General features: G+C 32.8%; 2 protein-coding genes across 3 annotated transcripts; both read right to left on the bottom strand.

Annotated features, from left to right (window-relative positions):
* Positions 1–31890: 31890 nt before the first annotated feature.
* LOC134242578 (protein shisa-5-like) lies at positions 31891–47525 on the bottom strand. 2 transcript variants are annotated; one of them, XM_062724676.1, is made up of 3 exons: positions 47417–47525; positions 44364–44606; positions 31891–32351 (listed from the first exon to the last, which is right to left on the bottom strand). In XM_062724676.1, the coding sequence occupies exons 1-3, from the start codon at positions 47469–47471 to the stop codon at positions 32212–32214; spliced, it is 438 nt and encodes a 145-aa protein (XP_062580660.1). In that variant the 5' UTR covers positions 47472–47525; the 3' UTR covers positions 31891–32211. The 2 variants fall into 2 exon arrangements, with proteins under 2 accessions (XP_062580660.1, XP_062580661.1); XM_062724677.1 differs by lacking the exon at positions 31891–32351 and adding an exon at positions 42826–43266.
* A 1280-nt stretch (positions 47526–48805) lies between these two features.
* LOC134242580 (uncharacterized) lies at positions 48806–51584 on the bottom strand. Its single transcript, XM_062724678.1, has 3 exons — positions 51458–51584; positions 50020–50253; positions 48806–49198 (listed from the first exon to the last, which is right to left on the bottom strand). Exons 1-3 carry the CDS (start codon positions 51516–51518, stop codon positions 49059–49061), a joined length of 435 nt encoding a protein of 144 aa, XP_062580662.1. The 5' UTR covers positions 51519–51584; the 3' UTR covers positions 48806–49058.
* Positions 51585–63614: the final 12030 nt, after the last annotated feature.

The following is a 63614-nucleotide window of genomic DNA, read 5'->3' as shown; positions in this document are numbered from 1 at the left end:
TTAATGCAAATGTCAAAGGTCAAGGTCATTCCAAATATGAGAAATAAATTCCTCTTAATCGCTCTTATGCCCTTAAACATATACTATCTATCTTATGTCTTTAATATGTACTTTTGTAGCTCTTTAGAAGATATAATTCTTGGCCCCTAAGATTGACCCTTTAAAAAGTTGTTGCCCCTTGTGCTAAAAACCCTTGTTATCGCTACTCCTCTGAAACCGTAAACCATAAAGGTATGAAACCTTCACCAATGGTTTTGCCTAATTATGGGGACTCTTCAATCTATTCATTGTGAAAGTATTCGGTGACCCCTTCAATGAGTTATTGCCCCTGAAACTTTTTGAATATTACAAATAATTAAAAATTTTCAAAACGACAAGTCGTAGAGACATGGGACCAACTGCATAAGATTCATTGACCTTTGACCTTCAAATTCATGTAAAGGTCAAAGGTCAAGGTCATTCCAAATATGAGAAATTTTGCTCTTTTTATATCTCTTTTGTCTTTCAACATATACTTAAGGTCTATGCATCATTAATATGTACTCATAAAACTGTTTTAAAGATTTCACTCTTGTCCCCTAATATTAACCCTTTTAAAAGTTATTGCCCCTTGTGTGAAAAACCTTGTTATCACTACTTCTCCGAAACCGTAGACTGTAGAGACACCAAACCTTCACTAATGTCTGAAGGGTCTTTAGGCCTAACTTCATTGTATTAGTGCGAAAGGATTTGATGACTCCTTATATGAGTTATTGCCCTTTAACTTCTTTGTACTTGCTATTTAACCTTATAACTTAAGAACTATAAGTCGTAGAGGCATGGGGTCAAATGCAATGTGACTTTTACCTTTGACCTTGAAAAATTATTCAAGGTCAAAGGTCAAGGTCACTTCAAATTTTAAATTTTTTCTAAATCTTTGTATCTTTTAAGCCATTTTTAGTTTTATTTTATGGTATTTAAGGAGTTAGATATAAAACAAAATAGAAATTCGGAGAAGGTGGAAGACCTCTTATTGTTCTGTGAACAATAAGTCTCCTAGTTTAAAATTTGTTTGTACAACCGGTTACCCGATAGAAAAATATAAAAAGAATTATTTTCTCCGTGATTCATTAAATTATATGTGTGTTCGCTGATTTCCCTTTAAATACCACACCCCTTCATTTACTCCTGTTTTTATACACATTGTAAGGTGTCATTATTGAGATGCACCATGTTCCATTTATTTTACCATAGAAGCAAGAGAAACAACTCAAGATGTTAAGCTCTATGTTTTACAGGGTATTAAGATTCGAATGTTTTATTCGATGCAAATAGAACAGAAGAAAGGGTCAAAGACTTAATTGAAAACGGATATAATTTGAACAGGTCGGAGAGAATACTCGAAATCGAGTATTATCCGTGAAATCGCGTATAATACTCGATATTAGGGTATCGTTGAATCCGCGAAATCGGGTATTCCGTGCAACTTTCTATTAAAAACTAAAGAATAAAGCAACGGCGCATTATGCCAGTAACTGTTACTTGTACATCAGTATCTTGTGGATTTATTTTTATTAAACCTAATTCATAAGGTTGTCAAATAAGTTCAAAATCACACGACAAACACTACTGGGGTAACAAAGAGGACACAATGGCGTTATTTTATTTTTCAATATAATTTCTAAAAACAAATAATTACACTTCGTTTGTCTTTATTTCCCATTAAAGTATTCCATATACTTAATTTTCTAATTTGTGCACTATTCACAAAACGTCAAATTTTAAAGAAATTAAACGACTAACGCCGTGTTATGTATTTTTACTGAAAAATGTATGGCGTCCCTTTCTCGTGAAATATAAATTACTCCTAACAGTTAGAGAGTACAGTATAAGCGAGTCATAATTGTATATCTCTGCAATAATAGAATACCAACGTTATTATAAAGAAGAAAATAAAATAAGATGAAATAAATACCCACGGGAAAACAGTTTGAAAATAGCTAATTGAAGGTAAGTATCTTTTTTTTATGTCAATTTAGCATGAAATTTTTATTCAAAGACACCGTAAATTTTTTGGTTGCATTTTAATCGATACAAAATATACTATTTTACCTTTATTTTATGCATTTGTGTGAAAATTGAGAGCGAGAAGTCATGTGAACAGGATTTTCTTGTTTTTTTTTTTTTTTTTTTTTGGGGGGGGGGGGGGGGGGGGTATAAATAAAAGTCAAATGTGTACATCTTTTCATGAAGTTAAAATACATTGAATTTCTCAATATAGATCGAGGTACAGTCATATTGAAATATGAATTACATAGTCAAGTTTTCACATTTCTTATAGTTTTTACGTTTATGAACATGTTAATGAACAAACTGAAATAATGGAGTGTTCAATTGCCTTGGAAACTCTTGTATTACTTTTTGGGAATATAATTCCTCATCGGACATTAAAATTTAATAAAAGTCGTAGCCACTTCCTTTCTTTATTATGCTATTTGATAGACAGGGTAAATTTTACCTCTTTACCTTCTATATTTTTTTATATCGCTATCTTATACCTCATTATAATATGCTAATACAACGCACTATCTGATTGGTTCTAGACAATATGTCATAGTTTTCTTTTAGTTATTTTATCTACGATACGTATTACTCATGGCAATAACTTTTCCTAATACTCATCTATAATGAAAAATGTGTTTAAAAAATAAACATGAATTCTAGTTACTTGTAGTCTTATATTGTGTTAGAAAATAACAGGTTTGTTTTTTGTTTACCTACAATGTACGTATATGATTTCTATTTGATGAATAAATCTTCCCTACGATTAAAAATATATGACCGAGTTTAACCGACCGTGACATTCAAAGAGAGGTCTCTTGGACACATGTAGAACACAGTCGAGGTTGTTTTGTCAGAGGTGGTCAAGAAGCTTTTAGCCCCCCCCCCCCCTTTGAAGTCGCCAAGAAATGGTAAAATATTGATGACTTAGCGAAATTAAACGATCAACAGTTATGTTCTCTCATAAGCTAAATTCCTGAAACTATCACTGTCTCTGCTAAAATGTTGAAGACATATTCTGCAAATATGTTTGAATGATAAATAAAAAAGAAAAGATTTTCAAAAAAAGAGAAAGAGGGTTCTTTTAGCAGAAATTTTAGACATCTTTATCATTACATTATTTATACTTTCATAAATAAATTTGATTTTATGCACAAGGTGAATGTGAAAGTAATTAATGAGGCATAATTAGATACGATAGACAATCCCTTGTTTATACATGGCATCATATTTTGTGTGTGAAATGTGTTTCCGTATAATTTGATTTATTTACAAATTGTTCATGTTTGTCGTGTTGATGTGGAATTATTATAAATTCCCGAATTCTGATACTTTACAATTCTGTTGTGTTGGGAATGAACATTAGGAAGATGCATCTACTTTCAACATAAGGAAAAATATAAAGCAAATCCAACGCCTTTTTGTGTGCAGATCATGAAATGTACTGAGCTCCACGGGTATTTGTTGTCCCGAGCGCATTAATCTTGACGCCCAAATTCTTACTTGGCTAGTGATACCTTTAGAAAACATGTGTATCTAGATGAAAGTTAACTCGGCAACATGCGCCATCCCATTGTTTAAGTTTTATTAGGTGATTACACCTCCTATACCCGATTTCGCGGATTCAACGATACCCCAATATCGAGTATTATACGCGATTTCACGGATAATACCCGATTTCGAGTATTCTCTCCGACCTGTTGAAGACCAGTAATAATTAAACCATTATCCGCAATATGCATGTTGCTTGAGTAACCAGGTAATTGACGATTTTTTTAATAACTTGATCAATATTTTTAATGAATCTGACAAATATTTCCTTTATTTCTAACAGGAAGACTTTGTAGGATCTGGAAGGCCAAAAATCGAGTGTGGAAAGAAACTAATGTTTACTGTGTAATGAATAGTCCATTCAATCCAAACAAGTGAAGTGCTTTGAATTTCCAGGAAGAGGAAATAATACTAAATAATTAATACATTATAAAGAATATTTTTTTTTAAAAAAAGCCCAGATAAAAACATCCACTAAAAAGCTGGAGAGGGAACCTCGTTAATCGAAATTTTGTTATTGAATACATGTATCTTTGTACATGTAAAAAACATGTGAAAAACTGATATCAATCAAAACTTGAGTTCATACTTATCACTTGAATTCAATTAGAAAAAATAATCAGAATAATTACCTAAAATGTTGAATAAACAGAGGAAAAATGTCAAAATTTTACGGACCAGACACATTATAATGAATTTCATTTTAAAAGGTTTTCAGATTTAGCTATAAAACACGTTATTTCAAAAACTAAGAATAAGAAGTAAAATTCCAGTTATATATGCTACCAAATGACTGTTATTGAAATGCTATATGATTGGGAATTCCAAAGAAAAATATACAAGGGGTCTTGTATAAACCATTTCTTAGAGCCACCAAAATGATTTTTTGCTTGAAACTCAAGTCGACGTCAGAGGTAGTTCCAAAAGAAGAGGTCAATATAAAAAGATCTTGTTTCTTGTGTTTAAAAAACATCAAAAAATGTAGAACATCAATTATTAAAACCTCGTTATAAAACGGATTTAAAGGTGCATAGACACAGATTTGATGTTAATATTTTCTCAAAGAATGAGTGCACTTAAGCTATGAGAGTTGGATCCCGATGTTTTGCGCAAAATAAAATTCCAAAATTCATTAAATTTATGTTTTATAGGTATTAAACAATGTCATAAGAGTAGGTTTTGGTATATAATATTACATGAAAGTACTAAATAATGATTGTGCATCATGAAATCAACAAATCAACACGATCTCTCTCTCTTCTCCATTTCAATTCGCAATGCGAAAAAATCATATGTGCTAATGTTTACATTCCACAACCATGCGGTTTAAATGTCTCCGCCTATTTGCGGATACCTTAGATTCGAAAGTGGTCCCGTTCAAATTCCCGGAATTTAAGGCATTTACATGTTCTTTTCAATTACATTTTCTGTAATTATAGAAAATTGTATGACAAAAAATTCTAGAAATAAATATCAAAAGCATATGCTTGCACATTAATCACAGATTAATTTAGCGATATATTGTAATGTTAAGCTTAAAATGGGTAACCGAAAAGGTTCCAAATGACGTACTTAAGTACACTCATTCTTTTCTAAATCATTTCATGACTTCTATGTTTAGATAGCATTTCATACTAGTATAATAAATTCTTATATTTTCTGGAAGTTATTACAACTTCGAATTTATAGACGTATTTGATTGACAGATCCTAACACTTTTTAAAAATTTCGATTTTTTTTTCTTAATTTTAAGAATAGAGCAATTTTGTTGTGTAATAATGATATAATATTAAAACTATAATCCCGATAATTCAGAGTAGAAATATGCGGAAATCTGAATTTTCTGGATTATTGTTCCAATATTTTCATTTTCAGAGTGGCTCTGGCGAGAGTTAGCGAGGTTACAGCGAGATATGGTAAATTATTCACGGAAATGTTGCTAGGAAGTGACAAGCACGTAGAGACATGGTAAACTGAAAAGTTATATTGCGTTTCAGTTTTCACCACCCTATAATATCTGTAGAAATGTACTACACTTAATGTCATTAAAATTCATTCAGAATTTAATAAGTATTTTCTGCAGGCATGAAATAAAATTTCTTTGTCAAATATTTTTGCAAGGGAACCGGGACTATTTTTTTTTTTTTGGTGTCAGATTAGCAAATAAGTCATTCACGTGACTTTAACTGACAAATCAGCTGAATGAGACTTGCATTATAAGCTTCTACGAATACTACAGGAAATTTACGCTTGAAAAAAAGGAAAATCTTATGGCGATCGGAAAGGCAAAGTGACCATTTACCCATCCAAAAAAATCTATTATTTTCATGCTTACAATAACAAACAATTCATTTGTAAAGTAAACAGTGGAATTTTAGGTTTCTCAGTCATACTGCAATGCGATATGCGTCTGTATTAATTCCTTTGTTGTACTATCGGTGAAAACAATTGTTAGGTGATTCCCTAGCAAAAACAAATGCTCACAGGTTTAGTTATGTTTTGTCCATTTAAATGCATAAGAGATGCTGCTCGCCTCCCTTACCCTTGAAGCGCTGGTGTTTGGAAGTTGACCCAAACTTATTTTTATTATGAAACATATTTTTCCTTGTTTACAACAAATTAAATATGACATCTTCCAAAGTTTCTTATATTTGTATTTTGTTCATAACATTTTTCCTTATTTTGCACTACATTGACATGATCATAGATTGACCTGAACCACGTGATCGAAGTAAAATGTTAACATGTATCTGGCATAAAAGTTGCTATTACGTCAGTGATCGGTCAGTTGCTCGTGATAAGATCCTCTGTGCGCATAAATAACAAAATTCATATAAGGCAAACAAATGTTTGTAAGAGTAGATGATATTGCTCATTTTTTTGCAGCGTATCGGTCACTAGTGAGCTCTAATTTCCGCTGTAATTAATCATGATCAGACATATTGCTATTTTACCCCACCCCCTCCTTTAGCCATCCTTTTGTGCTGAAAATTATGAAATTCTCTTAGGTCTGGAAAACATTTTTCAAAAGACTGTAGCAATTTCCTGTTTACTTTAACACTTTAATAATTTTATTTATAAAATCGGTTCTTTTTTGTTTATGCCAGCTTGATTTTAACATTGATTTGATTTTTCATATCACAGGGAGATCCTCCTGCCATTGTTGTATATATGTTACTTGGTGATCCCCCATCCTTAAATGTACATTCATCAATAAAAATCATGTATTGCTAAGACTTAAGTGAGATCCCGCTGGCTGTGTGATATTAGGTGCTCAATAAGTCTCTGTACTTTTATCTGGGATCGATTTTCATTCCTCAATGACCATTTTGCAAATTTGTGGGGGGGGGGGGGGTTTGTAAAACCAAATTGATAATGGTCACAAAAAAATGCGTATTGCGCAAAACACGTGCCGCAAAATACAGATTGATAATTGTTTTAAGCGTTGTTACGGTCCATTGGTTTTTATCGGTGATAATTGATTTTTTTACAACACTTGTTGAGAAGACTCATTCGTTATAATGATATGAGAATATCATACCATTCCATCATGACGTTTTTAAATACATTAATAGAGTAAACACTTAGAAGTTTTGCTAAGACCCAACATTATTTTTTATTTCATTTTATCATTTTATTCAATTAAATGTCTTGTTCATTATTAATATAAAAAAACGTTTCTTCAAATGCAAAACTAAGCGAATGGGAATAATGGAAACATTTTACCACCTTTTGATTTGTTAGAAATTTGTATCTCAAATTCCGAAGCTTCATGTATTTCAATATGGAATGAGTCATTCTTAGCGACTTATTTAGATAAACCATTTCATCATGTGTATTTGACATAAAAACTTGACCTCCGCAGGTTTTACAATTACTTAAATAGCGATTGACCAATATCACACTGTTTACATCAATTAAACAATAACATAACACACCAAACCAGCTTTATGAATATCAATGAAGCAAATTAAAGAACAAGACATATAAAAGTTACAATAAAGAATTTTATTCTTTGAATTCAAAAAACGTAGAAAGGCTATGAATGAGAGTTCAGATAAATTGTGAATAAAATCGGGTACGTTTGTAAAACTGTACATATCAAATTACTTTTGAAAAACTGAAAAGGCTTTCACAATAAAATCTAACGACTAAGATGAAAATTCCGCCACTTTGCAATCTGTTATTTTAATGAAGACTTTTTACCTTAAAAATTACTTACAATGTACAATATAATTAAATCATGAAATATTAGTTAAGTGTGATTGAAAAAAAAAACTTATCTTAGATATTTATTGCAGAGTGTCTTAGTCATAAGATTTTTGTGAAAGGGCTATTGGACATTAAATTTACAAACGAAAATTATAATGATTTACCGCTTAAATGCGAAGCAGAAAATGTAGTCATTTGGGAATATTTGTTTCAGTGTTAAACTAAAGAAATCAACATTAGTTTTATGTATAGAAATCTTTAACTCAAATTATGCGGTATACATAAAACAACAAACAAACAAGGAGTCCTATTTGTACACAATTTAAAAGTAAATGTCACTTCTGAGCAAAATGCAGGAAGGTGTTTTTGTTAGTACTTAAGAGGTGGTGGTGGAAGGCAGGTGGGGTTACCACCAGAGGGCGGTGGATGCTGATTGTGTTGGCTGAATTCTGGCTGTTGTTAGTCGTAACTAGGAAGGGGCTTCCCGTTACCTGGTTGCCCATGATGATCTGTTCATGATAAAGTGTGTATAGTATTACATACAACACAAATTAATTTGTACAAAATGATATTTTGGTTCAGGTACACATGATTTGAATGAATTCTTTCCATTTTTTTTTTCTTTTGAAATGACGTAACCTCTGTAATCCTTCGGAATTGAACATCAATTTCGTAAAATATATTTTGAAAAAAATTGTAAAACTAAGTTGCAGTTGTTATAAATTTTTTTTTTCGTTATCATGCACTTTTCAAGCTCTTTCAAACTATAAATAATTCTAAAGCGATTTTTTTCTCTAAACTCTGTAAGTTGTATAGGACATGCTATGAATTTGTAAATAAATACTGATATTAAATCAACGAATTTCATATTGATGGCATAACTTTTTTTTTATTTTATGGTCACTAATATCATTATTTACAAGGCGCAGGGGTGATAAAGAAGCATACAGAAAATTCTACCTTGACTAAGTCAGTGATACATAATGAAGTCATATAGTAGGCGAGATGACGTCAATTTTAAAACACAAGTTTTCGTAATATTGGTATTTAGAGATGTAATTTAACTCTAGAAAATAAATAGAAACCTCTAAACATTCACAAAAATAAATTTTATTTTATTATGCTGTTTCTGTCATTTTGATTAAAATCTACCATCGATGACGTCATATGTGTACATCAAGTAACTTCGAAATATTGATCATTTTGTGTAAAGATTGATTGATTGATTGTATACTGTTTAGCGTCCCTCTCCAGAATATTTCACTGATATGGAGAGATGTTGTGTAAAGAGAATTTGGCTCAGACTGTGTAAAGAGAATTTGGCTTAGACGGCATGTACAAAGATACGTAAAATGGAGTTTAAATGCAAATATCGTGAATATATGCGACATTCATATAGAGATTAATTAATTTAAATAAATCTAGGTTCATATGTATATAATTCAAAATATCGGGTAAGGTTTGGTGCGAATGTGTGTAATAATTATTTTACTGACAGGACAGTGGGATTCTAGATAGCAGCACATTTTAGGCAAAACAAATTTTTTTCGACTATATTGTTTACTCAAAAAATTTAATAACTCCAGGGTATTGATGTTCTGTTCGCTTTTTATTAAGGAACATTTCGCTATAAATAGAAGTCACGTGATGCAGTGGTGGCGATGCACGTCTTTACGATAGACAATCTTTTATCTTTATGTAATTAAGGAATGACTCTTATTCTTGTCCAGAAATTAGATTCATTTCTTATAATTCAATTTTAAGATAGTTAAACAACTGTGGATATATAATTGTGTTGCTTTATATGAGTTCAAGTTTACCGCACAATAATACAACCAAAGTAACGGAAGTGATGCCAAGCGAGGGGAGGTCATAACTGATACATAGCACCAGAGACCGTGATGTTTGTTTACATGACGTAAGATCGAGTAACTGTTTGAAGTAAAGGGTACATTCATCAAAACTGAAATTTTCCAAGGATTCTGAGGACTGGAAATCTGTGTACAAAATTTTGATAACTCTTACTTGTAGATACAATGTGTGCAGGTCTGCTTTGAATGATCACATTTGGACGGTTATTTTTCTTACAAGCAACGATGAAAATGACGATTATGATGACTATGATGATGATGCTACCCAGAACCGCTCCAGCAATGATCCCAGCTTTAATGTATAAGTTGTTGGCGGAGGAGTCGTCGCAGATAGAGTTTCTGTAGTAGTACGAGTAATAGCAGTAAGATGCTGCTGATGCAAACTGGTATCCTGAAATAGAATAGAAACAGAGTTTTCAGAAACCTGTGAAAGAGTTTATCTCTAAAAATATATTGAATTCATTTACAATATTGTGACATGCATAACCTTTAGATAAAAAAAAACCCTATTCAGTTTCCCTGGGTGGTTTCATGTACTCGGTAGAGAGGAGAGTTAATGATGTGGACTGGGATTTTATCACTTCAATTTTTTATGTTTATTTTGAGTGATTAGAATTTGATATATGAAACTGAATCAGTTTGTCTGTTCAATTTGAGCAATTGTTTTGTCTGTGACGGTTTTAATAACGTTCCAACTTTACAATGTATATTAATTCCTACAAAATAGTTAAAAAGACGCATCGATCATTGATGTGAATGAAGCTATCCGTTTTGTGTGCAAAGAGTATGGTGCGACAGTGATCAAATCAAGGCAATTTTTCAAAGACTTTGAATTCCCCTTTATATTGGCAGGACGGTATACATTTATCCGACCAAGGAACTGCCTCTCTGCTGAAACTTCACAATAAACATGTCCCAATTCTGAAGCAGCCTCAAGTATCGGCTGCCTCCGCATCGACGAAATATACATTGTTGCTTCTTCTGAGGAGAACAAAGCCATCCATCCCGGAATTGTAGACATGGAAGCAAAGTAGATTGTAGGCAGTGTGGGGAACCTCGTCAAAAGTCCTGTCCATACTAGAATAGGGGCAATTAATGTCACGCCGAATATACAGAGAGTATTTCATTTAGTCTGCAAAATAACTTTTTACCTCTCGGACTCAATATTCAGAATGTAATAAAAATTCATGTAAATGTATCTTAAAAATTCTCAGATAGAATATACATCTGCCAAAAATGCACATTCTCTAAAAACTAAGCAAACATCTAGTTCTAAACAGAGGATAAACAAAAGTCATATCGCTGAAAGTCTAAAGTCAACCAAAGCAATAAACACATCAAATAAATGTTCCCCAGTATTTTAGTTCAGGTTTTTGTCTAGTTAAAAATGGTTTGCGTTTTGAAAATTTTAATTTGTTTCATCTTCTACCAAAATTAAACGAACTGAAATTATTTTTAGAAAATGAACACGATCTATGGGTTTGGGGGCTTAGTGAGTCTATTTTAAACGATCAAATTTGTGACGCAGATTTCAGTATAGATGGTTATGTATTTCAAAGAAAAGATCTACAAAATAAGGCAGTTGATGGACTAGTTATTTATGTTTCAAACAATATATCCTATAAACGTCGAAAGGATTTAGAAATTATTAACATAGTGACATAATTGTTTGAAATCAATTTAAAAAACACAAAGCCTATCTTTCATTATTCTGCATATCGACCACCATCTGCACCCACCTGCTGGGCGGAGGACCTAGCTAGGAGTGGAAACCGCGCCTCCTGCTGTGATGACCAAGAAATCACACTTACAGGTGACTGTAATGTTGATCTGCTAAAATACCCCACTCTATCCTGGACATCTGCACCAGAAAAATTTCGACTTGATAATTTCTACAATACCCAACCTGACCTCATCTGTGAAATCCAAGTACCACCTATAACTATCTCTGACCGTTACCCTGTATGTGCAACACGCAGATCTAACAACACGCAACGTAGGGGGAAAACACGCTGAAATCCAAAACCGCAACATTATGAAATTTAATAAAGAATACTTTCTTTAAAAAGTGTCAATTTTGATGCCCTTTCGAATTTGCACAATCCTAATTATATCATAGAAAACTTATCATGCTTATGTTTAATACTATTCTAAATAGACATGCTAAGGTAAAGACTAAACGTGTGAAAACAGAGTCTCGTCCAAAATGATAAGCACAGGAAATTGATGATGTTACACAATTACGAGAGTACTATCATCAACACAAAGACTTTGATAATTTTCGACATTGGGGAAATAAAGTTACGCTTTTTATAAGTAATGCCAAATGTACGTATCACAAATCAGTAATTGAGGTAAGCTCTAATCCCAAAAAAACTGGGGATCTATTTGAACCACAACCTCAAAGCCGAAATATTTTCTCCAGCACTCGTATTAAGGACACCGGATCAAAAATTGACGAAACAATAGGTATTGTAAAAGTTTTTAATGAGCACAATTCAAAAATATTTTGCAATTTATTAACTAAATTACCAAACGGTAACAATAACCAGACAAGTTTAAAGCATTCACAAAGTCAAACCTTAATGATGAAAATGTATGTAGCTTACTTCCTGTAAGACAAAATTAGGTCTCCTCAATGCTATGCACTCTTGACAATAAATCGGCAGGTATTTCATTGGTCCCTTCTCTTAAGACTATCTGCAGATATAATTTGTAAGCCTATTACTCATCTAATTAATACTAGCATTACTAATTGCATATTTCCTTTGCATTTGAAACAAGCTAAAGTCACTCCAATATATGAAAAGCGCGATAAAAATGATCTAAGTAACTACAGACCAAAATCTATCTTACCTACTTTATCAATTTTTTTTTTATAAACACGTTGCCAATTAAGTAGGTGAATTCACCAGAGCTTTTGGCCTCATTACAAGTTCACAGAGTGGTTTTATTATTTTATTCTTACCAAACGGCACTAACCAAACTTATTGAGAGCTGGTTGCATGCAATGGACCAAGGAAATCTGTAGTATAGCATTCCTAGATTTCAGTAAAGCATTCGATTTAGTCAGCATGATAATTTATTGAGAAATTGAGGCCCTATAACTTTGATTCACTTACAGTTAGGTGATTTCAGTCATATTTAAATAAAAGAACCCAAAGTGCTAAAATTGGTGCATGTTCCTAACACAGCAGGGGTGCCACAGGGATTTATTTTAGACCCACTCCTATTTTTCTTAAATATAAATGACCATTGATATGTTTGTAGATGATGCAACTCTGCACTGATTTGATAGCAATGTACATAGTATATCAAAGTATCAATGTACTTTTTATACTTAATGAGGAATTCTTCCCATATTTCTTGTATTTACTATTTTATGAAATTTGCATGGAATCAAGAGAACAAAAGCACCAAGTGATGGTATCAGTGAGATCAAATTTGACCGTTTTAATCAATATTAGAGGCAAGGCCAGGTCAATGACATCACCTTTTCCCGGGATTTTAAGAATAAAAAATATTACTGTTGCCGATCATGCGACACCTACATATATTCGAAGAGATTCAATGCTTTTAATAAAAATATATTGTTACATAGGGTCTATATTAAGTTGATATTACTAAATTGACAAAAACAAACGGATATTGAAGAACCCGATTTTTTTCATTTTTCTCTATTTTTCTTAATGTTTTAGAATGTATTACCTGTAGTTATTTTATATGCTTCGTATACTGTCCAGTATTCCTTTTTTTAATTTTACAGATAGTAAAGTTGACACATATGGATACAAATGATACAAAATTAAAAAGATTTGATCGTTTAGTAAGAGAGCTTTTAAAAGCCGACATAATTGTAGTTTGTTTGAAAAAATATATTTATTTAATATAAAAAACGCCATTGTCTTATTATTAATTTAGCTTATATTTGAAAATTTCTTCAAGCCCCTAATTGTGTAAAAATGTAACTAAATTGATTGTTCTATAACACTTTGAGACGCAGAAAAAACGATATATATTTTCATCCATCACCATTCCGCCAAAAATACAGTCCCTACTAGATTGCAATCGCAGTTTAACATTTCTATTTGAAGTTGTACAATTATGATGAGGAGAGAAAAAATATGATCGTTTAAATCTCTAACATCTAGATATATGACACATTCCTAAATATACTTTGAATTAAATCCTTAATTACAAGAAAATATAGTTAGGGCGTAACCCTTTTTCCCTTCGGCTCCGAACCAGGTATGATGATAATGAATATTATGTGGGATTACAATTTTAAAAGAACTGAAAATCACTAAGGACTACCTTTTTACTGTATTTTTTTCTTTCAAATATGATCGTTACATGTAGGCTAACATGTAGAAGAAATGCGACAATATGGGGGTTCTAAGTTTTTATGCAAGATCATTAAAAATAATTCCCCTGCATAATACGATGGTATTCTTATTGTCATTTAATATATATGAAAATTTGTTTATTTCCGCATAATATGATGGTTCTTTTTCTTAAAAAAAAGAAACTATATCATTAAATTTGTATTTAGAGGAAAATTAATTATTTATGCATTTTATACTTTTTTTCTATTGAATTTGGTTTTGTAAAGCTACTTATAGCTTGTTTGTGATTGTTGCTTTGATCAGTGATGTGGTCCATGAGCCTCTCTTTCTCAATGTACTTATGCTTACATCTGCATAACTGGGTGCCTTTTCAATGTCATTCCAGTTATGTAAATGCACATATACAGCATGGGAAGGAAAGATAAAGAGGCGGGCTCGGGTGTCTTCTACGTGTTTTGTCTTCGTTCTGCATGAGGATAGATCAATTCATTAGTTTTTTAAAAAAGAAATGTACTAATAAACTTATGCAGTCTATTACTTTAATTTTTGTCCAAATATTTAATTTTTCAAAGTGTGCTTAGTATCTGTTTCCATTATAATAATGTTGATGTACACTCTTAATGCACTTTGAAAAAAAAAGATCAAAGTGCCGTAAATTATTTAAGTGCGTAGCCACACCCCCACCCCCATCCTCTTGACTGATATTACGTTCCGCCCATTCTCAATATAAGGGCACAAATGCCTCTCTGATTTTTTAAAAAATGAAGTTCAAGATAATAATTTTTCTATCAATTACTTTTGAAAGAAAGTATCTGAAGATTTTGTTTCCAGATTTTTTTCATCAAAATATAATACATGAAATAATTACAAGACGATAAAGTAGAGGGTAATTTTATTCAGAAATGTAGCTTGAAATGTACGTTACTCTTTCTTCAATGTCCAAAAAAATATGTCAAAAAAATGTAGTCATTAAAATCACAATTGGAATATCTCATCTTAACACCAGCACATCCTACCAACTCTGTCAGCAACATATTTTCTCGGCATACGAACGTGCGTTTAATTTTTCCTTTCAAAAAACAAAGGTTACTTTTTGATCCAGATGTGTAAAAACATTTTTTTAAATATATGCTTTAAATTCTTCTCTCTGTTTTGTTAAGAGCGATCAGTTTGGAATCTTGTCATTTTTAATAGATACTGGAACCTAACTTGTACATGTAGTAAAATTCTATTTTGAAGTTACTGTCTTTTTTAACATTTATCCATGCCTATTTAGAAAACTATGTAAATGTAACGTACATTTCAAGATATATTTCTGTTTAATAAAAAGCTTAAAATTCATCTGAAATTCATCTAAAAATTCATCGTTTTGTTTCAGTTTATTCCAAAAAAAGATTCTCTATGTAATCACATTGTGTTATATGTCACAATCACCACTATAAAGACACGATTGCCTCAGAATATGAGTAGGTAACGTACATTTCAAGCTTGTAATAATATGTAAATTAGTAATAAGAAAATATTGGAAAAAAAAGCAATTTTTGACATAAAAATCATATCAATGAAGCGTTTTAATGCAGTAATATAAGAAATCATAATGTAACAAACGAGGTTATTGTCATCAGCTACAAGAATGTCACATCACTTCGGTAACGTTCATTTCACATATTATTGGGGAGTCCCCTCCACCTCAGTTCATAACCATTCTTTTGTGCTGTTTCGCTGAAATTGACATCGGTCGTAGCCTAGTTACTTCTAACTGTGTGCAAGGTTACAGACAAAAAAATATAAGAGTCAGATGTATTTTGCTATGATCTAACAAATGTTCGTGTTTGGCCATTGAAACTTAACATAAATCTATTCCGAATATATCCATCGACAGTCTTGTTAACAATTTCATTAGTATGTTACAACATCGTTTTTCAAAACACAAACATGCGTGCTTTTTAGCAGATCTGGAAAAATATAACCCAAAATGCAATGATTCAAACAAAACTGAGTATTCAGTATTTGAAATCTACGTGACCGTCTTGTGTTCTGGGTTTATTTGTTTTGTTTCTTTTTCTTTTCTTTTTTGTTTTGTTTTGTTTTTTGTTTTTTTACCAATTATAAGCCTATGCATACCTTGTTTTAAATAATCAACAACAATTCAATTAATATTGACGAAAAGTAGCACATGAAAAGTAAACAAACTGCAAAAAGGTTGCCAAAGATGAATTTAAGACACTTAGAAACAAATTTTCTAGCATGTGGTAACAGTTTAAAACATTTACGAGGATTGGGGTGCATTTAGATGTGGCCAGTTGTCAAATGGATTGTAACGATAATTTTCTTTCGCTCGTGTAAACGCAATTCATTTACTAAATTAAAAAAAAATGTCAGTTAGAAATACTTAAAATGTACGTTACCATACGTAACGTACATTTCAAATATAAAAATCAATTCTCTTCCACAAGCATACGTTAGACGCGCAATATATTGATACTATTTGAACCTGCATATCATAAGAAATGCATCATACAGGTTTCGTATTCAGAAATATATACCAGGTATCAAAATTATATTACATAATGATTGACCTTAATATATTTTTTTCCTCAGCAGAAACGTTTTTTTTTTTTTCATTAATTTTGGGATTTAGCCGACCTCCAACCTTTGAAACTGTCCTTCGTGTACACATTCGAGTGTGTGAAAGTATTAGAATACATGAAAATTCGTGCGAGATTCACTTAATTCGAATTTCATGGTAACGTACATTTCAGTCACGTACATTTCAAATGATCACTTTTCATGTAAAAAATAATTTTTAATTGTGTTTAGCAAAACATCTTTGCCAGTTTACAGGATACAAGGGGTTGCTTATTCAGAGTCGTCTCATATTTTCTACTTAATATGTATTCTAAATGGAAGAATATAGGTAACGTACATTTCTTTCTTATCTCTACGATTGAAAATGTCTTTCATTCCGTAAACATATTTATAAAAGTTGCCCAAGTTGTTCAATTTCATGTTACAATATCTAAGAAGGAGTAATTAATCCTTTGAAATTTCAAATTTAGCCCATCAATAAATAAAGGAGAACAAAACTATCAGGTGTATAATCTTTGTGTTTGCTTGTAATGTGGTTGAAATAGAATTAAGCGACAGGGACATTGCACAATAAAAATTATTTATTATCACAAAGAAAATGTATTTATTGTTATGAAAAGAAATATATATGATACAAGGTTTAACTTATCAGAAAATTTTTACTTGAGAATCAAAACTATATATTACACAGAGGGGATTCAGAATAATATTTGCCTCGGCGACAGTAACGTACATTTCAAATAGGCTACTATATTTGAATTTGGAACTCCTTAAATACCCTTTCAGATCGATAATTATATGAATTCTTATTCATTGTTATATGACTATTTATAATGTTGATTTAAAAATTACATCAGTGGTATTTCTTTTAAATGAAAATGAGGCGACATCATTTGAGCCCTTATATTGAGAATGGGTGGTTCCCGATACCCGATAATTTTTTTTTTATTAGTGCATGTTGATTTAAATTTATGTCATTTTTTATGTGTCCTTTTTTCTGAATCTGCTCAATATTCCGGTCGCCAAACGTAAAAAAAATGTTTTCATTGGTGAAATATTACCGCTTATTCATAAAAAAGGATAGGCAAAGAATCAAATTTTACATGATAACTGGATAGTTAATTATTTCTTATATACATTTTCAATTTTTCAAGTTCATTGAATTTCTTTTAAGAAGCGTAAGTCTAAGCTTTTTCTAAGAAATAAAATGAAAAGAAATCAACTTTAATTTGCATTACACGTAGAACACTGCGACATTTAAGTCCGGACACGACAAAGTCCGGACTTTTAGGTACCCTTTCGAAAAGACCTAAATTAGATTTTTTTCTATATTTTGGTGGGATTTTTTATTCTGACCTCATCATGTCAATCTCAACTTCCACATTGTAGTAGTTTTCTCATAAACCTCTGTCAAAACCTAAAATCCCATGGGAGAATGGCGGGATTTTTCATCCCACCAAAAATCCCACCAAAATCCCATGGGAGGAAAAGTACTGTGGGATAATTTCTCCCACATGGGAAAAAAAATCCCACGGTTGTTGCAAAAATGGGATTATTTTTCCCACAGGACAAAATATCCCACTAATTGATGTCAATATAGGATTTATCCCATATTTTTGGTATGTGATGGGAGAAATTATCCCACCAACCTATTAAATATATAACAAATCTGAAATAACCGCAATAAGTAACCTTAAGCACCGTTAAGAGTGGTGTTTTATTTCTAGTGCCGAAGAATGTAACATGTAGTATACATGTAGTATTCTCAAATTTTTTTTTTTCATTATCATTTTTTGTTATTTACCACCAATAATTAAGGCATATTTGTCTTGCTACTGATGATTTGTCTGTCCACCATCAGTTGCCATTCATTTTCTTTGCAGTGGTTGTACACATTGAAATGATATTTGTTATACATGTATCTATCATATGAATATCTAGGTCTATGCAGGTTATCTATGTAACAATATATATTTCTTTAACTTGTCTGAATGATTATGATTATAATGACAGCTGCTAACATAATTAACTAACATGATTAATTAATCCAAGATATGAACTTCATAATTCTGACAGTACTTTTTACATGTCTTTCAATTAAAAATGTGTCAAAGTCACAGATTTGCATGTTCTTCTGTTATTGTGTTTGATACAGTCATATTTCATTATTTGTTCACAATATGTAACATGCTCCTTCCTAACACTTCTTTCTGATAATAAGATGTATTTCTTTTTATTTACACCTGTTTAGTGTCTGTTGAAAGGTGAATTTACCCAAGGCTCATATACAGCTATACTATCTGTAACTGTTGATATAACTTTGATCATTTACTGATTTATATACTCACTTGCTAGTTGCTTTACTTTGTGTTGAGATGATAATGAACTAATTCAAGCATGTTAAACCAATATCTCAAAGAAATGAATATGAATGAGACTAAATTGATTTAAATGTACGTGAATTAATCCTTAAAATTTAATCTTTAAATCAATTATTGACTAAAATCGGATCAAATCATCAAATTCTTCTTTCCGAGTTCTTGCATCTCTGTTGCGACAATTCATCAAATGATGTATTATTTTACTACGATTGCCAAGCGCAGTTGAGATCTCGGATGATTTACAGTCAACTCGTACACAAACCAAGTCGTACTTAAGGTTTAAAAAAAATTGAGGAGTCAACTCCTCTACAAAGGTTTTTAGCTCACCTGAGCTGAAAGCTCAAGTGAGCTTTTCTGATCACCCGGTGTCCGTCGTCTGTCTGTCTGTCCGTCCGTCTGTAAACTTTTCACGTTTTCAACTTCTTCTCAAGAACCACTGGGCCAATTTTAACCAAACTTGGTACAAAGCATCTTTGGGTAAAGGGGAATTTAAATTGTAAAAATCAAGGGCCAAGACCCCTTCCAAGGGGAGATAATCAAGAAAATGTGAAAATAGGGTGGGTCATTAAAAAATCTTCTCAAGAACCACTGGGCCAGAAAAGCTGAAATTTATGTGGAAGCATCCTGGGGTAGTGTAGATATTAAATTGTTAAAATCATGACTCCCGGGGGTAGGGCGGGGCCACAATTGGGAATCCAAGTTTTACATAGGAATATATAGAACAAATCTTTGAAAATCTTCTTCTCAAGAACCACTGGGCCAGGAAAGCTGAAATTTATGTGGAAGCATCCTGGGGTAGTGTAGATATTAAACTGTTAAAATTATGACCCCCGAGGGTAGGGCGGGGCCACAATAGGGAATGCAAGTTTTACATAGAAATATATAGAACAAATCTTTAAAAATCTTCTTCTAAAGAACTACTGGGCCAGGAAAACTGAAACTTATGTGGAAGCACCCTTGGGTAGTGTAGATATTAAATTATTAAAATCATGACCCCCGGGGGTAGGGCGGGGCCACATTAGGGAATGCAAGTTTTACATAGAAATATATAGAACAAATCTTTTAAAAATCTTCTTCTCAAGAACCACTTGGCCAGGAAAGCTGAAACTTATGTTGAAGCATCCGTGGGTAGTGTAGATATTAAATTGTTAAAATCATGACCCCAGGGGTAGGGCGGGGCCACAATAGGGAATCCAAGTTTTACATAGAAATTTATTGAACAAATCTTTAAAAATCTTCTTTTCAAGAACCACTAGGCCAGGAAAGCTGAAACTTATGTGGAAGCATCCTTGAGTAGTGTAGATATTAAATTGTTAAAATCATTACCCTCGGGCGTTGGGCGGGCCACAATGGGGAATCCAAGTTTTACATAGAAATATATATAGAACAAATCTTTCAAAAAGATCTGAATCACCCAAGTTACTCAGGTGAGCAATCTGGCCTATGGGCCTCTTGTTTTCTTTATGCCTTTCTTTATGTACTCACAAGGGTGGATCTGATCAACTGCTGCAGTGGTATAGATGTAAAATCTCTATTTTTCTTTAAAAAAAAATGTGAACCAAAAATTATCACGTCAAAATCAAAGAACCAATCATATGATATTTATGGAAGTACCTTATGGAATCAAAATTTTTTTTTCTGTATCATGTGAATTATTCATATTTGGTGAAATGTTGTTCTAAAAGCCATGATAGCACATACGGCATATTTTGTGAAATATGAAAGACGTATCATATGTCATTAAAATGTAATGTAGCACCACTTTTTTGAATATTAGGTCAAACATGAAGGTAAATATTAAGGTGTCAGATATAGCATGCACAGAAATATCATGTCACAGATAATGCACATGTAAAATATGAAACCCTATCTCTTCTAAATCAAAAGTCAAAAGGATTTTTGAAAAGTAGGTCATACTTCAAGGTCAAGGTACCATGGTCAAAAATCATTATTAGTTAAAAACATAGTTACATGTACTAGTTCATTATGAAAGGAATTACCACAGGGAATGCATGTATAATCTGAACATGTCGAAAGCCCTATCTCATCTCATTCAAAAGTTATGACTAAGGTTTTAAGTTTTTGTGACAGATGAGCAGACCAACAGACTTACAGATGACATATGATAAGATTCAATTATTAATTATCATGAAATCTTGCATTTGATAAAAAGGATGACAAAAATCAATAGAACCATACACTAAAAGGGATTGACTATCCTTGACATGATGTTGCATATACCCGGTAGATGCTTTTTATTAAAATTTAGGTCTTCTTTTAAATAATTAACAATAATTTATATTTAGGAAGTTTAAGTAGCTGACATAATAAAAAATATATCAAGTTTGACATACATTTAGATCTATTTCAATGCAAAAGCAATATCGATCAATATTATATAACTTTGTGAAATCCAGAATTCTGATTGGTCAATACAAAGTAATTATTTTGTAGTAACGACCGCTGAAAGCGAATAATGACTCGCACGAGCTGCCTCGTTTTCACTTTCGCTTTAGACAAACATGGAAGGTCGCAAGTTTGTAAGTTGTAGGTGAGGAAAATTTAAAAGATATAGTTAAGAACTCTGTGGCCGAGAATACAAAACAATTACAAGGATATCTGTTAATGTTTTTCGTGAATACTAAGCACATACCATTTCATGGTTGAATTCGACTTTTCCACTCGGCGAGCAGAGTTTTCGGACGCTGTTTACGCGATTACGGAGACTAAAGATTGAAATAAAGATAAGCATGCCATGTGTATGATTGTATAAATAAATTATCGTAGAAGACATAGGTATTAATATTTTGTCAGTGCATTTCCTTTGCAAGTGTTTAGGAGTGCGATTCTCAATCTGGGGGAGGGGGTACTCTGTGTTATTCAGAGATAGATACCTTGCGTTATTAATATGTTATGGGTTAAAATTTATTACGGAAACAATTTCCTGTGAGTAATATTCAATAAATTCTTAAACATTTACATCCAACTTATTTATGGTTAATACTATCTCTGTAAACATTAGGAAGGCATTGTACCAATAAATTTGGGAAATTATTATTTATATAATATAATAAATATGGACTCAATGCACGGTCAATATGCATTTATAATGACCCAGGATGACAGATATTGACCTCAGAAACATGGAGTATATCGACCTCGGGCTAGCGCCCTCGGTCGATATAAACCATGTAACTTCGGTCAATATCTGTCATCCTGGGTCATTATAAATGCATATTGACCTACATTGAGTCCATATTTGTATAATATCGCCTGACTGCATTATGCAGAATGAAAATTCAGTTCTCTAAAGGTCATACGCAACATACCGGTAGTTTGAACTTTATTAGGATCTTCCCTGGAGTTTCAGAATTTCATTTAATGAAGGACCTGGGTACAATACTTTGAATACTTTCTTTATATGGATTTGTACACCTCTTCTAAAACTATGTTTGATGAAAAAGAAATCTGGAAATTATGTTCTGTAATTATGCCCCTGGATCGAAAGATCGGGGGTATATTGTTTTTGTCCTGCCTGTCTGTCTGTCTGTCTGTTTGTCACCCAACTTTAACCTAGCCCATAACTATTGAGTGGTAGGGGCTATGGCTTTCATAATTCATAGGTGTGTTACTTGTGACATAACCTTTCTTTGGGTACCACCAAATTTGACCTCTTGACCTTGGAGTTTGACCTACTTTTATTAGTCCCCTACCGGTGAAACCGGGGGGGACTATAGGTTTCCTCTGCGTCCGTCCGTCCGTCCGTCTGTCTAGATGTCTGTCCCTGTCAGTCTGTCCCACTTGGTTTTCCACACTTTTTTTCTAAACGCTTGCAGATATACAGGGTTCGACATTCGCGCTCGTCATCTCGTCATTTCCACCCTGAAATGATTTCGGACGACCTGATTTTCAGTCTGGCTCGCCCAAATGACGACCTGGGACAAGTTGGGAATATTAAGGCCTAATAATGATGTTTACTATTTTAAATTAAACTTCATAAGACCTTCAAAACATCAGCCGAGTAGATTTTTTTTCCTGCCAAATATGCGTTCGATCAATCAGCTGATGCAATTTTACTGAAAGTCTTTAATAAAGTTTTATTTGAGATATAAAATATGCCAACTTAGTCAACAATCACCTTAAATATAAATAGTAATAATCATCATTGTAACATCTTGCATTTCCCCTACAACTTTCTGATTACAATGATCGTTTTTCTGCTGCTAGACAGCCATGTTGGGTGTCCACTGTAATTTAACACCTGATTAATTCAGTCCAGGGTTATTTGACCCTCTTTATTTAGGCCTTCATGGCAAGTGAAAATGAATATTTTAAGCTACAAACTTTAGCATTCTGCATGTCTGATTCTGCTTATATTTTTGTTTGATAAAATACTAGAAGGCATCTTTACATTCCAAAAATGTCTGGTTTACATTTTTTAATACAAAAACACAACTTCTACTAATTATCATAACAGATTTTAAACACTGAATAAGTTTTGTTTCAATTGATATGTTATTTGGACGACCTGAAATTCATTCGGGCAACCTGTGTTCATACCAAGGTTGCCCGAATGGCGAGACCAAATTTTGACGAGTGTCGGACCCTGGATATTGAGCTGAATTTTGGTATGTGAGTGTATCTTAATGAGTTACAGATCAAGTTTGAATTTTGCTTTGCTTCATTGATTTTTGACAGAATTAGGGCATTTTGAATATTTTTTCATAATCGCTTAAGTGAGATCGGATTCTAACTGCGCTAACTTCCGATTGTCGACAAAAATATGAAGCGAGGAAAGGACGGTGGAGAAATGAGTTGAATTTTCGTCTTAATGTGGATTATTTTATTAGTTTTAAGGCATTTACAACTTGAAAATCTTTCAGTTTTACCTTGGACATGACTTTTGCATATTATAAAATGACATCCAGAAGAAAAAGGGGAACCCGGTAGGGGACATGTATTGCTTATAAATGCAATACTCTCAGAATGCTTGTTCTATTTGTTATCAACTTTAACTTTCGCCATAACTTTTGAACAGATCAAGATAGAGACTTCATATATAAAATGCATAGACTCCACTAATTAAGCACTTTCAACTGACACCAAGGACAATGACCTTTTGACCCTGACTGTGACCTATATGCTAAAATTAGATTTTTGGAACTTTCAATATAACTTTTAAACAATAGGAGATAGAGACTTGATATTTGGTATGCCTACTTCACTAGTTAAGTGCTTTCAAACAACACCGAGGTCAATGACCTTGTGACCTTGACTGTAACCTTTAAGCTAAGAATAGCTTTTTCAAACTTTGTTCCTGTGGGGGCACAGTGTTTCACAAACACATCTTGTTTTTGTATATTTATTTGAATAATGCAAACATTTTCACAATTTGATGTTTTTTCAAAACCCCTAGTAACACTAAATTAGAAACATAAAGAATTATTGTTCACTTCCTACATATAAATTCTAACATTAATTATAGTGAACATAATGTATGTAAAAACTTAATTGATTTGTTATCCAATGTAGTTTTAATAGTCAAGCTGATGGATGTGATCATGGTGATAGGGATACATTTCAAAAACTAACTAGTGGTAAATAAAGCACCGTAGTATTAAGCTTTGAATGCATTGATAAAAATGTCTTATTTCATCATGTTCATTACATGTACCTGGGGTTTTTTTTTTTTGCCGGTAGGTGGTTATTTCAGTTAGGTTAATAAAGAGAAACATACGAGATGTAATTAAATTTCATTCTCATATATTCATTCATAAAGATGATGAAGATACCCAACATAATGATTAAAAGATAAAGAATATAAATCAGATTGGTGGTCAATATCCAAAAGACAGGATGGTGGATCTAAAGGGAATGGGTTCCAATATTTTCCTTTGTTTATTGCATGGTTTTGAATTTCACATTTACCCCAGACAAATCAAAATGAGTTATTTGTAGGTTGATCTAATTAAGAGGCTTTATCTTTTTGATTATGGCTAATTGATTTCAAACAGTTTGCTTATAAGTCATGTGATATCATGGTCCAAAGTTATGAGTGGTGGATCCAAGGGGAGTTGATATTGAATTTTTAATTACTTATCATGCTTATTGTAGATCATCATGGCATATACTAATAATTATTGCACATTCATTTAAACATTTAAGTAACCTTTCTTTGTGTGATAAGTGATGGATCAAAGGCATGTATATTTCACCGGTAATTGTTTTGATAGTTGAGGTGGATCCAAGGGGGTGGATAGATATATTTTTAAATATCAAATTTTGTAATGTGTCAAAGGAATCAATAATGATCATGTGATGTTTATGGTAAATTGATTTTAAACATTTAACTTATATATCATGTGTGATCAAAATCTAAACTTATGAGTGGTGGATCCAAGGGGGTGGATATTAATCTTTTTTAAATATTTGTGGTGGGTGCAGGATCAAAGAATATTAATGATCAATGATTGTGATTAATTTATATCAGACATTTAGCTTATATGTCATGTTTGATCATGATCTTAATTTTAAAGTGATGGGTCCAAGGGGGAGTGGATATTTATGTTATATAGTAGTTGTGGTTGATCCAAGGGGAGTGGATATTAATTTTAAATACATGTATTTGTGATGGGTAAAAGGATATTAATGATTATAGGCTTATAGCTAATTGATTTCAAACATTAAGATTATATGTCATGTATGATAAAGATCTAAACTTATAAGTGGTGGATCCATGGGGAGTGGATATTAATTTTATTTTTTTTTTTAAATATTTGTTGTGGATCAAAGAATATAAATGATTATGGCTAACTGATTTCAACATTAAGCTTATATGCCATGTGTGATCATGGTCTTAACTTACATTAGTGGTGGATCCTTGAGGAGTAAATTTTTTATTTTAAAATATTTGTGGTGGATCAAAGGATTTTTTTATTATAGTTTTTTAAAAAGAAGAATTGCTGTCCATCCAAGTGTTTACAGAAGATTCCCACTAATGCAGTTTTTTCCATCAGGAAGCAGTTTTGGAAACTGGTCATTACTCAGCAGAATCAGGAGATTTCAGTATTGTATGCAAACAAAGATAAGACAGTGTCACTAGCACAAATTTAAGTCCCCTTTCGGTTGATTGTACTTTTTCTTAACAAATAAAAATCAGTATTTCAGACACTCCTCTTCTCTTGGCAAGTCATTTGGTTGAGTTTTCTCTGGCAATAGTATTTGTTTATGACCCTCACTTTAATTAAAATGGCTCTACAAAAGCAGTTTAACAATGGATATATAACAGTCAATTTTGCATTGTTATGCCTCTAGATCTGCCACATAAAAAATAATTTGAATTTGTATATAATTGAAGATAAAATGCTTCATTAAGTATATTCAGACATTGCATTCTTATCCCATTATTCCTATATCTGCTTATTTATTTATCCCATGGGATTAAAAATACCCAGTATTATGTACTTTGCAGGATTTTTAATCCTAAGAAGGGCAAATATGGGATTTTTAATCCTATGTCGCCTATTATGGGAGAAAAAATCCCATGGGAGAAAAAATCCCTCAAAGATTTTTTTCTCCCATGGGATTTTGGTGGGATTTTTGGTGGGATGAAAAATCCCGCCATTCTCCCATGGGATTTTAGGTTTTGACAGAGGTTTATGAGAAAACTACTACAATGTGGAAGTTGAGATTGACATGATGAGGTCAGAATAAAAAATCCCACCAAAATATAGAAAAAAATCTAATGTAGGTCTTTTCGAAAGGGTACCTAAAAGTCCGGACTTTGTCGTGTCCGGACTTAAATGTCGCAGTGTTGTAGCAATTTTTTTATATTTACATAAAGCATACATGAAAAAACCCATGTAGCAGAACTAGTATAAAAATTACTCTCGTATATACAGTACGGTATTCAGTATAAAAAAATAAGTGGACACGGGTTCCATTTACGTAAAATCGTCCAAAGTGTAAATTTGTTAATTTTTTTTATACGGGTGTTTGTTTAATGTCAATAATTTATCTTATTGCACATTGTGTTGAAACCAACTTTTCAATTACACCCTCACGGAGATGATAGGATATTAGTGAAGTTATTTATTTCTTTATGAATATACTTTCTGCATAATGCGCTTCCTGGAATCGATCTACTTAGGAAAATAATAATTAGCAATGATATTGAGACACTCAATAGTTAAAATCCTTCAAGAAAAAATATTCACGAACCATTATGCCTAAATAGGTGAAGTAACTTTATACAGTTGTGCTTCATGGCCAATTTAAAATAATTTATTTATACATATACCATGTATACTGGAATGAAGAAGAAATGCAGGGTAAACCTTTGAGGTGACATAATTTTATTCTCCCTCATACATTTTCTTGTACTTTCTATCTAGCGTTTAAAGAATCGTAAATGAATTAATGTTCAATAAGAAAAAGATGGACTTTACAGCAAAGTGGGTAAATGTTAGAAAGTCTTGATAAACCAAGGCAACAATGAAAACCTGAAAAAAAAAATAAGGCAGACTGCGCACGCATGCGCCAGTGAATATAAGACCAACGTAAAGTTGACCAGGTCAAAAATCAAAATCGTTCAATTATTATATACTCACCGTCAATAGAAACGCAACACCCTAATTTAAGGGGTGAAAATTATGTACGGGATATAACTATGTACCAAAAAAGTTAGGACATCTTTTACTTTGCCAAATCAGTTATTTAACGGTTGAAAGATTTTCATTCCATTACCGGAAGTTGATTTTTAGCCCCCTGAACAGAAATCAAAGATTAGCATTTTTAATAAAATTATTGACAATATTTTGGGTTTCAAAGGTTTTGTATCTGTTAATCATAAGTCTTGTACTAAAAGTCCGAAAAATATCCTTCTTTCTTTTCCGGATGTGATGCCTGTATTTCCTCAAAGTAACTGAAAGCACGCATTTTCATTGCTAATGTTGGAAATTCTCAAAATAAAGAAAAGCGAGAGCTACAGATGCAAATATACACTACATAACGACTTTTCGGGCCCATGTGTTTCAAAAGCATGAATGACAGTTCCTTGACCGGACGTCCAAGGGTTACTACACTACGCCAAGTTAGAGAAAATTCGACCTCTGTATCTGAAAAACAGGCATTTAAAGATGCACAAGAATATTTATTTCGCTCAGGTTAAGACATTGATAAACCTACTGCATGGTAGAATTCGGGCTGTGTGTTGTACCTGGCTGACTAGGACATTTTAATTGAATGGTCGGAAGGGGGGGATGTTTTAGAGTTATGTGTTACTTTATAAGGTTTAAAGATGAGATTAAAAATGAATACATAAATGTAAAAAGTAAATTTACAAAACTTTGATACTTCATTTAAACTTTAAATGTTATCTTTAGACCTTAGAAAGTAACACATAACTTTTAAAACACCCCCCCCTTCCGACCATTCAATTAAAACGTCCTAGTCCGCCAGGTACAACAAACACAGCCCGAATTCTACCATGCAGTAGATTTATCAATATCTTAACCTGAGCAAAATAAATATTCTTGTGCATCTTTAAATGCCTGTTTTTCAAATACTGAGGTCGAATTTTCTCTAACTTGGCGTAGTGTAGTAACCCTTGGACGTCCGGTCAAGGAACTGTCATTCATGCTTTTGAAACACATGGGCCCGAAAAGTCGTTATGTAGTGTATATTTGCATCTGTAGCTCTCGCTTTTCTTTATTTTGAGAATTTCCAACATTAGCAATGAAAATGCGTGCTTTCAGTTACTTTGAGGAAATACAGGCATCACATCCGGAAAAGAAAGAAGGATGTTTTTCCGGACTTTTAGTACAAGTCTTACATGTATGATTAACAGGTACAAAACCTTGGAAACCCAAAATATTGTCAATAATTTTATTAAAAATGCTAATCTTTGATTTCTGTTCAGAGGGCTAAAAATCAACTTCCGGTTATGGAATGAAAATCATTCAACCATTAAATAACTGATTTGGCAAAGTAAAAGATGTCCTAACTTTTTTGGTACATAGTTATATCCCGTACATAATTTTCACCCCTTAAATTAGGATGTTGCGTTCCTATTGACGGTGAGTATATTATAATATTGATTATGATAACCTACTCTATTAATGAATGTTTTGGCAGGACGAGTAACTTGATCTTAACGTGGCTCTATTACGCGTCAATGTCAGCGACAAGGTTGAGTGAAATCAATACTGAAAATCAATTGGTATACATCAAGTGCATCAAATTGTACACATAAAACGTTGACAAACTTATCAACATCAAGTTACACGTGTTTTTGGCTTTTTAGCACTTTTTTAACGTGACATCACACATTTCACGGCTGAGTAGTTCTGAACACTGACTTTAGATCAAGATCATAGAACCAGGATTCTCATCTGACCAATTTTGTTTATGCAGTAAAAAAAATTCGCATATTTTGTTACCCTGCGTTTCTTTTTCCATTCAGTATATAAGAAAAAAAAATTAGGGACTGACCTTCGAACTCCTTAATGTTAGTTGTTTAAAAATCGATATAGATTAAAACTAGCAAATACAGTACTAAACATTTTGAATTAAATTTAAAAAAAAAAACCTAAAATGTTGAAGATACCGATTAAAAATATCCGGGCCGGAGACATGCTTATGAATTTGATTTAAATATGGTCTTCAGATTTACATGTAGCTATAAAACACGTTATTTCAAAAACTACGAATAAGAAGTAGAAATCCAGTTATATATACTCCCAAATGACATTTGTCTTATTGTTACGATGGGAAATTTGAAATTGTATACCAAGGTTCTCATGTTAATCACTTCTTAGAGCCACCAAAATTATTTTTCCTAGAATCTCTAGTCTGACATCAGAGGTAGTTTCAAAAGAAGGGGTCAATGGAAAATGAACTTGTTTTTTATGTTTAAAAAAATCAAAAAAAGTGTAGAACATCACTCATTAAACTTCGTTTATGAAATTACAGTATAGATTAATTATAGGTATTTAAGGTAATTATTTTATAAGAAAACGGACTTCAATTCTTAAACTGGAGATACGTTTTACATTAAGATGTACAAAATTGTGTAGGTGTAAATCTAAATAATGAGCACTAAAGACTTCGACCTATAAGAAAAACGATAGCCTATCACATTTTTAAATAAATTAATTATAGTTTATGTTTCATGTAGGAAAAAGTTAAAGAGTCTAAATGGAACCTTGACGGCAAGAGTAAATAATTTTACAGTATCGTAAAATTTGAGTTGATCAATATCTATTTAAGCATTACAGCTGGTAATTTAGCATTCTTGTCAACTCAGCCGTAGAGTTTGTCCTTTAAATGCACACACGAATTTTCCTTCAATTTCATTGGAATTTCATTGAAATTAGCCAACTCTATGAAGAGAAAATGGCCCAGAATTAAAATATGGGATACCATCCTATTTTTGTAGAAGTTGGATGTTCTTAAGATATCAACATTAAATTATGCCATCTTCTAAAAAATGATTTTACCATATTTCGTGTATCAAAAAATAAAAAACTCAAAATATAATTTAAACAAAAAATGATATAGTTGGATAAAAAAACCTTTATGACAAGACTTAAACAGAAAATATCTAAATTTCTTTACTCCCATAATTTTTTATAAAAGCATTAATAAAATAAAAAAAACATCTCTTGCATCGAAATGTCGCAAATTGGATATAAACATATTACTATCATTTGATGCTGCATATATAAACACCTGGATGAAAAAGTTTAATATCTGAATTTGATAATTAATGTTTTGCAGGAATCATTAAAATTGATAATACGAGGGTTGTCCCATAAAATCGTGGACAAATTGTCTAGTTTGAAAAATAATCATCACTGCGTTCTGAAATTTTCATTGCTCTTTAGTACATATAATATGAATATACATAGCAAATTTCAAATAGATATATGCATAAATAAACAAAGTGTGATATTTTATGTTATGTACTGTATCGCCTTACGGCGCACGGATTATCACGTCAAGGTGTCTAAAACAGCGTTGCGTTTCATGTTTGCTAAATGTAAAGTTTGATAAGCCCCACTTAAATCTAGAAATTTTATTGATTTACATACGTGAGTGTTTATAACTCGTTAAGGAACCAATGTGGCACACTCATGCGATCTTCTGAAGATTTATTAGCAAGTTACGGACAGTATTATTACCATCAATCAACTAACAGAGAATCTCATATCGACGGTCGACAGTGACAGCGGCTTTTGCTATTACAATGGCAGTCTGTCCGTATGTTTTGTACTACTTGGGGTCTCGATCAAGAAAACTTCGCTAAGAAAACTTCCATTTCATTTATATTTCAAAGATCTGGTGATGTTTTTCATATTTTCTTTCTTCTGAATTCATTTAAAGTCTCTTAAGGTGTCATTACAACATCCTAATCTAATTGAACTGTTCTCCGGTGCGCCGTAACGTCATCAAACGTCGCCATTTTTCGTGTATTGTGTTTACCACTTTCCCATTTCGAATGCTCGGGAAACTGCCAAAAATTAACCAAATGCCTTGAAATTTTCAAAACGACGACAGAATTGATTAAGAAATTTAATTAGAACAATTTTCATCCTAATCTTGTGTATTGAAAACTGTTATTACGAATTAATACTTGTATATTCTCTTATATAACCTTGTTATTTTTACCGTGCGCCGTAGGACCGTGCCCTGTGTACATTTAAGCAGAATAAAAACTTTATTTTCGCATATATACTATCAAAAACATTATGATACACTTAAATATGATGAATAAACATTTACTGAAAATTTCAGCTTCGTGTGCCCATTACTTTTCGAGAAAAGCGCTTTGTCCACGATTTTACGGGACAACCCTCGTATATTTTAATTGAATATTTATTATAATTCGTGAGAAAATATTTTCAGTTTATATACATCAATACGAAAGATACCATACATTTAAAAGATTTCCATACCAATAATTAAAAATGATAAAAATATAACTATACTACAAAATCACATATTTTGGTGGGGTAAAATAATCGTGGTTTTACGGAAAATTATTGGTTAGTGGATGAAGTATTGTTGTGTAGTAATATCTATGATAAATTACATTTCATGGCGGACTTTAATACGTCTTCATATCTCGAAAAACTCGAAAATTTAACTCTACAAAGATCGCTGATTTCCCAATGAGTGAATGGCACAATTGAGCAAAATGTTATAAGACATTTTGATTGGTTAGTATTGAGGTGGAGGTGGTGGAGGGTAGGCGGGGTTAACACCAGGTGGCGGTGGATACTGATTATACTGATTGAATCCTGACTGTTGTTGACCGTAACTTGGAGGCGGCTGTCCATATCCTGGCTGTCCATAATGAGCTGTTCATAAAAAATATATTTCAAATAAAGTACAACAAATCAATCATTTATTTCTTCTTAATTTTGATATATTATGGATATATGTAACAATAATAATTTAATGTACCTGCAAAAAAAGTACAACAGCTGAAAATACAGTTTTTGTTTTATTCAACAATATCTTGAAGGTTTCCCATTGTTAAATTGGTTTGGCATACGCATTTCTTTCTTTGCATTGAGCAGTTAGCATATTACAGAGACAAAAACTAATCATTAACTATTGTATTGTAGCTTAAGGTTCATTGATAATCTGATAAGAGAGATAACTCAAAATGAAATAAATGTATTTTAATATTTGTTTATAGATTTGCCTAGAGAAGTGTATTTTTGTGCATTTTTGTTCCGCAAGCTATGCTATAATTGTATTTTTCTTTTAAAATACATTTCTTTTGGAAAATCATTAAGGTTGTAACAATCAATCACAAGAAATCGATATTTCTTCTTAATTTTGATATATTACAGATAATCATATATAATAATGATAATTTGATGTACCTGCAAAAAAATGTGCAACAGCTAAAAAAAACAGTTATGTTTACTCCACAATATCTTGAGGGTTTCCCGTTGTTAAATTGGTTTGGCATACGCATTATCAAGCAGTTTTAAAGCTCTTTCAGACTGTAATTAATTCTACAGCAGCCTCTATTTACTTATTTAATCCTAATATATCTGTTACGTGTTAAGGGGATGTTATGAATTTGTAAATTAATATGTGGCAAGGAATTTCATACTTTTATTTTGTGCTTACTGATTAATTATTATTTTTCAGCCATCGATTATAATAAATACTAAGAAATATACACCATTTTCTGTACAAGCCTACATGATTTCACTAGACATCTCAAAGGAAAAAAAAAGGATTTGGGTACAATAATAAAGTTACACCCTTACCTGTAGTCACAGTGTGAACTGCAGGAGTGTTTTGAATGACCATTCCCGGTCGGTTCTTTTTCTTACAACAGATAACTAAGGTCTTCCGTTTCCAACGGAAGACCTTCTACTGATTCTGTTGGTAAAGATTATTATTCTTTTTTTTCTATACTTCCTAGACGCCAACTTTGAAGCCTCATACCTCACTCATTTCTCAATTGATTTCGTTCAAATTTTCAGAGGTACTAGAAGTTACAAAACTCTATCAGAATGCTGTCTAAAATTTCAAAAAGTCACTTCCGGTTTTCAGTTATTTCCCATTAAATGAAAATTTATAGGCTTTCGTTTCCAGACAAAGGCTCAGAGACGGCTAAAGCTGGAGCAGAAATTTAGGATTAAAGTTGTGCACATCGGTTTTTGTTTTTCAATTTCTCTATTCAAAATGGCGCTATATAGAGGTCAAAAATTAGAACGCTTAAAAGAACCAAAACTTACTAATATTTTGCTTTTTATCTTCTAAACTAAAAGTATTTTGTTAAAACATATAGAACATCATTTGTGCAGAATTAGAAGATCTTTCAAATGATATCTCGGAAAAAGGGCTGACCCCTAAATTAAGGGATCTAGAGGGGCCATAAGTTTTTTTTCCAAACATCTCAAAAAGTATTGAGAATTTGTTATACATCAAAGAAGCAAAGTTGGAAGTAGTCCGGAACTGCATTTTTTTGCCGTTTTTGACATGTTTTGGGGAAATATTTGTCACTAGAAGCATGAAACTTAATTTTCCGTCCGTCGACGTCACTTCCGGTCAAACAGGAAGTAGCAAAAAATGGCTTACTTTTGCAGTTTTCAACATAAATCATTAGAGGCGTCATTTCTCTTTTTTTTTTAAATAAAAGTTACTTCAGGTCAAACAGGACGGAAGACCTACTCGTTGCTTTGCAACGAGCTTTGCTTTAGTTAAAGCAACAACCGCTACGATGATTAGAAAAACAATGCTACCTACAACAGCTCCAGCGATGGTCCCGGTGCTACTGTAGGAGGATTAGTAATAGTAGTAGTGTTAGTAATAGTAGCAGTAGCTGTAGTAGTAATTGCAGTAATATGCTGCTGATGCAAAATGGTAACCTGAAATAGAATAGAAACGGACATTTCAAACACCCTGTTAAAGAGTTTATCTCTAATATTTGATTTATTTATCATATGTTGACTTAACTACTATATGTATAACCTTTAGATTATAGAAAAGACCTTGCTCAGTTTCCAAGGATGGTTATTTGAGTTCAATAATTACAGAGGAGAGTAAATGATGTGGTTGGGTCGGGGAATTATGTCACTTTAATTGATTTATTATTTTGAACGAATTTGAGAAAAAATGAAAATAAAGGTTCGTCAATTTGTCTGTTCCACAAGAGCAGTTGTTTTGTATGTTAGAGTTTCAATAAAGCCCCAATTTTACAGGGTTCATTAACTTCTTTAGAATAAATGTAATTCAAGACCATTGCCTTAACTCTTGTTAATTAAACTTAAAAACAGCAACTTCTTGTTTTATTGACAGCCTGATTATTTGGAAATTTTTAAAAACTTTGGTTCAAATAGGGTGATTAGTCTGGTCCGATTTATAGAAAAAAATACTTCTAACGGCAAATAATTATTATTTGGTCCAGCATAGATTTTTAACCTATTTCGAGTATGCTGAATCCGAAAAAATATGCTGGCTTTCATGAAAATGGCGTTAAAGAGGTCAAAATGGCGATTCAAAATGGTGGACATCCAATTTTTCTAATTTTCTCTTAATATCGTTCAAAAAGGAGAAATAATGTGTGAATATCTTACTGAGTGTAATACAAGTATAAAAATGATAATAGAATGCTAATTTTATTAGTTAAACTCAGAAAAATTAGTGGTTTCTACACTTAATTCGAATTTTCTCTGATTTTTTTGGTCTATTGTTCGATATTCCGCTTTGTTCAGGATTTTACTTTTGAAAATATTCATACACTGTAGATTTGTATTTTTTTCCTCTGCATCTCACTATTCTACAACTGAATGATGGCGCAGCTGTAAATTAAAAGTCAAAATGGCGATTCAAAATGGCGGATATTAAAAAATTATTTCTTAATATCGTTTACATAGGAGAAAGTATTTGTAAATATTTTACTGAGCGTAGTACAACTATGTAAAATGTCAACAGAACACTTATTCGATCACATTAAATCGGAAAATTTAGTCGTATAAATGAAATGTGTTAATTAGCTAAAAATGGAGATTCAAAATGACGTCCGTTACACTCGAATTTCGTAGAAACTGCTTAATTCTGGTTAGTTTTGCAGAAAATAAATTACAGTTTGTTTTTTATATATATGTAACAGAGAAATTTTATTGCCTCTGCTGGGGATCGAACCCGGGACCTCTGGCATGCCAGTCCAGTGCTCTACCGATTGAGCTAAAGGGTTAACCCACTAGCCCATGCTAGTAGGATGCCGTTAATCTAACACTACCACATTGTCCCCCTCCAGAGAATAAGATGTCCTCATCTCTTTCGGAGTGCCGACGCCTGTGGGGCGAAGTTCTGGGGGCAATCACTCTCACCCGCCAGAGAACACCCGGGTCCCAACGTGGGCGCCAAATGTAACAGAGACATTTTATTGCCTCTGCTGGGGATCGAACCCGGGACCTCTGGCATGCCAGTCCAGTGCTCTACCGATTGAGCTAAAGGGTTAACCCACTAGCCCATGCTAGTAGGATGCCGTTAATCTAACACTACCACATATATAGTATATATTATATTGATTAGTCCATTAAATATCTGGAAATAGTTAAAACAACTCGACTTAAGAGTTTCCAAATTTCCAAATTTGACCGTACGTGTTCCAAAGCCTTTGAGCCCCCGTCCATCTAATATCACTCCCGAATCCTGTCATTATCAACTTCTACCTCAACATCCCTCGGCACACAATCAAATATAAGTGAAGAAATTCTTGTCCGATTTCATCGAACACTTTGTTCTAGCTTTTTAGCACTTATAAGAACTTAGTATTATCCCCTAACATCTTCTATTCCAGCTTTATTTGGTATATGTTTTAGTCTGTCTTCGGAATTTTGGCATTTTCAACACTCAAGTAATATGGTGCCCCGTGTCAAGGATGACAACCCCCCTTGGCATGTAAAAGATCGTTTTTCTGGATTTGAAAAACCAAAATACTTCAAAAACCGGTTATTTAAACTGATAGTCCGCCGAAACATGGCTGAAAAATTGCCGACTCGGCGTTAAACAATATACAATCAATCACCCAAAACTCAAGGAACAACACATTTATGTTTAAATGTTAAAAGTCTATTTTTTTTTTATCCAAAACCATATGCAAAATGAACAAAAGGTGCTGTGAGCAATTAGCTCACTAAATGATACCCCGGTCTCCCATATGAATATAATGACAGTGTCCATGTTTTGCTATGGGAAACCCAAAATATGTGTCGGATCAAAAAGTAAACTAGAAGTTAACAATGGCAATATGTAATAAAGATTCTGTGAAAGTTTCATCAAATTTCATTCAGTGGTATGAGAGGAGTTGCGGATAAGAGATGGGTACCCCAAAGCGTAACAGACGGACGGACATACCGGTTACTCTATACCCTCCCGCATTTCAAGCGGGGGGGGGGGTATTAAAAAAAATCTGATATTCAAGACATGCAGCTCTTTTTTTGTGACCTCGTATAGATTTGTTGTCTTTTAGGGTTGAAAGGTCATTCTATTAGCAAGAAAATTTTCAAACTTGATCATCTGAAATCACATTGTGTGCATATTTTGGTGAGAAAAGTTGTAAAATTATGCGATTTAAGAGCGCCTGCAGATTCCTCGGGATTTCTATCACTTAGAAGCTTTCGTACCAATAGGCCTAAGCCATTCCTGATTTCGATCTAGTCAGCACTTCTCTTGACAACAAAATTTTCTTGAGCACTTCAAGAACTTTATAAGGTACCTTGATCCACACTTCTTTGTTGGGATAGTGTAAGGTTGTATCAAGAGTCGAGGGGGGATTGAACACAAACATTTTCTTCTTTCAGATTTTGTAAATTTCAAAATTTTTAAATTTATACACACTGTTCAATACAAAATTATCCGTTCACAGCATGAAATATTTGAGAATGCAGTTGATTTTTTGACTGAGCATAACAAAATGCAAATGTAGTGACACAGAATCAGAGCTGGACAATCAAGAAAATTTATGGTTTACGTATATTATACTGATAATTCTTAATATATATGTTTATATTTGGATATTATAATATATTCAGATTTATATGATGTAACAATTACTAGCCCCCTAATTGGTCGTGGTCAATCAGTTTAAAAATCATACTAAGTTATGTTGCACGAGACTTTCCACATGAACACACTCGTAAACATTTTTTTGTCTACTCTGGACTAAAAATAGATCAAGAATTTCCAACAACTGAATGTTCACTCGCCTCAATGCTCAGGGGACACTGCTCTAGAGGTAGCTAAATTTTCATATTGTCCTCAAAACAGCAATTATTGTATGATATTATTAACTTTTTTTTATATGAAGAAGCATGGTAAGACAGGTAAAAGGTAATGTCTTCGAAAATTTCTTAACAATCGAAGTAATTAAACAAAAATCCGTGTTATAAAAATCCTAAGTCATTAACAAAAATATCTTTCAACTTTCATTGGATATTTGAACATTATTTCATGAATAAAGAAAAAAACAAACTGTAATTTATTTTCTGTAAAACGAACCGAATTAAGCAGTTTGGGTATTTTACGAAATTCAAGGGTATCAGACGTCATTTTGAATCAATTTTGCCATTTTGAGCTAATTAACACATTTCAAATTCAACGACTAAATTTCCCGATTTAAAGTGATCAAATTAGTGTTTTATTGTCATTTAACATAGTTGTACTACGCTCAGTAAAATATTCACAAATCCTTTCTCCTATGTAAACGACATTAAGAATTAAATAATTTGAAGAAAAAGATGAATATCCGCCATTTTGAATCGCCATTTTCACTTTTAACTTACAGCTACACTATCATTTAATTGCAGAATAGTGAGATGTACTGGGAAAAATACAAATCTGCAGTGTATGGGTATTTGCAAATGTAAAATCCTGAACAAGGAAGAATAGAGAAACAATAAACAAAAAAATCAGAGGAAATTCGAATTAAGTGTAGAAACGACTAAATTTTCTGAGTTTAACTAATAATATTAGCATCCTATCAAAAGTTTTATTGTTTTATTACAGTCAGTTAGATATCCACTCATTACTTCTCCATTATGAACGACATTAAGAGAAAATTAGAAAAATTGGATGTCCGCCATTTTGAATCGCCATTTTGACCTCTTTAACGCCATTTTCATGAAGGCCAGCATATTTTTTCGGATTCAGCATACTCGAAATAGGTTAAAAAACTATGCTGGACCAAATAATAATTATTTGCCGTTAGAAGTTATTTCTAGCCTTCTTTTTAAAAATCAGGACCAGACTAGATTTAAATTTTTACCTGTTAAATTCTTATGAATTGATCATTTCCGTATAAATTCAAATCATCGGAAGTGACATTCCAGACAAATACAATTAAATGTGTCTGGACACCGATGTAAAAAAATATTAAATGAAATTTTCCCGTGATAACAATTCATTTAATTAAGATATGTTTGTTCGTTTTATTACCTTTAAATGTCATATGCTATTCATTTACTACTGTTTTTAAATACACATCGTTAGATATCATTATTGATACACGTGCACTACGTGCCATTCATTTTATCGGAGAAATAAGAGAGATAACTCAAAATGTCACGTATTACAGTGTATTAAATTCGATTTATTATTCGATGCTAATAAAGAGAAGAAAGGGTAAAAGACTTGGAAAAAGGGTATAATTTGAAATATGCGCCTCGTTAGAGTAACCAGGTAATTGACGATTCTTTTATCTGGAGCAAGTTAATTAAGATTTACTTGTTTGATCCTAATTGTTGATCAGTTGAAAGGTGCTCAAAAATACCAGCAGTACTAAATCTATAGCCCTCAGGTACAGAGATATATAACAATTATAACTCATGCTCTCAAACATACGATGTTGAAAATTTGGATGAATCCTTTATAGTTAGTTTGTAGACGGACAGATGGACAAACACACAAACGGACAAACAGATAGAGTAAAAGAATCAGTTAGAGTCTCGCTCGGCTCCTCAGGCAAAAAAAGAAAATTATAAATAAGTCACCATTCTCAAAGCTCCCCATTAATGTACATTGACTGTTCTGTTTTTTTTAATGAATCTGTAAAAAAAAAAAATATTTTCTTTATTTCTACCAGGAAGACTTTGTAGGATCTGGCAAGGCCAAAAATCAAGTGTGGAATTATGTTTACTTTGTATTAAATGAGCCACTTAATCTAAATAAATGAAGTGTTTTGAATTTCCATGGCTTTATATGCCTTTTCAAAATCTAATAGACATAGAATTCCAATCCCCCCCTCTCTCTCTCTCAATTATATCTTGTTATCTTGCATTACAATTTCGATTTAATTTGTGTTCATATCTGGTCAGAGATTTTTTCACTGATATAGAGACGTCACCAATAATCAGTGTTAGACTTCAAATTCTAATTTAGACCATTCCCATGCACTCGTGGTTATCTTAGCAACGATGGGTCTTTATAGTGCAAACGCCATGTCACGGGGCCACGATTTTGAAGGTCCCATTCCAAATGACCCAAAACTTTCACCATAAAGTTCTGTGCACATGACAAAAGAACAGCTGATACCTATTTTTTAGTGACGAAGGAACAGTCGCGACCAGGATTCAGACAAACGATGAACCTTCCAATGGCAGAGAGAGGCCCCCATTATAATTCATTTAATTTACTGTTGCTTTACTGTTTGTTTAATTTTATAATTCCAGAAGAAAGTCTTTTGATAAAGCGTGGATTAATTTAGTGAAAATGTTAAATATAAACTGAGAAAACATGAAATAATCGAATTCACATTGATTCATTCATTTTTTTTTCATATCACTATACCTCCTTCTTTCTTGCTCGCAAATCCTCAAAAAATCAACAACCTTTAACAACACTTAAATATTCTGTATCGTTTTGGAAAGGGAAGAAAGGGCAGTCAGGGAAAAAAATCGATTTACTTGAAAAAGTTTTGAACGCAATAATTTTTTTTTTAGCTCGAATATCCTTTTTCAAACATAACTTCATGACGATGGTTTGACTAAGAGTGGCGAAAGATGGAGAATCGCCTTTCAATATTCCTTTTGAAAGTGATATATGATTAATATTGGGACACTCACTCTCCTCGACCTACTGATATTACGTTCTAAATATTGTTATTTGTGCATGTTGATTTTTTTTAATTTGTATCATTTTAATGTCCTTTTTCTGATCCTGCTCAATATTCCAGTCGTCACACACAATTAAACACATATTTTTGGCATAAATTTTTAATGTAAAAACGCTTTTTAATATTATCTGGCAAAAGAAATATCTTTTTTATTACTCCATTACATACTTAGTACATCCATATTGAATGAATATCTTAAATTTTTTGAGCTTTGAGCAATCGTTTTCATATACTGACTTTTATATAATGTGTCATTGATAAACATTACCGTTTATACATGAATGAAAAGAATAAGCAATGAAGGATATGGAGATAACGAACAGTATTCCATATCAAAGTCTATAAAACAATACAAAACAGGAGCAGAACAAACACAAATCACCAAAACATCAGAGGTGGGATCAGGTGCCATGGAGGAGTGTGCATTCCCTACCAACCGGTTACACTCCTTGTTATGATCGGGAAATAACGAGAAAATCCGTCGTCGATTCAGTAGTAGACGTTGGTCTGAGTGAGTAAATGAACTTCAACTTGAACATGTCAATACAAATATTTAAATGTTGAATGATCACACAAAGAATAACCTCGTTATTAAATGGACTTAAATTCTCAATTTTACATTATGATGGTCGAGATTATGTAGGCATAGAAATAAATATGAGCATTGAAGGCTTCGGCTTATAAACAAAACGATCGCCTGTCACATTTTCAAATAAATCACAATATGGTATATGTTCACGTAGGAAAAAAAGTTAAACCTCATTATCGTAAAGTCTATATCGGACCATGACGGCAAGAGAGTTTTTGTCAATTAAATATGTAAAAGTATCGCCAATTTGAGTGGACTCAATTAAGGTCCATGACAGCATAACAGTTGGTAATTTAGCATGTGTATTCTTGTTTACTCAGCTGGAGAATTCGTCCTTTTCATGAACACATGTATTTTCTGCAATTTTATTGAATCAGCTAACGTGCTCTAGAGAAACTTGTTTGGAATGAAAACCTAGGATTCCATCATATATTTTTCGCTGGGGTTGAGTGTTGTTAAAATATCAAAATTGAATGTGTGTCATCTTTCAAAGTGAAAAAACCTTATGTCGTGCATTATTTTAAAAGCATAAATTTAAAAAAAATTGATATAGTTAAATAATGAACTCTAAATGACTAAGACTCAAACAAAAAATATTTTTTATTCATTTATCCCCTTTCTTTACCAAGGTGGCATTCATAAAATTCAAAAAAATTTTGAATAATGTCTGTATCATCAAAAAGTCATGAACTGTACATAAAAACATATTATTATCAGTTGCCGTTGTATAAACAACTAAATTCTGTAATGATTATTCACTAAACTTAATTCAAGGTTTGCAGGAAACATTACAAAAAAATAGGTTGTCCTTTATTGAATATTTATGATAATTCTCAAAAAGAAATATTCAAGCTTATATACATCAGTACAAAAGACACCATCCATTTAAAAAGATCTGCATACCAATGATTAAAAAATGAAAAGGAACGACTTTACCTTACCGGTCCCCAGAAAAACGCACTAAAATGTACTGTCGCCGAAGGCGAATTCAGTATATATGAGATCGCATGAGCGATCGAAAAAAAATTTAAATACGAGGTTTTTTGGCCTTTTGACCCCAAAATTGAATTCTACGGTTAAAAGTTTAGTTTAAAACTTTAAACAAAGTTTTTAACCTCGTTCTCTGAAAAAAATTAATAAATATTGTTTATTCATGGAAAAAATCGACAAAGAATAATTCTAAACGAAGCGCGTGCGGCGCGTGCTTAGTGTCATTTCTTTAGCCAATCTTCCATATAAATAAACGAATGAAATGCCTATGAATCTGAATTATGATCTTGGAAAAATTAAGAAACAACTGAATTTCTTAACTTTACTAAAAGAACGATTCACTAACCCTAATCCATCGGATGGTATGCAAGGACTAAGACGTTCAGACGAAATCTCCCGGGCAGATGCTAAACTAACCCTAATCAGTCGAATAATGTGCGAGGACTAGCCCTAATCTCTTTGATGGACGCGAGACTAACCCTAATCAGTCGAATACTAGTGCAAGGACTAACCCTAATCTCTCAGGTGGGTGCCAGATTAACCCTAATCAGTCGAATAGTGTGCAAATTTAACCCATTTCAGTTGAGTGATGTAGTTGTTACGTCATAGTCCAATGAGCGCGAGGATCTTGCGGATCTGGGGACAGGTAAAGTAAAGTCTACCCAATGAAAATATTACAATCAGGTAAAATCATATATTTTGGTGGGGTCAAATGTTCGTGGTTTTTGGGGGGAAATATGGTAATTTTGGATGGAGAATTGTTAAGGAGTAATATCTATGAAAAATCACATTGCATGGTGGACTTAAATGCGAGGGTCTCTTCATACCTCGATAACCAAGAAAATTTAACTCTACGAAATTCATTGATTTCCCAGTAAGTAAATGGCATATTTGAGCAATATATAAGAATACATTTTCATTGGTTAGTATTGGGGTGGAGGGTAGGCGGGGTTACCACCAGGTGGTGGATACTGATTATACTGATTGAATCCTGGCTGTGGTTGCCCGTAACTTGGAGGTGGCTGTCCATATCCTGGCTGTCCGTAATGAGCTGTTAATAGAAAAATATATTTCATATAAAGTACAACAAATCAATCATTTATTTCTTCTTAATTTTGATATATTATGGATATATGTAACAATAATAATTTAATGTACCTGCAAAAAAAAGTACAACAGCTGAAAATACAGTTTTTATTTTATTCAACAATATCTTGAAGGTTTCCCATTGTTAAATTGGTTTGGCATACGCATTTCTTTCTTCGCATTGAGCAGTTAGCATATTACAGAGACAAAAACTAATCATTAACTATTGTATTGTAGCTTAAGGTTCATTGATAATCTGATAAGAGAGATAACTCAAAATGAAATAAATGTATTTTAATATTTGTTTATAGATTTACCTAGAGAAGTGTATTTTTTGTGCATTTTTGTTCCGCAAGCTATGCTATAATTGTATTTTACTTTTAAAATACATTTCTTTTGGAAAATCATTAAGGTTAAATCAACATTTTACATGAGTGAACAGATGGTTTATAAACCTTAATTAATTGACATTCATCAGGAGTAAACCCGATTTGCTCCGAAAGCTATCATAAATTGCGTTTAATATTATATAGAACAAAAAACATTGTAATCAAAATATTTTATTTCAGGTACAGAGGAGTTTAATGAATTCTTTTCATCATTTTGAGAACTTAAAGGACGTTATCTCTAAAACCCCTCGATTTCGTAAAATTTGGTAAGTTTTGAAAAAAAAGTTAAAATAATTGCAGTTCTTACAAAAAGTTTTTCGTTATCAAGCAGTTTTAAAGCTCTGTCAAACTAGAATTATTTCCACGTCAGCCGCTATTTTTTTTTATCCTATTATCTGTTACATGTTTAGAACATGCTATAAATTTGTATATTAATATGTGGCAAGGAATTTCATACATTTTATTTTGTGCTTACTGATTAATTATTATTTTGTATATTATGAATAAAATACTTCTTAAACTAAACTAAACTTAAACTAAACTAATTATCATTTTAGCTTTTGTAGCCATCGATTATAATAAATGCTAAGAAATGTACACCATATTAAATACAAGCCACCTTAATTTCACATCTCAAAGAAAAAAAAAGGATTCGGTACAATAATATAGTTACCTGTAGTCACAGTGTGAACTGCAGGGGTGTTTTGAATGATCATTCCTGGCCGGTTCTTTTTCTTACAACATATAATTATAATGACAACCGCTACGATGACTAGGAAAACAATGCTACCCACAACAGCTCCAGCGATGGTCCCGGCGCTACTGTAGGAGGAATAGTAATAGTAGTAGTAGTAGTAATAATAGCAGTAGCTGTAGTAGTAATTGCAGTAATATGCTGCTGATGCAAAATGGTATCCTGAAATAGAATAGAAACGGACATTTCAAGAAGTTTCTAAGGACGGTTGTACGTGTTCAAAATAACAGAGTAGACTAAACGAAGTGGTGTGGGATTTAGTTTGATTGAATTTATGTTAAAGTATTCAGACAAGCGACGGACCCTCCGATCGAGGAGAGAGCCCTCCGTTACAATTCTATCATTTAATTAAATGATTGCTTTACTGTTGTTTTAATTTTGTTATTCCAGAAGAAGTCTTGTGTCAGCCTAATATGTTAAAGAAATTAACAATGAAAACGTATAAATACGTCACCATTCTTAAAACTACCCATAAATGTACATTAACTGTTCTGGGTGTTTTTAATGGATCTGAAAGATATTTTCTTTATTTCTACAAGGAAGACTTTTCAGGATCTGGCAAGACCGAATATTCAAATATTGATTGATTATAAAATTAATTGCTAGTTAATTATTTCTTTTATGTTGTTCATTTATAAGTTTATTTATAATTTTCAATTTTTCTTGAGTAGTCTATGCCATTTCAGTGAAAGTAGAGGGAGACAGACTTTTTTTGCAACAAGAAAAGCAAAATTTGATCATTGAAGCATTTTATAACAGGTTATTCCCCCGGCAGCAAAACTTATAGAAAATTTTCTCTCGTATATACAGTAGGTTATTCAAATAAAAAAAAAATACGTGGACAATTGTTCCATTTACATTAAATTGTCGCAAGTTTAAATTTGTCAATGAATTGGTGCGCGTTGTAAGACATCCATGCACTTTCTAATAGAACAAATAATACCCACACATAGACATTACAGGCTATTAGTAAAGTCTTTATAAATATGCTTTCTACATGCTATACGTTCTTGAAATCGATCAAATCGCATACGTACATGTAACACCCCTACTAATGTTTTCGGAACCTTTTCTTTTTCGGTGTTCTGCAAATTATAAAACCCGGTGACTTCAGAGTAGCTCTGACAGTGGCTCTGGCGAGAGTTAGCGAGACTTTGCTAGACATTACATTAATGTGGCTAGAAAGTGACTAGCACGTGGAGACATGGTAAACAGAAAAGTTATGCTGCGTTTTAGTTTTCACCACCCTATAATATAATTCTGTAGAAATGTACTTCAACAAATCTCTCTTGAATTCATTCAAGTTTAAATTATAAGTATTCTCTATGATACAAGTTTCTGCTGTCATGAATTAAATACATGGGAAACGGGATTATATTTTTTGGCGTCAGAATAGCACATGAGGCACCAATGTGACTTTAACTGACAAATCAGCTGAATGAGAATTTCATTATGGGTTACTATGAATACTACAGGAATTAATTTTACGCTTGATAAATTCCTTTATTGTACTATCGATGAATACAATTGTCAAGTAGATTCCCTGGCCAACACATGTGATCACAGGTATAGTTAAGTAAAAACTTATTTGTCCATTTAATTGCATACGAGAAGCTGCTCCTTTTCCTTACCCTTGAAATGCTGGTGTTCTGAACATGACACTAACTACGTAATACATACATTTTATAAAACATATTTTTCTCAAGTTAACAACAAATTAAAACGCCCGTGATACTTTTCATAGTTTCTAATGTTTGCATTTTGTTCATAAGAACATTTTTTTTTAATTCTGCACTCCATTGACATGATCATAGGTTGACCTGAACCACGTGTTCGAAGTAGCATGTATTTGGCGAAAACGTATTCAATCAACAATTGGTCAGTTGCTCGTGGTAAGATCCTCTGTGCACATTAAAAGCAATAGCCATATAAGGCAAACAAAGGTTTGTCAGTGTAGATGATATTACACATTTTTTTACCAGTGTATCGGTCGCTGTTGAGCTGTAATTTTTTGCAGTAAACTATGATAAGATGTATTAATTTTTATTTACCCCCGCCCTTTAGCCACCCATTTCTGTTAGAAATCATGAAAGTCTTTTGGAAAGGTCTGGAAACATATTTTACACAGGACATGTTTTCACGTGAAACAGACTAAGCAATTTCCTGTTTAATGCAAATTTTATTTATAAAATCTCTAACATATAACCTTTAAATAGGAAAACCTAAACCACGTGTCTTGAATTTAAATCACAATAACATTAGTAGGGGTCTGTACGCCATGATAAGCAACAATATTGGAACACAAAAGATTTAAAGTCCTTGAAGAAAAAAACTACCGGTAGTCACAATTGATCGATTTATCTTCAGAAGAAGTGTTTATCTATATTTTTTTCAGAACCAATGCCTGAATAGATGAAGTAACTCTATACTATTGTACTTCCTGGTCTTTTTTAAATACATTTCAAAATACCGATTTTATCTCCCATTACCCCTTGGGTGCCTCTTATTGCCTTGGAAATTATGTTAATTTGACGTTCTCTATATTTGTTAACGACATTGAGATTTATTGAATCAATGAATTTGACAAGTATTTTAAATTATATTTATCTTAATATTTCTAAACAAAAATAAAAATCTTTCGCAGACCAAAATGTCTGTGTGGCGAATAAGTTGAAGGACAAAAAATGAAAAAAAAAAGCTAATGTAGTTTTTGAAATGAACAAATATTATAACAAAAACAAATTAATTTTGTCTATTGTTAAATGATGAAATTTGTTTTCTTAAGTTTGATTTTAAAATTTAATTAATACAGAAAAGGAAAACATTTTAACACAGACTTTAATGGAATTTTTTATATTGAAGATCTTTGTAAATGTAAAATATCACTAGTGTTGTTAAACAACAGATATGAATTAATACTAAATTATACTAAACACTTGAATTCAATTAAAAAAAAAGAATAAAATACTCACCTAAAATGTTGAAGAGACTGAGAAAAAATACCCAAATCTTAGAGACCTGAGACATGATTATGAATTAGATTTAAATATGGTCTTCAGATTCAGCTTTAAAATACGCAATTTAAAAAACTAAATATAGAATGTAGAATTCCAGTTATATATACCCCTAGTGGAAAATTCATTTGCATAATAATTTATGGAATCAACGGATCACTGATCGCCTTTCTTTTTGCTTTAAATTAGGCAACAAAAAAATTGTAAGAATCAAATATACACTTCGCAGGTCCGGAATAATTGAAAAAAATCAACGCTACTAACTATTCTATTTTTTTTTATTTAAATTTTGCAATGACTGCTATGTAATTGTTACGAAGGGGAATTCAAAGGAAAATATACCAGGATGTCTCTTATAAGGCAGTTCGTAGAGCCACTGAAATAATAGTATGATGGGGTAAAATCAGAAATAATCTTGTTTCTTGTGCTAAAAAATTCAATTGTGGGGTACATAACTAATTATAACCTCGTTATGAAACGGAATCTAATTCTCAAAATCAACTTAAGTGAGGTTTTACATTGAGATGTACGAAATTATGTATGCATGAAAATAGAATTGAGCATTTAGGACTTCGGCCTATAAACAAAACGATCGCCTATTATATTTTAAAATTAAGCACAATATTTATGATGCATGTTTCACATATAGGAAAAAGGGAAGCCTCTTTATCGTAAAGTCTATATGGTACAATGGCGATAAGAGAGTATTTGTCAATTTCATATGAAATTATCATCCATTTGAATTAATTCAAAGTCCATGTAAACATTATAACAGTTGGTAATTAAGCATGTACTCTTCTTAACTCAACTAGAAAATTCGTCCTTTAAAGCACATACATTTTTCTGCAATTTCATTAAATTTTATTGAAATCAGCTTAAGTAGTCTGGAAATACAATATAAGATTCCGATATATTTTTTGAGTGGGGGATGGGCGTTGAAAACATATCAAAACTAATTGTGTGCAATCTTTTTAAAGTGAATAAACCATATTTCGTGTGCCCCGGGTATTATGATACGAGCATATATTAAAAAACATTATATATTTGAATAATGAACCCTTTATGAAAATAAAGATTCAAAGAGAAAATATTTTTTTTGATCTCAAAATATGGTATTTATACTATTTGAAAAAATAATGAATACAGTCTATTGTATCAACAAGTTACAAAGTGGACATAAAAGCACATCACCATCATTTTGACTTGAATAAACAACTGAATTTAATTATGATTAATCACTAAATGTACCATTAAAGTTTTGTGGAAATCAATACAAAAGATTGTATATTTGCTTTATTGAGTATTTATTAATGATATATTTCTTGCAAAAAAATTATTCAAGCCTCATATACATCAGTACGAAAGATACAATCCGTTTAAAATATTTTGCATACCAATAATTAAAACTTAAAATATAACCATACTGTAAAATCACATATTTTGGAGGAATCAAATGTTAGGATGGAGGAATCGTTAAGTAGTTATATTTATGATAATTAACATTTCATACCTCAAAAACCTCGAAAATTCGTGATTTCCCAGTAATTGAATGGCACTTGTGAGAAAAATACATTTATATATAAGAAGATATTTTCATTGGTTAGTATTGGGGTGGGGGTGGTGGAGGGTAGGCGGGGTTACCACCAGGTGGTGGTGGATACTGATTGTACTGATTGAATCCTGACTGTAGCTGTCCGTAACTAGGAGGTGGCTGTCCATACCCTGGCTGTCCGTAATGAGCTGTTAATAGAAAAATATTTTTCATATAATGTTGCAAGAAGTAATTCATTTCAGGTAGGTGTAACAATTATTTACAAGGAGTTGATATTTCTTCTTTATATTAACATATTTTTGAGTAATAATAATTCAAAAGGTCAATAAAAAAAAACACTAAAACGGTTTGGTTATTTATTCGAGAATATTTTGGGGTTACCATATGCTTCAACATATGCTTCATTTTCTTTCCTCTGCATCAAGCAGTTAGCATATTTCAAAATAAGAAACTATAGAAAATTAATCATTAACTATTGTATTGTGAAGTATGTGTCATTAACCAGAGGTAAGCTTATTTTCCTCCAAAAGTCCCTCTGTAACAGATAAATTTCATGGGGTCAATTTTAATGTTTGATGCTTAATTTTTGATTCATGTGGATTTTTGCCTAACAACCGTCTCGAGAATTTTTCAGATATACGACTTTCCTTAAAATTGGTCCCATTAGGTGGCCTAATTCTCTTAATTTGGGCTCAAATTATTGTATTGTTTCTTTGAACGTTTTTCGAATTTATATTTCGTGACCTCGAAGAAAGAGAAGGAAATTCAATATAATGTTCAGTTTAAACCACTAGGGGGCTTTAAATTCGATTAGAAAAAAAAACCAGAAATCGATTACAATGATTTGCTTCCTTACTTGTGGTCACAGTGTTTTTTTTTTACTTATACATATTACTTGACCATGAAGTATTAAAAAGAAATTCCCTATAATATTCTATACCTGCCACAGAGAGTTTAAATTCGGATTTAAAGGAAAAGAGATATAAATTATAATAATTTGGTTCCTCACTTGTGGTCACTGTGTTGACTGCAGGTGTATTATGAATGACCTGTCCTGGTCTATTCTTCTTCTTACAGCAGATGATGATGACCACGACAACAACGATGACGGTGAAAATTATACCTCCTACGATAGCCCCCGCAATGGTACCTACGTCACTGTACGATGAATAGTAGTAATAGCAATAGTATCCACTATATCCAGAGTAGTAACAATAATACCCAGCTGATGCTAAATGGTACCCTGAAAGAAAAAAAACCAATTTTCAAACAATGAGATATAGAGAGTTATAAATGAATTGAACCATTCTAGCAGGGAAGTTGTCAATGCATGGTCTGGAAGGGAATCTTAAGGGGGATCCTGTACTCACACCCCATTTAGAATTTGTTTCAATAGATTAAAAATCTTTAAAATCTTGATTTAATGTTAGATAGTTAAATATAGCTTTACATGAATATTAAGATTTAAATTTTAAATATTTCATTCGTCATTCTCTTTCTCATCACCTCTGACTAAATTTTAATGAATATTTTCATTCTTTCTTTGTAATATTAAATATTTATTTTATGCATACTGATATTAAAAGGTAAATGAATATAAACACTTCTAAGGAACATTCGTTTACATTGCTCACGAGTTTAAATGCCTTAAGAAAGCAAGAGTTATCGATCGCTTTTCAATAGTAGAATTGTGTGCTTAAGTGAACTTCACACACTTGTACAGGACAAATATCTGAATGCGTGAAGTAACTGTATACTTCTTGATCGTGAACTTCGTGAATTTTAAGATATTTTAAAATACCTGAACCTGTCCTCTCTTTTCTCTGTACATGCCTTGGATTTCGAAACATTATTTTAATCTATTTCAATGTGAAATAATAATATTGAGATTTATTTTGACCATGAGGGTAAAAAGCTTCCTGTTTTATATTTTTAAATCTACAGCTGTATAAGATGTACATTTATAATGTCCTGATTTAAATTTTTTTTCATTCATTCAGTGAATGAAGAATGGAAACTAATTGCACTACCCATCACATTATATTAATAAAAATTGATCCTTTTTCTCATGAAGCAAACATTATTTAATTATCTATACGTAAAATTTAAGACAATTGATTTCCGAAAATACTTAAAACAATTTGTACAGAGCTTATTATAATAATTAAGTGTTTGTGTTAAATATCCATTTTTCAGAAATCATTAAAACAGAAAATCATATATATGCAGTTCCAGTATTAATCACATATTAAAAACAATTTATAAAGTTTTATCTTTTTGTAATGCTGAACAATTAACTAAACGATAATTGTGGATTTTTATAATTGATTCTCAAATACGTTACCCTTAATTTAAAGAAGGTAATAACATGAAAATAATATTTACAGGGGAAAATTAACACGAATAAAAAAAAAATGAGTTGCTTAAAATAATTAAATAACTGTTACCTAATATATGGATGAGACTGAGTAAAAATATCCAAATCCTAATAGCCGGAGCCATGATCATGTATTTGATTGAACGAGGAAAAAAATAATCCGAACGCTTTCAAAATCTGGCTATTAATCATGGAATTTCAAAATGCAAGCATATATGTACCACCTGTTGGAAATAAAAATAGTGCCTATGGATCAATGACCTTTATTTTCTCTTTAAAAGTCCAGTAGATAAATTAGATTCTTAATGGACATTTCACTTTTTGTACATTTGTATTTAGTTTAAATATTAAATTAAAAGTGAAGATATGCTTTTTTGTACACAAAAATAGAGTTGGGCTGCGGTTTTTATTAAGATCTTCTAACAAGGAGTCTTGACATCTGATGTATTTCAATCGAAATAAGTCAAAACATTTATAAGGTCCATTAAAGTGAAAGTTACTTGAATACAATCTTATATTATATATTAAATCATGCCATTTTATGATTTGTAATATTCAAAAGACGAATTTAAATAAAAGTTTGAGTAATGGTGGATGCTGTAGAAAATTTTTAATTATTCATGGAAAGAGGAAGCGATGCGATGTTTTAGCTCACCTGACCTGAAGGCTCAAAGTAAAATTTTCTGATCACCCGTTTTGCGTTGACAATTCCTCTGTTATTCCTTCTGTCTGTCTATTTGTCTGTAATTTTTTTTACACCTTCTATTTCTTCTTGGCCAATTTTAACTAAATAAAGCCCAAACTATTCTTTAATGAATGGAATAATCCGATTAAAATTGAAATGTCACATCTTATTTCGAGATGATATAATGAACAAGCATTCTGAGAGTATTGCATAAGCAATACATGTCCCCTACCGGGTCCCCCTTTTCTCTTTCGGGTGTCATTTTATTAGAGCCTGTGTATGAAAAATTGTTACCTAAATATGGACATTTAAGTAATTACTTGAATATGAATGAAATGTATTGGATCTGCCTTACAAAGAAAGACTCACACAAAAATGCTTTGATCAGAACAGCTTATTTTACATGGTTGAAAAACAATTTTATACCAGAAAAAATCAAACTTTATCTATATTTGTCACTTTAAAGGTATCTAGCAAGTTTCAAATCATGATACATTAATCCAGTAGCACTCGGAGTTCCTCGGATGACTTGTACCTCGCACATATTGAATTGAATGGAGCGTTTCGGAGTCAGCCGAGGATTGCCGATTGATCCAGTAGTGCATCACGACATTAATCTAATGCATCACGAACCCTATTGTGAACCCAATTATTAAAAAAATAAAAATACCACAATTCCTTCAGAAATCAATGAAGTAGAACGAAATGCAAACTTCATTTATAATTAATCAATTTATAAAAGCTATCCAGCAAGTTTCAATTCATGACAAGTAATCTCGTTTAGAACATAAATTGAGTGCATCACGACATAAATGTAGTGCATCACGAACCCTATATTTAACCCAATTATAAAATTAAAAAAATAAAAATACCGTATTTCCTTCAAAATTCAATTAAGCAGAACGAAATGCAAACTTGATCTTTTACTATTTAAGGTAAAGGCTTATACTTAAAACCAGCTCAATATCTGCAAGCGTTTAGGAGAAAAGTGCGGAAAACCTTGAAAAATTGAATCGGCCTTTATTCCGTAAAAAATCATTGAATCGGAACGATATTCAAACTTGATCTGTAACTCATCAAGATACACCCACATATAAAAAATCAGCTCAATATCTTTATATTTTTAACATTCGACATGCCTGCGGCTCTCTGTGGCCACACATGTTAAAAAAATAATGGAGAAACAAAAGAGTGATGGTAAAAATAAAACGAACATATAGTACATTACCTATCTCAAGACTTCCATCAATAATTATAATTATTTGCCGAAGCCCCTTTTCAATTACAATTTTAATAAAATACATTAACACGGAATAGAGAAACAATTTTGGGTGAACAGGCCAAAGAAAGCGATCAAAATTCAAAATGATTTTATGCAGTGTTAGAAATTGTGATTTAGTGTAAGATCGGTGAATTATTCTTATTGATTCGATTAATTAAAAACACAATTTTCTATTAATTGATGGGTCTTTGTACACAATGGATTTTATACACGATCACAGAGTATGCAGACACTTGCTTTGTTTACGACAACAAGTGGCTGTACACTAGTGACCTCGATAGGCACCGTGGGATAAGCGCGATGGATTACATAACATCTAGGCGAACGTGGAGATCAACTAAATGATCGTGAATTATTCGATTAATAAAGTTTAAAATTACTTACAATAATAATTAATGTAGAAAGATAGATTTAATATATTCCGATGAAGACGTGTTCACTATAAAACTAATTAATAATACATAAAAAGAAAGACTAATTGTTATAAAAAAAATTTAATAGTGAACCGTAAAGCATGTATAAAGACCTTTTTAGAAGAAATTTAACAGTAAATACCATAGGGTATATTATTGATAGGAAGTCTGTGTAAATTATACAAATGAAGAGGTCTGATTTCCTTTCCAAATAAAAAACGCTACCTGTTTACCTGGCCTGCTTTCTTCTTCGTGTTACGCAATACCCCCGGTATAATCGAGCAAAACAACATTTTCAACAGATCAAAAAGGTGTCAAAGAACAATTTTGATCGTAAGATCCAGATCGAAATTTTTACCGTTTTCGAGTTATAAATCAAAAGCTTTCAAGTTCCCTAAATCCCTAATTATAGGGGCCAGCCCCTTTTGAGTAGTATTATATGAAAGCCCCTGCAATTATGCACAACTTTTGTTCTACATGTCTTAACAAAATATTTTTAGTTTTCAAGATATAAAGGAAAATATGTGTAAATTTTCGCTTTTTTAGGCGTTCTAATTTTTGACCCCTATATAGCGCCATTTTGAATACAGAAATCGAAAAACAAAAACCGATGTGCACAACTTCAATCCTTCTGTTATCTAAAAACAGTAAAATTTCTGCTCCAGCTCTAGTGGTCTCTGAGCCTTTATCTGGAAATGAAAGCCTATAATTTTTCGTTTAAAGGGGAATAACTCATAAGCGGAAGTAAATTTTTGAAATGTTAGGCAGTATTCTGATAGAGTTTATTATCGTCTATAAGGTCTGAAAATTTGAGCAAAATCCATTGAGAAATGAGCGAGAAATGAGGCCTCATAGTTGGCGTCTAGGAAGAAAAAAAAAAGAATAATAAGACTAGAGCAAAGCTCGTTGCAAAGCAACGAGTGGGTCTTCCTTCCTAGCGATAAGCAAAAGATTCAATGTTTCTGTCTAGATTGTCAACTTTGCTAACATTCTCTTTTTCGATTTGTCTCAAAAACCCTTACTTGAATTCTTTAATTTGGTGTGAGCATGAGGTCTAAAGGGTACTCTCTCTAACAGCATTCTTGAAATCGTATCCACAACAGTTTAACTTCCAATATTATGACTTTTGATATCGGATATATCATGTTTGTTGCAATTATGTTTGTGAAACGTGTCATACTACAGAAACACAAGTGTTTTGCTACATTATCATCTTAAAAATGGCTTTAAAATCATTTAATATACAATATAACTAGGTAAATAAAATAAACAAATTATATAATAATTCAAAAAATCCAAATGTATTTACAATAATGATGAACAATCTTCATTAGTTGCAATCAGTAAGTAGAACAATACTTTTATAATAAACGCACAGAAATGTGTTGTGTATGTTTCGAATTTGAAGCTTTCCACTAGCAACTGGTGGTACCTCAATAGGAGTGTAAAATTCTCTGAAAGGTATATTATGAACATATTACATATGGCTGTGTATTCTTTTTTAGCGGCTCTGGCGGAATGCAGCAATCACTAAATCAAGTACAAAGCTAAAAGTCTTGTACATAAACATAAATAAGAATATCTACGCTAACTTATTCAAAAGTCAATTTCCACCAAATATTGTACAAGCTAAATATAATACATTTACAGCATTAAAGAAACAAATCTCTTTGAAGGTATTGCCCTGCATAAGAACAATTTGAATCCCCTACACTAAGGATGCTCTGTGCCAAGTTTCACTTTGGTTCTGGAAAATGATATTGTGAAATTTTAGACAATGATGATAATGGATAAAATTATGTTTTTAAAAAAATTACTGGTTCCTTAGCTCAGACGGGCTATTAAGTATGCAACAGGCACAGTTTTGGAGTTGACAATGAAATGCGACTGGACATCTCTTCAATCTTGTTTTAGAAAACTACATGTACATGCCCTATGCACTGAATTCCTTGGAATCATACACATGTTTATGCCTTTAATTAGTTGTATGTGCCAAAACAACAATTTTTTTTTACATTACCTGGTATACTGTAAAAAATACACATACATGTATTACAAGATCTTATATTCCTGCTGAAGACAGAGGATCTATCTTAATCATTAGAATAAGTAAGTCTAAACTTTGAAAGGGAAGACCTTAATAAAGAGGTCAACATGCTACACAAACAAAATATTATTATATTTAAAAATAACATTTATTCCAATGTAATTACTGGTACATGTATTTCTGTTACAAAAACTATTTCACTTGAAAAACTGAGAGCAATTGATATGTTCATATTTGTGGATTTATGTTGTCAAATCAAAATTTAACAAGAGATGTTTGTAAAACACTTATGCCCCCCTCCCCCCAAATTTGAATTTTTTTGTAAGTCCAAGGGGGCATAAATCTGTCAAAAATGGCACGATTGTATCCAAAACAGAACTTGACCTAGATATTCATCTGATTAATCTGTATATTAAATTTCATCTCAGTATGTGCAATGGTTGCAAAGAAAATGAACGGAAACTGCAAATAATTGAAATTTTTCCAAACTCCAAGGGGCATAACTCTGTCAAAAATGGTGCGATCTTACCCAAAACAGAACTTGACTTAGATATTCATGTGATATATCTGTATACCAAATTTGATTTCAGTATGTGCAACGGTTGCAAAGAAAATGAGCGGAAACTGCAAATAATTGAAATTTTTTTCCAAGTCCAAGGGGCATAACTCTGTTAAAAATGGTGCGATCGTACCCAGAACAGAACTTGACCTAGATATTCATGTGATACATCTGTATACCAAATTTGATTTCAGTACGTGCAATGGTTATGAAGAAAATGAACGGAAACTGAAAATAATTGAATTTTTTTCAAACTGCAAGGGGCATAACTCTGTCAAAAATGGTGCAATCGTACCCAAAACAGAACTTGGCCTAGATATATATGTGATATATCTGTATACCAAATTTGATTTCAGTATGTGCAACAGTTGCAAAGAAAATGAGCGGAAACTGCAAATAATTGAAATTTTTCCAAGTCCAAGGGGCATAACTCTGTCAAAAATGGTGCAATCGTACCCAAAACAGAACTTGGCCTAGATATTCATGTGATATATCTGTATACCAAATTTGAATTCAGTATGTGCAACGGTTGCAAAGAAAATGAGTGGAAACTGCAAATAATTGAAATTTTTCCAAGTCCAAGGGGCATAACTCAGTCAAAAATGGTGCAATCGTACCCAAAACGGAACTTGGCCTAGATATTCATGTGATATATCTGTATACCAAATTTCATTTCAGTATGGGCAACGGTTATGAAGAAAATGAACGGAAACTGAATGGACCGACAGACCGACAGACCGACGGACCGACAGACCGACAGACAGCAGCAAAGCAATATGCCCTCCCTTCTTCGAAGGGGGGCATAAAAATGATACACAGTGTGTTTAAAAATTGTCTTCACAAACCAAAACTTGACTTATTTTCACTATGCTGTTTATTCCATGTAACATCCAAACAGATGATCTTCTGGCAAATCATGGTCATGCTTGGTATCAAAATTCAGTATTCAGATGAGTCACACCTATCCAAAAGAAATTGAAATTTTTTAATTTATAATTCTTTTACTAATAAAAAGTGCAATTCATGAGATTATAAATTAGATTATCAAATTGAGAGATAAGATATTGTCACATTTTCTGTGTATAATTTGTAAATTTTAATGTACTCTTTCATCAATTAAAAGAAGTTTACACCAATTAAGGCAGTCATTTATGCTATCCCCTAATAAGACAACATACAAGTGCAAAGTAATCATGCACTAGTGGGTTTAGAATAATGTGCTAGAGTATTTATGACAACATACTAGCACGAGGTGACAATGTGCTAGCATGTACGTCAGTGATAATATGCCAGCACACTGAATCCAACATGCAGTGAAGCTAACACTCAACAGATTGTTTAGAGTTGTGTTTGCATGATATTTTGTTTTGTGTAAACACAGCAGCGTGTTGTTTAAAGCTGCATTGGAGTGGCAGTCTGTTGAAATTAACATGCTAACACACTGCAACTTCACATCATTGGAACACCATAATTTTAAAACTGGCAAACCAATATCTTATGATTACTAACTAGGTAATTGCAACTGTAAATGCTGATTTCATGGTGACAATAATACTGGTAATTCACTGTATATCTGAGAACTGATCAATTATAACTAGTGCTAATTGTAACGGGGACCGTTACAGATGTTCCCCAAACGCTCCCCAACTCCCTTTTATAGTCATATTCCCTGTAAGCGTAATTAAATAAGACACACTTTATGCATTTGAGACTTTAACAACATTTACCCAGAAGTGTACCATGTTCATTCAAATTTTATCATTGCACACTTGCGCATGTTGATGCATGTGCGTAATGACCATATCATATTCTCTACACAATCTATATATTTTAATATGCTAAATATTAAAGTACTAAATCAAAAAGTATAAAAAAAAAAAAAACCGCTCATTCAAGTGTATTTTTGATTTTACCCATTTCACGTGCACGCACGTGCATACATGAGCATGGTGACCATACCTTCTTGTAGAAGTCCATTACATCTATCTATGTTCTAAATCCCACCCTGTTTGGTTGAAAACCAAGGGAGTTATAGCTGTTTAAAGTTTCGGCCAATCAGATTTCAGCGCACCTACACGCACGTGTATGTATGTGCAGGGTGACCATACCTTCTTATAGAAGTCCATTATATATATATATCTTATTCAAATCACAACCTGTTTGGTTGAAAACCAAGGGAGTTATAGCTGTTTAAAGTTTCAGCCAATCAGATTGCAGTGTTTGTACACGCACGTGTATGCATGTGCATGGTGACCATATCTTCTTGTAGAAGTCCGTTATATCTATCTATGTTCCAAATCCCATCCTGTTTGGTTGAAAACCAAGGGATTTATAGCTATTTAAAATTTCAGCCAATCAGATTGCAGCGCACGTGCATGCATGTGATTTCATGATAATTCCTATATATCATTTTGTAGGATATCCTAATAATTGGCTATGTTCAAAATTTCAAAGGATTTCGTCAAAAAACAAGAAAGATATTGAGACTTAAGTTTCAGCCAATCAGAGCGTAGCGCACGTGATGCGCGTGAGATCTTCCCATATTGACCACGTCATCTTGTTTATATTACTAATACATCCTTACATTATGAATTTCAAAACATTTCATCAAAAAATAGAAAAGTTACGGCACTATACATTATATTGGTTATTCACGTGTTGCACGTGCGCGCTCTTGCAAGCACGTGCGCGCAAAATGACCTTCGTTCCGCAAATCTACATAACATGTCTACTGACCCTAAAAACATTTCACCTTAGTTGGATGTGTAGTTTACGAGATCATTCGCGGACAAAAAAGTGCCCAGGAAGGAGAAAAATAATAATAACTAGAGCAAAGCTCGTTGCAAAGCAACGAGTAGGTCTTCCGTCCGGTTTTGACCGGAAGTGCCGGAAGTTATGGAACAAAAGAAAGCAATGAGCTAAGTAGTCTCCAGTGACTGTATAATTTCAATTTTGCATCAAAACCTTCAAAAAAGCCATTTTTTGCTACTTCCGGTTTGACCGGAAGTGACGACGATGGACGGAAAAATTACTTTTTATCCTCCCAGAGACATATGTAACCCAAAAACTTGTCAAGGACGGCAACAAACGCGTTTTCCGACTACTTCCGGTTTGGCCGGAAGTGACGACGACGGACGCATTTTGACGACTCCAATAGATTGAGCTTGACATTTTGAACAACTTTGCTTCTTTGACGTATTACAAATTCCAAATACTCTTTGAGATATAAAGGAAAAACATTCGGCCCCTCTCGGCCCCTAAATTAAGGGGCCAGCCCTTATTTCAAGATATCATTTGAAAGATCTTCGAATTCTATACTTTTTTTGTTCTACATGTTTTACCAAAATATTTCTAGGTAAAAAGTTATCGTAGAAGAGGTGTTAAAAATTTTGAAATTCTTGATAGGTCTATTTTCGGGCCAAAGCGAACGTCGGCGCTTCGTACTTCCGGTGGTTGTGATATACGAAATTCACTTCTCCAAAAATTTGCTCTAGCATCACTGAAAATTTCATGCTTCTGTGTTGAGTAGTATTTCAGAAAACTGCCGGACAAAGTGACCCTCTGAAAATCACTAAAACGCGGAAATCTCAAAACCGGAAGTGACGTCATCAAAACAAAAAACATATATCTAGTTTTTTTCATGCTCTATCAGTCCTGAAAGTTTCATGAAAATCGAGCGAGCCGTTTTCGAGAACTCGCGTGCACAAAATCGGTAAGAAAAAAAACAATAATAAAAGTAAACTAGAGCAAAGCTCGTTGCAAAGCAACGAGTAGGTCTTCCGTCCGGTTTTGACCGGAAGTGCCGGAAGTGACTGAACAAAAGAAAGCAATGAGCTTAGTAGTCTCCAGTGACTTTAAAATTTCAATTTTGCATCAAAACCTTCAAAATAAGCCATTTTATGCTACTTCCGGTTTGACCGGAAGTGACGACGACGGACGGAAAAACTACTTTTTATGCTCCCAGAGACATAGGTAACCCAAAAACTTGTCAAGAACGGCAAAAAAAACGCGTTTTCCGACTACTTCCGGTTTGGCCGGAAGTGACGACTGCGGACGTAATTTGACGACTCCATTAGATTAAACTTGACATTTTGAACAACTTTGCTTCTTTGACGCATTACAAATTCTAGATACTTTTTGAGATATAAAGAAAAAACATTTGGCCCCTCTCGGCCCCTGATTAAAGGGGCCACTCCTTTTTTCGAGGTATCATTTGAAAGATCTTGGAATTCTATACTTTTTTTGTTCTACATGTTTTAACAAAATATTTCTAGGTAAAAAGTTATTGCAGAAAAGGTGTTAAAAATTTTGAAATTCTTGATAAGACTATTTTCGGGCCATAGCGAGCGTCGGCACTTCGTACTTCCGGTGGTTGTGATATACGAAATTCACTTCTCCAAAGATTGCTTTAGCATCACTGAAAATTTCATGCTTCTGTGTTGAGTGGTTTTTCAGAAAACTGCCGGACAAAGTGACCCTCTGAAAATCACTAAAACGCGGAAATCTCGAAACCGGAAGTGACGTCATCAAAACAAAAAAATATATATCTAGTTTTTTTCATGCTCTATCAGTCCTGAAAGTTTCATGAAAATCGAGCGAGCCGTTTTCGAGAACTCGCGTGCACAAAATCGGTAAGAAAAAAAACAATAATAATAATAACTAGAGCCGAGCTCGTTGCAAAGCAACGAGTAGGTCTTCCGTCCTGTTTGACCAGAAGTAACTTTCTTTTAAGAAAAAAAAAGACAAATGAAGTCCAAAAATGGTTTAATCCTCCAAATTTATGTTAATTATTGCAAAATTAAGCCATTTTTGGCAACTTCCGGTTGGACCGGAAGTACCGTCGACGGACGGAAAATTAAAATTTAAGGTTCCAGAGACATATGATATCCAAAAACCTGTCAAGAACAGCGAAAATATGCAATTTTTGACTACTTCCGGTTTGACCGGAAGTGACGTCGCCGGACGTATTTCAACGACACTATTAGATAAAACTTGACATTTTGTACAACTTTGCTTCTTAGACTTATTACAAATTCTCAATACTTTTTGAGATATAAAGGAAATACTTTCGGCCCCTCTAGGCCCTTTATTTTAGGGACCAGCCCTTTTTTCGAGATACCATTTGAAAGATCGTGTAATTCTACACTTCTTCTGTTCTACATGTCTTAACAAAATATTTCTAGGTAAAAAGTTATCTTTGAAAAGGTGTCAAAAATTTTGAAATTCTTGATAGGACTATTTTTCGCGCCATATCGAGCGTCGGCGCTTCGTACTTCCGGTAAAAATGATATACTGAATTCACTTCTCCAAAGGTTGCTCTATCATCACTGAAAATTTCATACTTCTATCTTCAACGGTTTTTGAGAACATTGCCGGACAAAGTGACCCCCTAAAAATGACAAAATCGCGAAAATCTCCGAACCAGAAGTGACGTCATCAAAATAAAAAATTTGATTTCTAGATTTTTTGATGTTCTATCAGACCTGAAAGTTTCATAAAAATCCATTAAGCCGTTTCCGAGAACTCGCGTGCACAAAATCGGTAAGAAAAAAAATAATAATAAGAAAAATAGTGGAAAAGAAACCTAAGAAAAACAATAAGGTCTTCCGTTGGAAACGGAAGACCTTAATAAAAATAGTGGAAAAGAAACCTAAGAATAACAGTAAGGTCTTCCGCTGAAGACGGAAGACCTTAATAATAAAAATAGTGGAAAAGAAACCTAAGAATAACAGTAAGGTCTTCCGCTGAAGACGGAAGACCTTAATAAGAAACAGAGTAAAAACAATATGTTCCCCAACTTCGTTTGGGGAACATAATAAGGCGTGTCCAGATAGGGCCACTTGCTAAAGCTCAATAGCACTTTCATAAAAGCGTGCCATCTTACCGACACAAAAGACGCCATTAGGCTATCACACAGCTCGCCATCACAACACTGAAAAACACTTTCGCACTAACACAAGTTCGCACCACACGCTGTCACACTAACACACAACACACTGTCACGCTAATACAATTTCACACAACAAAATATCAGGCTAACATGAGTTCACACAACACACTATCATGCTAACACAAATTCACAAACACGCTGTCTCACTAACACAAGTTCACACAACACGCTGTCTTGCTAACACAAGTTTTACAAAACACGCAGTCTCGCTAATATGAGTTCATACAACGCACTGTCTAGCTAACACAAGTACATGCAACACACTGTCACGCTTAGATGAATTCACACAACACACTGTCACGCTAACATGAGTTTACACAACACGCAGTCTCACTAACACGAGTTTACACAATACACTGTCACGCTAACACGAGTTTACACAATACACTGTCACGCTAACACAAAGTCACAAAACAGGCTGTCTCACTATTCACTAACACAAGTTCGCACCAAATGCTGTTTCGATAACACACTGTCATCCTAGGCTAATACCATTTCACACAACACACTGTCATTCTAATACCATTTCACACAACACACTGTCAGGCTAACACGAGTTCACACAACACACTGTCACACTAACACGAATTCACAAAACAGGCTGTCTCACTATTCATTAACACAAGTTCGCACCAAACACTGTTGCGATAACACACTGTCATCCTAATACCATTTCACACAACACACTGTCATCCTAATACCATTTCACACAACACACTGTCACGCTAACACAAATTCAAAAAACATGCAATATCGCTAACACGAGTTCACATAACACGCAGTCTGGCTAACACGAGTTCACACAATATGCAATCTCGCTAACACGAGTTCACACAACACACTATCTCTCTAACACCAGTTCACACGACAAATTTTCAGGATAACAAGTTCACACAACACAGTCACGCTAACACGAATTCACACAACATGCTGTCTCGTTAATAAGAGTTCACACAACACGCTGTCTCGCTAATATGAGTTTACGCAACACGCAGTCTCGCTAACACAAGTTTACACAACACGCAGTCTCACTAACACAAGTTTACACAACACGAAGTCTCGCTAATACGAGTTCAATCAACACTCTGTCTAGCTAACACGAGTTTACACAACACACTGTCACACTTACACTTTATACACGATTTCACACAACACGCTGTCCCGCTAACACGAGTTTACGCAACACATCGTCAAGCTAACAAGACCACACAACCCACTGTCAGGCTAACACAATTAAGTTCACAAAGCACACTGCCTTGCTAACACAAATTCATACAACACACTGTCTCGC

This window comes from Saccostrea cucullata, unplaced genomic scaffold (assembly GCF_032062105.1).
Source record: "Saccostrea cucullata isolate Sc308-1 unplaced genomic scaffold, CSIRO_AGI_Scuc_v1 ctg2858, whole genome shotgun sequence".
NCBI lineage: Eukaryota > Metazoa > Mollusca > Bivalvia > Ostreida > Ostreidae > Saccostrea > Saccostrea cuccullata.
Note: the sequence above shows the minus strand (reverse complement) of the source record. Positions and strands in the feature narration are given on the sequence as shown.

Excerpts from the sequence above, each read along its gene's own strand:
- LOC134242580 (XM_062724678.1), bottom strand. The coding sequence starts at position 51,518 with ATGATCATGGCTCCGGCTATTAGGATTTGGATATTTTTACTCAGTCTC. Across the intron at positions 50,254-51,457 it reads CAGTCTCATCCATATATTAG|GGTACCATTTAGCATCAGCT; the intron begins GTAACAGTTATT and ends TTTTTCTTTCAG. Across the intron at positions 49,199-50,019 it reads AGTCAACACAGTGACCACAA|CTCATTACGGACAGCCAGGG; the intron begins GTGAGGAACCAA and ends TTCTATTAACAG.
- LOC134242578 (XM_062724676.1), bottom strand. The coding sequence starts at position 47,471 with ATGTCTCAGGTCTCTAAGATTTGGGTATTTTTTCTCAGTCTCTTCAAC. Across the intron at positions 44,607-47,416 it reads CAGTCTCTTCAACATTTTAG|GATACCATTTTGCATCAGCA; the intron begins GTGAGTATTTTA and ends ATTCTATTTCAG. Across the intron at positions 32,352-44,363 it reads AGTTCACACTGTGACTACAG|CTCATTATGGACAGCCAGGA; the intron begins GTAACTATATTA and ends TTTTATGAACAG.